Genomic DNA, 72,089 nt, shown 5'->3' with positions numbered 1-72,089 from the left:
TATTGTCTTTGTAGAAAGATCCAGCATGATTTCCTCGGACAACATTTGCAAGTCGGGACTGGTAACTAACGAGAGCTTCCTACACTCCATGACGTGTGACAATGCATCAGCCGTTGTGTTTTCTGATCCGAGTTTGTATTGAATCTCGAAATCAAAACCCATAAGCTTTGCAACCCACTTCTGTTGACCTTCCACCATAAGCCTCTGCTCAGTCAAGTATTTCAGACTTCTCTAATCTGTTCTAATGAGGAAATGGCGTCCCAATAAATAATGATGCCATTTTTGAACAGCGAACACAAGGGCCTTTAACTCCCTCTCTTAAACTGACAGTAGCCTATCTCGCTCAAAATTAGCTTTACTCATGAAAGCAATGGGACAACCCTCTTGCATCAACACGGCCCCCATACCCACTCCTGAAGCATCTGTCTCTACCACAAATAGGGTGTTGAAATCAGGTAAAGCCAAGATAAGTAATAACAACATTTCTTTTTTTAGAACCTCGAAGGAAAGTTGTGCCTCCTCTCCCCACACAAAGCTGTCCTTTTTTAATAATTGCATGAGAGGCTTAGCAAGCTGCCCATACTGTTTGACAAAGCGGCGGTAGTATCCAGTTAACCCGAAGAAACCCTTGAGTCCTTTTAAACTTTTGGGAACTGGCCACTGATTGATAGCTACTAGCTTCTGTGGATCTTTCACGCCCTCCTGAGAGATCAAGTGTCCCAAGTACTCCAATTCCTTCCTAGAAAATGTACACTTTTTTTCATTCGCTGAAAATTGATTCTGTCGCAGAATCTCCAACACCCTTTGCAAATGTTCCCTATGCTATTCTTCACTGTGACTGTAAATCAGAATATCGTCGAAGAAAACCAAGACGAATTTTCTCAAAAACGGTTTGAAAACTGTGTTCATCAAAGATTGGAAGGTAGAGGGTGCGTTTCACAACCCAAAGGGCATTACGAAATATTCGTAATGTCCCTCATGAGTACGAAATGTTGTTTTTTCAATGTCTTCCACTCTCATTCGAATCCGATTGTAGCCTGACTTGAAGTCTAATTTTGAAAAATTCCCAGCTCCATATAACTCGTCTAAAATTTCATCAATTATCGGAAGCGGAAATTTATCAGGGATGGTTACCTTGTTCAAATCCCTGTAATCGACGCAGAAACGCCAGCTTCCGTCTTTCTTCTTGACCAGGATCAGTGGACTGGAGTATGGGTTGCAACCGGGTCTAATCAGCCCTACTGCCATCATATCCTTCACAAAATTCTCTATCTCCTCCTTCTGGTAGTAAGGATATCAATATGGGCGAATGTTTGGAATGGTAGCATCCGGTTTCAGCAAGATTTTATGATCGCAGTCTCGAGATGGTGGCAATCCCATTGGAGGTTGAAAAATATCTTTATATTGATGGAGCAGATCAGTCATCAGTGGAGTCATTTCTTGATCACTGTGGATCTCCATAGCATAATATCCCAACTCCACATAGTAACCCTCTTCCTTCTTCTTCCATGAATGGGTCATACCCTTATATGAGAGTTTGCTGCGTGCCAGATTCGGATACCAAAGTGTTGGCACCAGAATTCCCAGGAAAATAAATGAAACACAACATATAATTTTCCAGCAAAAAGATCACAACAGAGACAATATATTTGAATGGAATAACACTATTAAGGCAAGTTCAATTTCAAGCAGGAATCAGATCCACAATTACAGTGAATTAAGAACTACTGACACTGATTTAAACTACTCCCTCTCTTGGCTACCCGATTGAGGAAGAGACTCACATTATTCCCGATGCAGTGACTGAGACACTCATGCTCAGTACCACTGCCATACTACCCTTAACCAAATTCTTCTTACCCTTCTCCTATGCCTTAACTAACTTATATCTTGATCCCTTTCTTCCCTCACTCCACGTTGCCCTCTCCATGTGCAGCCTTCCACGTGTCTATCATCCTAACTAACTTCAAATTGTCTAATGCCTTCCTTCTTTGGGCTTTTCGAACTGACTTGCGCATTGGAACTTTATCAAATAACTTGTGAGCAGCTTCCAACCCTGCTATTCCCTCCGCATTCGGTCCAGGCCCATTAACCTCAGGACCAACCACCTCAGTTTCCTCCATAATAAGCCCATCCACTCCAACAGGTCCATCAGATTATCAGCACCACCTTTTGGTGGAATTTTACTCAGATAGTCGCAACTTTCTTGGGTTATTGCCATAGTTTCATACTCCTCTATACGTCTCTTCTTTGAGAGGACATCCTTCATGAACATTGGGCTTTTACCAAAGGAATGTTAATGTGCAATTGTTTCAGGAGATTAAGGAATTTTCCAAACTGTTTTTCCTCCTCATATTATTTATTTATTCTCTGGGGGAACGAAACAGTGACTCTCGTGTCCATTTTTCTTGATGGTTTCGCAATATGGGATGTTGGCATCCCACATTGTGGTTGTCCTTGCTTATCAGTCACTGATTGTTCTATCCCAGCTGGTGGTGACGTTTGTGTGAATGGTGGTTCAGGGTCAGGGTTACTGACTTTCTTTGATATTGTTTCTTTTCATTCATGATCCTCTGAATTATATTCAGTCACATTCTTTTTTGCTGATGTGACATCCAGATGACTCTTCTTCATCATTGGATTCAAAGTTAACATTTCTTTCAACTTTCTCTTTGCTGACCTTGGGAACGACCTCTGGTTCTCCAATGGTCTTTCCACTCCTTAAGGTAAATTACCTTCACATGTTCTTTTCCTAAACTAGTAGGGACTTTAGTGTCCCCAGGCAATATACCCGGTGGTCTTGTGCTTAGAGAAGAGAAAATTTGCCCAAGTTGTGTGTCTATATTCCGCACAACAACATTGTTTTTGGCCATATATTCTTTCATAAAATTCTCTTAAGGAATTGATGCGTTGTTCTTCTTTGTTAGTTGTTGTTCCTGCTATTATAATTATTACCATAATACATTGGAACATTGTGTGGCCTGTCAAATGATGTGTGGTCTTCTCCACAAATAGAATAAGGTTCAACTACAGGGGCAGTGAGTTGGGCAAGTTGGCTTTGAATTGATTTTTTTCAGCTTTCAGACTCTTAACTTCATTCATCAAAGCTACTAATTGCATAAATGTCTGACCATCCAACTCTAACATTCCTGGCCTTCTTGCAGAATTTTCTCTCTCTTTTGCCATTGAAGACATCTATTGGCAACATTTTCAATGATATCATAACGAGATCCAATCTCTCCATTGAAGAAACATCCTCCAGAAGCAAAATCTAAATGTGACTGAGACGTTTGGTTAATACCTTTATAAAAAGTTTGAAGGACTCCTCACCTTTCTACATCGTGGTTAGGACATTTCTTAATCATGTCCTCATATCATTCCCATGCCTCGTAGAGAGTTTCTCCATGGAACATGCGGAAGTTGGACAACTATGCCTTTTCTTTTACAATGCGAGACATGGGAAGGAACCTATCTATGAACTTATAAGAGAGTTCCTCCCACAAGTGTATCTTATTAGGGGGAACGAACTTCAGCTAGTCCTTGGCTTTTGAACACAGAGAATGAGAGAACAACCTCATCTTCAACCCATCCTCGAACACATCATTTGCTCTAAAATTATCACAGATGTCCATAAAGTTAGTGAGGTGAGCATCCAGACTTTCACTTGGAAGTCCATTGAAAACTCGGCTTCCCTAATCATGTTGAACATGATAGGTTTAAGCTCGAAGTTTGAGGCTGTGACTGGAGGAAGTATGATTCCTCTTTCTGGTCTATTCCTAGATGGAGCAACCAGCGCTTTAAGTGTGGGTCTAGGTGGTGGTGGTGGTCTTCCTTAATTTTCATTTTCATTGTTTTCAGCCATCTCTCTTTCTCTTTGCTGTAGAATTATTCTTTTTCGATGGAGGGCACGTTCAGGTTCAGGGTTAAAGAAAGTTGTTTCTGGATCATATGAATAATCAAGCAGACTAGGAGATCTACTCATATACTAATAATTAGCCAATCAAATCAACAGTAAAACAAATAAATGAATAAATAAATAGCAAGAGAGATAAATGAATAGAATAAAACGCAAGACAAGTAAAGTAAACAAACAAATAAATGAATAAATAACTAAATATAGCTTAAAATATGGCACCTAACAATAACTATCCCCGACAACGGCGCCAAAAACTTGTTGGTCCTCTTAACACTCAATTAAGGGAAACTCATCCATTCCCAAGATGATGATCAATTGCACAACTGCACGCATCAAGTAACAAATGAGAGTTTTAATGCCCAGATTATCGTCCCCATGGTAAAAGTATTGCTAATATGAATTTTAAGCAATATCAAAGAAATAAAAAAAAAGATTGAGTTAACAGTATTGAACTATTCTGGGCAGTTGTTCCCAGTTTTCACAATGTTGTTCCCACTATGACAAAAGGTGCAAATCAGCTTAAAAATAAGAGTAAATACCATTTTCGGTCCTCAGCAGATTTTACGATGCCCGCTTTAATCCCTAGCAAATAAAAATGCTATTCGTGGTCCCTAAGAAATTCAAAGTGAACCCATTTTAGTCCTTTTAAGGGACTAATGTGGGTCTTTTTTGAATTTGTGAGGGACCATAATTTCCACTAAATGGGTCCATTTTGAATTTCTTAGGGATCACGAATAGCCATTTTATTTGCTAGGGACTAAAGCGGGTATCGTGAAATTTGCTGAAGACCAAAAAGGGTATTTACTCTAAAAATAATTTCCTGCATCGTTATATACTCATGTCCTTTGTATTTCAAGGAGGAACGATAATTCATTGGAAGATATAGTGGTTGTGTGGTGTGAAATAAACTAAAGATAAACAGAAATTAAAATAAGTAGTAACAATGAGCAATAACAAGAACAAAAACAATAAAGTGATAGACGGAACAACAGTTAAAAGAAAAAGAATGGAGTCACTGATCCACTATTAAATTAGTTGTAATCTAGGCACAAGATCGCATGCAATGGACTTGTTCAAGTCTCTTTTAATGCCAACGTCGATTCCTCAAGCTCTTAAGCTAACATGGTATACGAAATCTCATATTCCTATGGCAACTTCGTTCCCAACAAATAAACAGATCAAAACCTTTAATGAATGAGGAAGTTCCTTATTCCTAAGGCCACCAGCGAAAGTATTTCCACACTCTTCACCTTTCTTCTATTGTTCAGCTGTTTGAATTTCCTTCCTTGGGGAAGTTCCTTTCTCAGTCATGTTCAATTTCCATTGATACAAGATACTATAACGCATAGACAATAGAGATTCAAAGGATTAAATCAAGAGATTCAATTACAGAGGTTTAACAGCTTCACAACTTTTCCATTCCAAAAAGAAATTAGCTCATGCTCAAAGTCATGGTTGAAAATACATACAAAATCTTAATAACTTGAAATATCATAGACTCGAGATACAAATTGATGAAGACGAAGTAGGAAGAAAAGAAATTACAGACTCAAAGTGAAAACACAAAAATAGAGACTCAATATAACAGTGATAAACTAAAAATGGAGACTTGGTGAAGTTTTGCTCGTGAGGAGAAAAGATAAGGGTGTTGTTCTTAGAGTTAAAACTCTCTTGTCAAAGCTATTGTTGCCTTCGTTTGATCTTCAATTTATAGGCTAAGGAAGACAGTGGCATTCTTGTGATTACTTCAAGTTGTTCCCTGGACCATTGGATTTGAGGATGTCTCCTCCTTTCTTGATCAGACGATTTGCATTGATTTAAGGTGGATAAGACTAGGGCAGAGCCGTCTCCTCTGCTCTACTTTTCCAAGGATGATCTTCTGACACTCTGACGCGTCTAACAACATTCTCTATTTTGATGTGCGCCTTCTTTGCTCTGTTGCGCGCGTCTGTCCTTTTTGTGTGCTTTTCAGTGTGGTACCTTCAAAAAGCAAAAAGCAGATGTTAGTGGAATCATAAAAGTGAAAGAAATGGGCAACTCATACACTTGTTTCTCTCTTTCTTTTCTAACTTTTCAACGTTGGCAGTCGTTCTTCACACAAGTCAACATTTATTACATATATATATTGTAACACCCCGTAGTACTCTGGTTGTTAACATCATGATATTATAGCGTACACAGCGGAAGATTTTATTGAATAATTAAAGAACGTCTTGTAAAAATACGAATAAACTTTTTCCAAAAAAATTTCTAAAACATTCACGTGATATATTCCGAAAGCATAAATCTAAAACATACAATTACTAAGTAATCCCATTAGCCATTATTAGTGGCCATTGACTAACCGAATATGACAACAAATGTCATTCCTGCCAGAGTCTCACGAACAGCAAAACGATTGTTTAACGGATAACTAGGAGATAAGAATCTCATACACAATCACCTGATAAACACAGTTAAATAACAGATAGCTTGCAAGTCCCACACGGACTGCAATCCCCATATAGGGTCAGTGCATAAATAATAGCTCTGTGACCAAATTAATAAATCCATACATCATGTCTATATGTCCTCATGACATGCATTTAACATAGTTCAAAATAAATACATCCATAATCCAGAAGCTCAAATAACAACTATTTTAAGCATTATTAAATACAACCACATAGTCTTAAAATAAACTAACTAGGCATGTCAAAACACTACACATGCCACATAACAATATAACAGCATAAAATAAATAGCAGCCTCAATCCACTAATCCATAGCTGGGCCCTTGCCCTTAGATTGCTCACTGCTACCATGGGTACCTGAAATGATGTTCCCAAAGAGGGGTGAGATAACAACATCTCAGTAAGCTCAAGGTTCTTAGAGGATCCTCTAATCCCCAGAGCCCACTTCCTGCATGACAAGTCAGATATAAAGCATATATAACAAACATACAGCATAAACATAGCATCATACTTCATCCTCTAGTTAACTATTCAAAGGCTCTCCCCAAGAATAGCTAACTGACATATCCAACATGAGTGTAACTCCAGGGTCAAGCTATAGACCGTCAACACAAACTGTAGTATAAAATAACTCCCAGGGTCAAGCCATAGGCAGCCTAGATACATATTTACTGGCCAGGAACCTTATACCATACATCATCAGTGCATCATCATAACATCAAGAATCATATAATATCTATATGAATGCACATATACCACAAATATCACATACTTTCATACAATTCAATCATAATGCCCACCATCATGGTGGGACCACAAGAGAGAGGAGCAACCAAAACCAGGAGCTTACCTCAAGGAGCTTAGCACAAGCCCACACTCCAATATAACACGTATGCTCCAAATAAATGCTCAAGTGCAAGGTTCTCTAGGCACACCTAGAGTAGGAACTATTCACATCATTAATTGCATAGTAATTAATTAAGTCATATACAAGACTTAATCATTTAATGATTTCACTTTTCATACTTATGCCAATAATATGCCCATTACAAGTCTAGACCATTCATTACGTAATTACATGTTTTTAGTGCATAAGGAAGTGCTATCTTACAACAAAATCAACTATGTGATTTAAACACTTCAATCATCTTAAAATTACACTCTAAGGCAACTAAGATAACTTGTATTATTTTCAACTCAACCTAGCCATATTTATCCTTCATGGTTGTGACATACATAGGGTACATAAGGTGTTCATTTGTTCCCTAAGTCCACAATATCTCATTAGACACTTAGTCCATTAATAATATCTCTTAGATTAAGGCTTTTTCCACTTAACTTACAAATAATCAAGACATTTATCATCAATATATGTCATTCATAACCTTGAACATTGATTATTATAAGTTACTAAGGCATTCATAAACCCACTAAATCTAAATCTCGCTTTTACGGTTTTCCTTGAACATTGATTTTCAGCAAGGTATCACATGCCTCATTTGGAGTTCTCTAGCTTCGGTTATCACCCTTTGAAGTTGGACAAGCAAAACTGTCTGCCAACCCCAAACAGAGCCCCAAACATCCCTCACCATTTCTACGATTCTGGAAAATCTATTTAACCAATTGCTCTCAAATTTTTATACAGAAAACTAAACACCTTTATCTTTAATTTGACATATCATGAGCCTAATTTGAATATGAACAGAGGGAGAAACAATTCGTGGAAGATGCAGACACGTACAGCCCCTACACATGGCCTCCCTGGGCAGTCTCCACTCAATAGGAACTACAGAATGCTACACATATTCAAATGGTACCAAATTTTGACACAACATAGATGACATCTCAAGCTTCAAAATGATATATGGGACATCCCTATTGGACTTTTGAGGAGGGAGATATGCTCTCCCCAAGGTAGCCTAAAAACTGATCATTTAACCATAGTGGGTTTAATGAGCAAACCCTAATTATCTTTGATTAAAAACCCTAGGTTACTTTAATTTTAGGATTTTTATATTATTAGGTCACTTATGCATTCACACATATTCACATTAGGTCTTAGTTCATTAGTTTCACTAATTATATAATTAGTGCTTCTAAACCCTAATTAGGTCCAATTTTAGGGTTTTTAACTTGTTAACTTTACCATTTCTTCACTTAATTAGGTCCTACACTTAATTAGTCCGCTAATCCACTATTTAATTAATTTTAAACATAAAATCCTAATTATACTCATTAGGGCAGATTTGACATGATAGTGTCATTAGGGTTTAAATTCCATCCTTAAGCGAGATTAGTGTTCTTAAGCTTAAAGGTTTCATTTTTAACATTTTTCTTGGTTCAATTCATGATTCTCCACACTTTCCAACATCAAGAACTCATTTTTATCAAATTACAACATCAATCCCATAAAGAACCCATGTTGGCCGAATCATATAGGTGGGTGGGGGAGGGTTTTGGTCACCATTTCACCAAGTATTCATGCTTACTTTTTCAAGTTAACTCCAAGGCTTCAAGCTTCCACTTTTCTCAAACAAAGATGCTTCCTTTCCACCAAGAATACACCTTTAACAAAGATTCAAAGTTAGAAATCAAGAACACAATGCAAATGTGAGATTTTTCAAGGAAAAAATTCAAGAAACTTACACTAAAACTTAAGAAAACAAGCACCAAAGTGGTGTTCTTCAAAGAAAACTCAAAAAACCACCATGGCTTGAAGGTGCCCAAAACTGCTGCTGTATGGGAAGGTTTCCACCACGAAAATTTTGATTCCAAGAACAAAAATGATATATTCTTGAAGAAAAGGATGAGAGGAACAAGTTTTGTGAAGGAAGTTTGGTGATTTGATGGAGTTTTAGTGGTGGAAATCTAGAGAGAAGGAGGAGAAAGTTTGAAATTCAAAAATGGGTAGAGAGAGAGTGGGCTGTTGATGGGAGTGTTTGGGAGGGTTGCCCTAGTCCTCCTGGGTTTTGACCAAGTCAATTAAGTGACTTTCTGCAATTTAGTGACACAAGGTCTAATTTTTATCTGAACCGTTATCAATTTTTCCACCCGGAACCTCCAAGACTCAAACTTTAAGTAATTAATATTAATTTTGTCTAATTATCATGTTCCTAACTTAAAATTTTGATTAGTAGATCACAGATCCACTTACAGCTGTTTAATTGCATTGTATACTTCACCGGTATTCTTAACTGTACCCGGATTTCATAATCTCCTTAACTTTAACATTATTGGTCTAATTATGACTTTTTAGGCATATATTGGTCTTTCTTTTCATTTTCTTATCTTTTTCCCGTTCCGGGATTCTACCGGCTGCTTCTACAACAGTACAAAATATCTGGCAGAAGTGACTTTTCCAAAATACCCCAATATGGGTATCAAACTTCATCAAATCATATACTAACCTCATCTATGATACTCATATCATCAAAATAACTCTCTAACTCAAATTTGCTCAATTAGAGCTATTCTACTGACTGTTATTGCGTCAACAGTCAAAAATAACATGAAAATACACCTGTGTAAAATACCCTCAATATGGATATCAAACTTCTTAAAATTTCATCCTCATTCCATTTATGACCCTAAGGTCTTCATAATAATTCTCTAATTTTGAAATTATAAAATTAGGGTTATTATATATACTAATATTTATAATAAATCGTACTAAAAAGGGGCAAAACGAGTAGCATTTCGTAATAAATATGCTACGGATATGAATGACTTTTCATCTCATCAGTAATGTTATAATAAGTAAGTCACTATCGTGTGTTAAGGTTTGGGTAGTCTCGTTCTCGCATGAATTTTTCAAAGGAAAAATATTTAGCAAATTAAAGGATGCAACCTTGTGAGAATATTATGGAGGAGAAAAAAATATAAAAAAAAAAACTAGTAATATGCACTGAATCATGGTCGTTTTACCTAAAATAATATGAAGTTGTGTCCTTTAAAATGACAAATATTTTTCCGTTTTCCAATTCTTGTAACCTATCCCACTTTTATTTCAGAATGATTATATTGTGGCCTCTTCTACTATCGTAAAGTGCCCTGTTTTCCATTTGCAATCTCCATTGTTTTGATCTTCTCATATTGTTCCATTTAACATTTGTACTCTCATTTCTTGAAACTTGTTGATTTCTCTCTCTCTTTCAATTTTTTTTTCATTCTTGCTCAATTTTATACTTTTGTGCTAAAATGAGTTTGTGTATACTTTTGGAAAAGAAAAAAAAAGGTTTGTATTGTGTTTAGTATTGGTAAAATAAATTTTAGTTGGTCATAGCAGTTACTAATTTGTTAAAAAGCCTTCAGTGTGTTACTGTAAAACTATTATTACAACAGCATAAAACAATGAATATAACCTTTTAGTGCAAAATCTCCACTTGTTTCTTATACTCTGTTTAAATCCATAGTTCTTTATATTTCCAACAATAGTCTCATTATTAAATGAAGTTAGATAATGTCATAGACGTATTATTTTTCACAAACAAAAATTTCTATTAATTTATTAATATTTCTCACATATTATTTGCTAATTCTATTTTTTTTCTCAAAGGTAGTGAATTGTTGACCAAACCTGCTACTAAACATCGAACTTGTCGAGTAAAGAGTATTACTACTTTCTATTATTTAAGAATTCAAATTTTATATGTGATCTGAACCTACTGCATGCGAAATAGAGGCCCAATTTTTGAAGGCTCAAAAGGCCCAGAGAACCCCTGCGACATAGCCACAAAGGCAATCCATCTCACACTGCATGGATCTCGCTTCAGATTTGGCCAACAAGCCAAATGTAACTTAGCCTGGAAGGAACCATTATTGCCGAGAGCAGCAGCTCAAGCACGTTGGCCACTACCAAGAACCAGTGAAAGGATGGCAGCTTCAGCTTGCCACCACCTTTACTAGATCTACTATTGAATATAGGCTTACCTACCAAGGAATAGCCTGAGAGAGGCCACCCCCGTAATAACCTGCATCGCTAAATTATGAATTTTAATGAGTTAAATATGAATTTGGAAATAATCCATAATTGATATAGGATAATTATGGGAAAATTATAATAATTAGTATAAATTCATTTTTCGGAAGAAAAGTGCAACTACCGGGAATTTCGCGGTATAAATGCGCACCGGTGAAGTGTCTAAAAAAATAAAAATGAAAATATGATAATTCCTAAAAAATGTCTAGGTTAAAATTATAAAGTTTGGAAGAAAAATAATTAGTAGAGTCATTAGAACTAATACCGAAAATTTAAGTGAGTATATATATAAATAAAAAAGGCACTAAACCCTGGTCATTTTCTAACTCCCACATAGGTGTTCTTCCAATTTTACATGCTGCTATATGATCACAACCTCAACACCATAGCCTATTTGCCAAGAAAGTCTCAAGATACCACTTTTCTTCCTCTTTGAGTTAACCAATCTTTGCTACAACTTGAAAGCCTTCATCTTTGAGCAGAAACATCCCTTCTTGAAGTGTTGTGGCTGCTACGTTTGGTGGTTTAGGGGGTTGTTCTTCTTTCTATGTGGGTTGGGGTCATTTATACTCCTTTGAGAGCATTAAAAAAGCAACCTTGTGAATAAAAGAACTAAGTGGTGATTATAAATTTCGTGCATCATCTTGGCAGTAGCTTAGGATCACACCAAAGACTTCAAATCCCTTTCCTTTCTCTGTTTTTTAAGAGCTTCAAGGTAACCCCTCACCTTTTCCCTTGAATTTTTATGAAAATGGCTTGTCTTGAGTAATGAAAAAGGAAAACTTTAATGATTTGAGTTGAGAGTTGTTTATCTATGTATAATCATGTGGATTCAACTTCTTTTTTATGGAAAATCTAGAGTTGGAATCCTTAGAGGCCATGTAAGTCGCAATTATGCAGAAAAATCTACAATTTCGCGTTTTGTCCGTGGGTTAATCGATTACCTCACACATGTTAATTGATTACTGTGAAGGGTAATTGATTACCCCTACATGGTAATCGATTACCTCAGGGAGAAAGGGCCAAAAATCATCCCTTGTGCATTGGGAAGCCCCAATTAGGGTATAGTACCTTAGGAAAATCAGTGTTATGGTAGGAAATAAGGGTACATGTAATAAAAGATATTGCAAATTAAAGATTGTGGCCTTGGAAAGAACTTGCAGTAACTAAACGAAAAAAAAATGTTGTCCAATTGTCATGAAATTCGGGAATCTAATTGTTAATGATATTTTTGACATAAAACAGACTGTGATTTTGCTATTTGGTGATCTGTGAGCTGTCATTTGGATTTTGAGTTTGATTATACTACTTGACAGGTAAGTATCGTGTTCTCAGGGTTAATCCCCATTTGTTCCACCATACTCCAAGAGGGGGATGGTAGTTTTATACGGTATATATGCTTATCTTTTATTTGAGATGATGAAATAATGCACTCTTATATATGTATGTTGTGTGATGTATTACACACAAGATGGTAATCCCTGACTGTGGGTATAAGGTAAATGCCTTATGCTTTTTATGCGTGTAGTAGACGTGTGTAAATCATGTGTTCTTTAGCCAATAAACTTGTTAACACACATGTATGATATATATATATATATATATATATATATATATATATATATATATATATATATATATATATGTTGTTACATCATATGGATATTATTACTATTGATCTGTTATTTTAAACTGTTATACCGAAATGAACTTGGGGCGGAGGAATTCTTCAAGGACCCTTGCTTATTGAGATTTCTGTTTAGAGATCTCACCCCTTTTGGGGCACATTTTCAGGTGCAAATATCCATGAGATGAATGCTTCCCAAGACAAGAGGTCGGAGTAGACAGATTACATGTTGACCTGCTTGGATTATTATATGATTTATGTTTATATTGCTGAGACATGATTATTATGACTTTACGTTGATACCAGACTATGTATGTTTATTTGGTCTGAGCATGGGGTTTGTCCCCTGTTTGGATATTTGGATATTATGTTATTAAACATTGTTTTGTATACGCCATGAGATGTGGACGTTGGTCATAACTACGTGATGTAGCTTCATGACTTAGTATTAGTTTATGATATTGAGGCATTTCAGGAATTTTATTGTGGTTATGCAATTACATAAGGATGTAGATAACTTTTATATTGTTATGTTAATAAAGAAAAAGTAATCTTCCATGTCTAATAACTTGATTTATTTTTGCTTCCGTATTTAATTAAGCTGCACTTAATACCGTAATATGATAACAAATCCATATGCATACGAGGTGTTACAACCCCCCTCCACCAATAAACGTAAACATCGTCTTATGAAAGACGTAAGAAACAAAGAAACTCAAGCACTATAAATACAGAAGCTTATAGACCAGGTATGATATCCCTCTTTGAATACTTGAACCTCCTTGAATACTAAACTGGCTTGAGCGTCGGAGTGCCATTGCAGGTACCCCCTAGTCGCTTCCAAACTGTCCAGATACGTAAAAATGCTTATCAACCATATCGCTTAGCATTATTCCATCTCATCAACCATCTTAGCATCTTGGCAACAATACACACCTTATTTCTTCTCCTTATCAGCATCCTCTTTCTTCAACTGTGTATGATTAGGCCCAGATCAATTTGTGTTGGACCGATCAATATGGTTTAATGGAAAGATTGTACTCTATCAAAAGATTAGAGCGAGTGATGAACCTTTAGTTCATCAGGTTTTTGAGCATGAATTAGTATAAATTTGTGTGATTAAATGGATGAAAAAGAGGTCAATGTCCTATAAATTCCTAAATACAAGTTCTGGAAGTTGTATTGAAAATTTACATTGTTCTTGTAGGGAATTGAAGCTCAAAGAAGCAAGAGAGAAGGAAGAAGATTCTGAAAATTGGAAAATTCTAAGTGTTAGGCGCTAAAACGCCCAAAACTGAGCGTTTTAGCGCCCTGCTGCACAAAAGATGATGGTGCTGAACATTAAAACGGCCAAAACTGGGCGTTTTAGCGCCCAAGACAGTTAAAAGCAGTTGGGCATCCGTCAAGGTTGAGCGCTAAAACGTCCAGAAATGAGAGTTTTAGCGCCCATGTCAGTTTTCAGTTGTAATTTGTAAATTATAGAAGGACAAGGGGCCTTCACAAGAGTAGAATCAGATTCAACTCTCTCATATCCATTCTCTGATATTCTAACTTTTCCCCTCACACTAGGAGAGGGGAGATCAGATCAGATCTTTCATAGATCTGATCTGACTCCTCATTCTCTCTAAATTTCCAAATTCTTTAGGATTAGTTCTTGTAATAGTTAGTATTTCCTATGTAATTGTACTTGGAGATTGAAGACTCAACTATCATGACAATGGAGTTTGATCTATCTTTCTTCTCTTGTTATTATTTGTATTATGTCTGAGTAGAGTCCTTTGTAGTCTGATTCAATGGAACTCAAGTTTGAATTTATGAATGGTTAATTAGATGTTTTGTTTATCTATTATGTGATTGTATGAAGTTGTCTTGATTAATTCTTCATGTTGAGGAATAGTGTAGAACAGACATGTTTACATTGTTTCCTTATTTTTGACAACTTCATCATCAGTGTTCTAGTAGTCAAGGGATTGATGCTAGGATTCTGATGTGATCTTAAGACCTTAGTAATTAATGCATGTATTAAGAAAGGAATCACCAAGGGATTGGGGTTTCTGATTAATGTGTCTATCAGGGTAGTAAGGGATTACATCTTGAGATGATAAGAAAAAGGTTGATCAACATCACATAGTAGATAATTCATAATAGAAATTGGTTCATCTATAAATTCATGTTTGAGGGAAAATGACATCTGACTACTTGTTTACATTATAATTTACATTTTATTTATTTATCAAGTTTTAATTCAATTCAGTGTAGTTTCTGGTGACAAGAAATCTATGCAATCTATGAACTTTTGTTTGATTCAACTCAAGTACATATGGTTAGTCAGTGCTTGACACAAATCCTCGTGGGAACGATCTTTACTCATCATTTTATTACTTGTACGACTAGTACACTTGCTAAACGTCCAACAAGTTTTTGGCGCCGTTGCCGGGGATTTGTTCTTCAACATTGACAGCCACCATTGATATTTGAGATTGAATCTTTTATTTTTTAGCAATTTAAATTTATGTTTGAATTTTTGTTCTTTCTGGTCCAGAGCTCTAAAACGTTCAAACGTGACCGTTTTAGCGCGATGCGACGCACATCAATGTGCACATGTCTCTGGAGACCAGCGCTAAAACGCTTGATTTCAACGTTTTAGCGCTGGTCCACTCATATGATTTACATGTTTCTGGGTAGTTTTCTCTTTTATTTTGCTAATAGTTTAGTTTTGTAATTCAGTTTAGTACATTGAGATTCACTGTTTTGCTTGATACACATTTTGATAGTACTGATGCTATTGATTTATATATGAATGTGTTTCAGTGATCAATTGCTGTTTTTAGATTCAAATTAGTTGCTGGGGACAACAACATTTAAATCTGGGAATTGGGTGTGATTGAATGGAGTGCAAACTTCAAGGAGATGTCACACAAATTGATGAGCCAAAACAGGGAAATATCTCAATCTTTTCCTTTTCTAAGTTTTCTGTGTGATTTAGATTTTATCTGTAATATTGAATTTGGATTTCAGTCGTGATATGGAATTCCATGAGGATTTGACTGATCAAAGTTTTATATGATTGATCAAATTAATGATACAATCTTATACCTTGCATGTTGAGCTTAAATGAAATGATTGCATGACTCATTCAATGTGTAAGAGTAGAAAGATTAGTTTTGATGCATATGGAGAAAGTCAAGCATTCACTCTAAACTGTGAGGAAATCGAGCCTATACAGAAAATTTTGTTCAGAGAGCACTTCACTGCATGAATAGCTCTAGAACTTTCCCTGTTTCTTGCTTGAAATGGTTGATGATGTGTAGGGTAGAGGCATTTCCTTCTTGAACCAGAAAGTCAAGTGGCCAACCTTTAAGTTCCCATTGCATGAAACACTTGAGCCTAGCCTGTTGTCTATCAAGCCAAGAACCACTTTTTATTCCAATCCTTCATATTAAAAGTTTCAGATAAGTGATAAGGGATGGAGTGTTCTGTGGGGAGGAAAGTGTTTTTGCAATAAGTGAATGCAAGGTGTTGGAAACATAAGAAAGAAGGAAAAGAAAGAAAAGGTTGTGAAACACAAAGTGTTTGGAAGAGACAGAGGGAAGTATTAAAGACACAAAGTGTCTGAAAGAAAAAGAAAGAAAAAGAAATTTTTTTGTTAAAGACACAAAGTGTCAGCAAGAAAAGGAGGAAGAAAGGTTCAAAGAAAAGAACAAGGAATGAAAAGGAAGAAAGTTGAGGGAATTAGGAAGAAATTGATTAATTACTGTGAATTCCCTCTTATCTGAATCTGATTCATTTGATCTGAACTTCCCCTTTCACAGAAATCCTTACCTCTAGTCAAGCCACACACCAAGTCTCATTGCTAATCATACCAAAACCTTTTTGATCTACCTTATGGATCACTGTTACTGTGGATTGTGAGAAGATGGGCAAGCCTATGGCAGTTTGAGTGCAGTGAAGAGTGAATGATAAGTACATCCTTAAACACTAGTGTGCAAGAGTGTTAAAATTCTCATAATTTTTGAGAAATTCTTAGTGAGGGGGTGTTGTTGTTTGGAAGTCTCTGTATATCATCTTTACTGATCTGTTGAAAAGTCACAAATGATGTTAGGCAAATCATAGGAAATAAGAGATTGCATGGTTATAATTTTGTATCATGAAATGTTGATCTTTTGTTAATTGAAGTCCATCCTCATGAATTTCATCTGTAAAGAATCTCAAGTCCTTCTCTGTTTTAATTCATTGCTGAGGACAACAATGTTCAAATCTGGGAATTGTGATGAACCCTTAGTTTATCAGGTTTTTGAGCATGAATTCGTATAAATTTGTGTGATTAAATGGATGAAAAAGAGGTCAATGTCCTATAAATTCCTAAATACAAGTTCTCGAAGTTGTATTGAAAATTTACATTGTTCTTGTAGGGAATTGAAGCTCAAAGAAGCAAAAGAGAGAAGGAAGAAGATTCTGAAAATTGGAAAATTCTAAGTGTTGGGCGCTAAAACGCCCAAAACTGAGCGTTTTAGCGCCCTGCTGCACAAAAGATGCTGGTGCTGAACATTAAAATGGCCAAAACTGGGCGTTTTAGCGCCCAAGACAGTTAAAAGCAGTTGGGCATCCGTCAAGGTTGAGCGCTAAAACGTCCAGAAATGAGAGTTTTAGCGCCCATGTCAGTTTTCAGTTGTAATTTGTAAATTATAAAAGGACAAGGGGCCTTCACAAGAGTAGAATCAGATTCAACTCTCTCATATCCATTCTCTGATATTCTAACTTTTCCTATCACACTAGGAGAGGGGAGATCAGATCAGATCTTTCATAGATCTGATCTGACTCCTCATTCTCTCTGAATTTCCAAATTCTTTAGGATTAGTTCTTGTAATAGTTAGTATTTCCTATGTAATTGTACTTGGAGATTGAAGACTCAACTATCATGACAATGGAGTTTGATCTATCTTTCTTCTCTTGTTATTATTTGTATTATGTCTGAGTAGAGTCCTTTGTAGTCTGATTCAATGGAACTCAAGTTTGAATTTATGAATGGTTAATTAGATGTTTTGTTTATCTATTATGTGATTGTATGAAGTTGTCTTGATTAATTCTTCATGTTGAGGAATAGTGTATAACAGACATGTTTACATTGTTTCCTTATTTTTGACAACTTCATCATCAGTGTTCTAGTAGTCAAGGGATTGATGCTAGGATTCTGATGTGATCTTAAGACCTTAGTAATTAATGCATGTATTAAGAAAGGAATCACCAAGGGATTGGGGTTTCTGATTAATGTGTCTATCAGGGTAGTAAGGGATTACATCTTGAGATGATAAGAAAAAGGTTGATCAACATCACATAGTAGATAATTCATAATAGAAATTGGTTCATCTATAAATTCATGTTTGAGGGAAAATGACATCTGACTACTTGTTTACATTATAATTTACATTTTATTTATTTATCAAGTTTTAATTCAATTCAGTGTAGTTTCTGGTGACAAGAAATCTATGCAATCTATGAACTTTTGTTTGATTCAACTCAAGTACATATGGTTAGTCAGTGCTTGACACAAATCCTCGTGGGAACGATCTTTACTCATCATTTTATTACTTGTACGACTAGTACACTTGCTAGATCCGCAACAGCGAGAAAAGAAAATAAAAAAATATAGGACAAACAGTCTAAACATAAGAAAAAATAGATACATGCTTAAAAATGATAATTGCAAATTATATTACTTTCTATTTTTTTTCCATCTTTTTGCTTACATTAAAATTATTCTAAACACAATACTTAATAATGTATGAGTTGTTGGTGTAATAGCATCTCAGCTAGATTCTAGGATTTGATCTGTCTAGTAATTATACAAGTCTTTGTTGGAATTGGTGTTGTGAGATGATGACTCCGCGACATACTCTGGGACTTTGTGGGATGCTCTGCAAGAAGAAAGATGTTAAGGCAGGATGTCTTTATTGACTAGGGTGATGGGGATGGGGGAACAATACTTGCGAGGTATATTGACGCTCAAGTCAGGTTATGAGTTATGAGCTTAAGTTAAAATGAAATGGATAATCGTATATGTGCATCAAGCCTCTGTTTATGTAATGGTTGAATGTCATTCTTATGTCGCCTTAATGTGACAGTAGCTAATCTCATTGTAATATGCGAGATGTTATATATTCAAGATGACATCATTTCCTTAGCCTTGAAGTCTTAGTTGGGGCCCTTCATGGACTGGACCTTATATCTTATAACATCCCACATAATCAGTTAGCATAAAGGATATCACATTACTTCTTAATTCATATTTTAAATAAAAGAACGAGAATTATGCTGAGATTCTAACACAGCAGATACAAAATAAAGCATATGATAAAATATTTTTTAAAGTTTAATTATACATATGACTGAGTCAAATACATGTTTACTCCAATGATACACATACTGGCATGTTTACTCTCTGTAAAGGTTAGCATAAAAATAAACACACGTGAGATAAATCTCGGTAATATTGGGGTTTTCAAACTATAACTAATCCAACCACTTTAGAGGAAAATATCATCCTCACAAATCATATTTATAATAAGAAAATAATAACTTGAATAATAAATATATGCCCAGACCTTTGTGGGTTCTTCATTCAAACATACCCAAACCTTTGTGGGTTCTTCATTCAAACATACCCAAACCTTTGTGGGTTCTACATACAAACACACTCAAATCTTTGTGGGTTCCTGCATACAAATATATAAAGGAACGTGTAGTCCTTAACTGAAACGACTAATGCTCAAATTTCATGAGCGCCCAAATCCTGTGGGTTCTGCATGTGAAAAGTTCTGTATAGCGGAGCTCAAGTCATGATAAGGCGTCCCTTACCCTATAACCATTCTGATCCCCTTGTGGGTCAGTCACATCATAATCATTCAGTAAGAGATTACACATTCCATCAATATCTATTTAATGCCGAAGAAATTCCTTAATTCTATATTCTTGATTCAAGATCATTCTTATAATTAATATGAATAAATCCATCAAATCCACAAACTCAAAGATAACAGATAAATCAAAAGAATATAAAAGATTCAGAAGAAAACATTTGGACAGAGTACGACACCTTCACAACTTTTAAAGTAATAACTTCAAAATACCAGCTTTACATATAAAATAAATCAAAAGTATAAAATTAGGAGAATGGGGTTTTGCTCCCAATATTACCTTTCTTCTTATCTCCCTCACTTCTTTTCATGTTTCTCCTTTTCTATTCCTTCTCTTTTTTCACAGGTTTCTCTCTATTTCTTTCTTACAGTTTCTTTTTTTTTTCTTTCTAACTCTCTACCTCTATTTTTTCTCTTTATTTTTTTTTCTATTTCCTCTCTCTCGTTCTCTATTTCTTTCTCTCTCTCTCTCTGTTGTTGTTTTCATTTCTTTGTTTGTGTAAAAGTGTACGTATTTATATGGGTATGTTATGTGTTAAACACTCAAATTATGTAATTCAAATTACGTAATCGTTACTTTTTCGAATAAAAATATAACTAACTATTGATTACATAATTAAAAATCTTATACTTTCATCTCGCTAGCTTGCAGGGTTTCACTTAGGTTGGTAAAAACAAGCCAACTCGTCGGGTTGGGTTGGCAAAAATGAGCTGCCAACCCAACCCGAGCCAGCTCGGACAAAAACGAGCCAACCCGCGGGTCAAACGAGTCAGCTCGCGGGTTGAGTTTTTTTTTTATAAAAAAATACAAAATATAATATACAAAAATGGACAAAACCCACGCATGTTGTCATTTGCTTTCTTCCTTCTCTAAACCTAAGTCTCTAATCTTCTCACATCCCTGCCATTTTTATATTGTTAGGTTGTGCTAGCTCTATTTGGTTCGAATATCTTACCCACTTGGTAGCAAGTGGTTCTGATTATTTCTTGATGTTGGTGCAAATTTGTTGTGAAGAAAATTCGAAACTAGAATATATTATTTTTATTTCTCATTTTGTAAACCTTTGTTTAAGCTGATGGAAGCTACATAACTGATACATTAATATTACAGGTTCATTTAAATAGGCTGAAAACGAGCCAACCCACGAGCAATTTTCGAGTCAACCCGCGAGCCAATTTTCTAGCCAACTCGCGAGCTAATTTTTCAAGCCAACCCACAAGCCATATTTTTGAGCCAACCCCAACCCGAGTCGGGTTGGGTTTTCTGTCTCGTTTTTTTTTTCGAGCCAACCCTAACCCAACTCGTTTTTTTTGAGTTTTATGCGGGTTGGGCCGAGTCAAGCCTGGTTGGCCCATTTTGCCAACCCTAGTTTCACTACGTGGCTTATAACTATTGTTATATCATTTATATTATTTTATTTTATTATTTTTATATGATTCATATTATTTATTTATTATTTTATTGTTATTATTTATTTTTTTAATTATAAAGCTGTTTAAAACAGATTCATTCCTACGATAATCTGGTGCTTTTAGCACCAAGTTGAAGATTCTAGCACCAAGGTGAGGATTTTAGCGCCATGATGTACTGATACTAAAGAAGAATACGTAGAATAAGCATAAAAGGGATAAGAAGCTGCTAAAAGACATGGAATTTGAAGTGATTTTGTGTGCTTATTCCATAATATGTAGATGACCAAATTAGTGATATAAAACCCTGTCACGTACCATATTGAGAGTTTACTTTCTAACTATCCAATGTGATTTCATTTATAAACACCATAATCATAACTATAAAAAAGTTGATTAACAAAATTGAATATGAACAAATTAATTGTATAAACAATCAAACGCAATAGGTTCATACGGTGAGCACGGACCACTTATAACAAAGGGGTACTTCAGTTAGCACAGAAGGGATTTTAGCCCTTTAGGCAAGGCCAACACACATGATTACAAAAATTTTAGTTCCTTATATACGATGCAAATATTTTAAATAAAAACACTAGATGATTCTTACATTATGAGTTCGCTTGTACACAGAAAGGTTAGTTGATATATGATTAAAGTCTCTTTGATTGTTGCTGATCGAAGCACTAGAAGAAACTGCAGGGAATTTCGTGGTCAACCAAAATTATATATATATATTAATCTCAAAAATTTATATATAACTGCCGCTTCAGCACCAAAAAAATTGCTAAGCAATCCAAGCTATGAAACAATAGCTCAATCAAAAGGGCACTTTATCATTACTATCAACTCTCTAACAGAACAGAGGCAAAAGGTCTCAAATTTACAGTGAAGAGAGACATCCTTGTCTGGGTCCATATGAATAAGTACACCATCTCTGAAAACATATTTAAAATCAAGCTTCAGTGGTTCATTCAGTGCCATATCTTTGCTTCCAGTTGCATGATGGCTTTTCGAGTGAGAAACACATTCAGCTGGCACTCCAGTGTTTCTGGGATTACAAGTTCTCAGGTTTGAACATTCAAGAGATGCTTCATGCTTTTCATGCCTTAAGTTTTCATCAGATAAATCAGTGAGATCTTTGGCCAGGTGAATTTTTCTAACTGCTGAAATAAGATCCACAGATAATAATGCTACAGCATCATGGAGATCTTCTACAGTCCAATGGCTACTATTCAACCCCCACTCATGAACAAGTAATTTCTTTGTCAAATTATAGAGACTGTATAGACATTGAGGGCAACATTGATATGAACAAATAACCCCAGATTCAGCAGGACCACTGCCCTTGCTTGAAGGGATATTAATGTCTATAGCATTTTCATCTTTTCCAGAGTTAACATCACTTAATTTAACACCAGTCTCTTCTGAGGACAAGCTGAGGGGCGGATTAGAGACAATCTTGGAGTTGCCAATCTCAACACACTCTGGTTCACGGGCACTATGAAGTCCACTTTCAGAAAGGGTAACAGAGTTAGTGAAAGTAGATTTTGACAACCCACATTCTCCATTTTCAGAGAGGGAAACAGAGGGAGTGAGTATGGATTCATTCAAGTCTTTCGCAAACCCGAATTCTCCACTCACCACTGTAAAATTTCCAGAAGTTAACGATGGCATCCCATTCTCCTGATTTAAGGATGGATCAACAGGTAGGTTTATATCAGCTGAGTTGTTGATATGCTTATCTGAAAAAGAATGGTTTTGAAGAGATCCTTCAGAACTTGCATTTATACCATCATGATGAAGATTATTTAAATCATCATTTCTGTCATTGAAGAAAATAAATCCAGTTGTTTCAGCAGGAATTCCCTTACAACTTCTCCCCAGCGTCTCTAAATCATCACCTTCCATAGGAACAACCAAATGGCAATTTACACCTTCAGCTTGGTGATCATCACTTGTGAGATGGCCATTTAATGGCCCAACATTTTCCGGCATAACCTTCGTCATACACTCTGGGGAATCCTGCTCTAGACTGAAAAGGAAAGAATCACTATTAGAGATCACCCATAAACATATATATATATATATATATATATATATATATATATAGAGAGAGAGAGAGAGAGAGAGAGAGAGAAGCAAACAACCATGCATAGTGGGAACACTAGTAATACCTCAGTAATGCATAAGCCCAGTTATTGACCATATCTTCCAGATAAGCCACTTGTGATAAAACACGGAGATATTGAAATCTGTCCTTTCCAGCTTGAATTTTTGTATTAACTTGCCCAACCAAGATCTCAAGAACATTCCGAACCGCAAGGGAAACTTCCCTGACAGATGTGTAAGCACCTCTGTATGCTGATAAACCAACAGCAACCAAGCCTCTAACTAAGCCAGATCTCTCTTTGCTTTTCATGCTACTAGAGCCACAAGGACCCATGCCCTTGTCTTGTGAATTACTAGGACGAATTATACAGGAATTGAAAGGCCAGCCCTTCCAAGGTCCACTTACATCAGCACAAGGACCATCTTTGAGTTTTGATGTGACCCAACAAAGTTCAGCAAAATGTGGGTACCGAAGAATTTGATAACCAAACGTGGATATTGCCAACAATAGGGTTGACTTCCCCTTCAGTGACCTACTGTTGGGTGGTGCTGGAACTTTTGTAAAGGATTCAGGAAGTTGCATTTTACCATTCTTCTCACTGGCTGATTCATTATTGTTTCTCTGAAGTTCTCTATCTTTACAAGCTTCAATTGAACAATAGGCTCTGTCCCCCCTGCGGGCACCCATTTGAATATGAGATCTCTGATGAATTAATTGAATCTGCTGTTCAACTACATTTCTCAATAGCTCTACTGCAGATTGATTGATCACCACCTCGTGATCAAATTTCCCATCAATCTGCAGAGAGAATTGAGGAACTGTCTGCTCCAAAGGAATTGATTGACTGTATTTTGACTGGTACGTCTTGAAGAATTCCTTTATTTTACATGGAAGTTCAGTATAGGGAACTTCTGAAGTAGCCTGTTGGCCAATGAAAAAAAATAAAAATAAGATCCAAAATTCAACTCTATATAATGAGTTTTGTTACTTTAACAAATCTCAGCCAAGCCTCGCAAAAGTCTCATCACCACCATTTTTCTCTCTTTCTCTCTTCCTTTCTCCTCCCCATCAATGGCCCACAAACTTTTTGTGAGATTTGTGAGATCTCTTTTTTAGTGCAAGAATCATTTCTCATAGAAAATATCATAAACATCAGGTAATTTATCACAATGAATTACCTATTATTCTGAAAGCCAGGGAAAATACGGATTGACAGAAATTTTGATCAAAGAAGTAACGCTTTGTCTGGCAATGTTACTATATAAACAACTATATCTTAAATATCGACAGCTATAAGCATTACTCTATGAATTAGTCATTGCAAATCTTATATGAGAATTAAGAAGTAACTGATTCCATAAAAAATAAATCCACAATTAGTTAAGCACAAGTCAACATAAATCAGCAGCTGATTTGGGATAAGATTTGGCATTTAGCTTCCTACTTGATGTAAAGTATATCATCTTTTTATGGTGTTTCACTAACAGACATGCCGAGGCATTGGGAAGCTTTGCATCATCGATGTTTTTTTCTTTTGTTTTCTTTTCTTTCTCTTTTTTTTTTTGTTGTGTTTTCCTTTTTATGTTAAGGAAGACCTTTATACTCAATTCTTTGTTTCTTTATTAAAAAAATAGAAAAAAAATTAATGAACTGATTATACACATGCTTTTATTTACAAGCAAGATATGCGTTCATACCAGAATCATCAAGGATGAGGATACACCAATGGACTCCACCTGCTCAATAAATGACATCCAGGCATGTGAAACCCTTCTGCTGGCTTGGCCTTCGGCCATTTCTGCTGACTTGTTTTTCTCTGTATTGAATGTGTTTTCCTTCTCAACAACTTGGCTTGGTTTGAAACAAGACTTTTCCATCTCAGAGGATGCATGAAGTGTTGAGCAGGAATCGGTAGTTTCAGACATTTGGAAATGTGTCTCCACAGCCCACAAGTCAATTCTTGGCATGAATACTACACATAATTGCACGCTAGCACATTTCACTGCCAAGTAGAAATGTTACTGTGAGTATCAAATATAAAAATTGCTAAAGGTAAATCATGATAGAGCTGGCTATCAATATTCTCATATCAGGCTACAAATTCATGTCTCATGCTTTGCATCTCTCAATGGTTAGAGAAAAAATTACGATTTTTTTGGAAGCCCAAGTAACATAACCTACTCTGTGGCAGTTCCTACTAAACATAGAAACCTGAAGATAATTTTCTCAGTTGTTTGTAATAAAGACACGAGGAAGCTTTCCCTGCTCCAGCTTTCTCAAGCAATGAATATTGCCATTAATCATGATGACTCAAGGATAAAAAATGGAAGGCTATGTGATGCTGAAAAAATGTTAAGGATGTGACAATATTGAGGGAGAGAAGAGAATAGCAAAGAAACATGGCTGCATTGTAGTCCTGTGAGCCAGTGATCCATGATCTAATAGCAGTAGCAAAAGGATAAGCAAAAAAATAATCCCTTAAATGACATATTTTTGTAGAAAATAGAAAGATTCATTTAGATAGTGTAAAAAATAGAAAGATCAATTTAGATTAAATAGATAGCTGACTTTCCTAATTTCTAGGAGTAGGTATCATATAATTCCTATGATTAAAGAGATATATTTAGTGTATACCGACTATATACTCTAACTCTATGTAACAAGTGAAAATCAATCAGAAATAATAATTGAAAAATAAAGGGGAATTAGTTTCTCCTGCACCTGCACATACATTAAAAATCGTGCCCCCCCCCCCCTATTTTTAAACGGTGGGCCCCACATGAATTTGTTTCTGCATGAGACGATACTCTTCTCCTGTAATAGGAGAAAAGTATCGCCCAAAAATAAAAAGATTCTCTTCTCATCTGTTCTTCATGGCTGCGTTTATATTTGTATCTAAATACACACCTATATATGTATATTTTCTAGAAAAACCAAATCAAATGCAAGGCTTGAAGATGATAAATATCAAGACTGGCATGAAACGTGAAATCCCAATTAAAAAAAAAATGTAATCATGGGAAAATAAATAATGGCTGCAGTAAATTACATAGACCACCTTAGGGATTTAGCAAACTTTAGAGACATCCCTTGTTTCTAATATTGCACAGACCTCATCTTAAACTTTAGCATAGCTCTATAAATTGCCATACTTTATTATAGAGTTACAGACATCCTTTATTTTAAATTAAGGCATAACATAAATCCCCTGTTATCTAATACAGACGTACTGCCTGTTATGGAGTTAGTAAGCAAATCTAAAGGTTACAAGAGAGGTACTGTCAATCAGCTGCAAAACTTCATCACTCATATTTTATGCATCTATCACCAACAGTTAAAAATCTAACAACAAATTAGGATAGAGAAAAATACTTAATATTTTTGCAATCCCTTGAACTACATCTCCATGTCCTTCTTGCGAAATAGTTGCCATATCAATCTTCTGAATTTCAACATTCCCAGTAAAGCAGTAAAGAAGGCAAGATGCAAGATATCTCTGGCCAGATCTGGGATTTCCAGCAATCAATATACGTGTTCCTGATTTGTTTGTCAATGCAAATGACAAACCACTGCGCATGCCAAGCTTCATAGAGTGTTCAAATTTCACCCTGTTATCATCAATATCATCCACACAATCCAAAGAGCCAGCAAAACCATCATCAGCAGACAAAATGCCAGAACAAGTGAGCTTCCTCTCTACCTCGGCTGCAATATTTGCTTCTTGAAGAAAATTATCAACATGCAACCACCAGTGATCAAGAGGCATTTTCTTTTTGTCTAAAGCAGAAATCATCACATTCTTAATCATTGTTACAGCTCTAGATATAGGAGGCGGCAACCATAGGTGTTCATCGAGAAAAAGAGATATGAGAAGAGTGCATAATGGCCGCAATAAACACGGAATAAGGTGTATGGGAAGAGGGGAGCATATTATATCATTAGCAGCATTTCCAGCTTCTCTCCGAGAGCATGGTGGTGGAGAACATGATAAAGCCTCCAACCAATCCCTCTCCTCCACCGCAAAAGACGGAAGAGGAAGGTTCTTACAACCAGAATCTTTCTCTTCGGCTGCAGATAGCACTTCTTGCAAAGGGAAATTCCTCTTCAAAGCATTGAGGGCCGCTTGAGTACAAAGAGCCTGGAGATCAGCACCAGCAAAGCCAGGAGTTTTTCTTGCAATCCACTCAAGCAAGGATCCAGTAATTGGTTTTGGCCACCTCTGTGTATGAAGAGAAAGAATTGCAGCTCTGTCCTTCATCGATGGCAATGGAAAATAAATTTCCCGATCAAATCTTCCCGGGCGCCTAAGTGCTGGGTCAACAGCTTCAGGACGATTTGTTGCACCTATAACTACAACTGAACCCCTAGATTTCAAACCATCCAAAAGAGCAAGTAATGTTGACACAACAGAACTATGTGTCTGATCTTGCTGCCTAGTTCGGACGGGTGCCAATCCATCTATCTCATCAAAAAATATAATAGAAGGTTGACATCTCTCAGCAACCTGAAATAATAGTCTTAGTTGGCGCTCAGCATCACCCACATATTTTCCCAAGCAATCTGCACCTTTACGGGCAAAATATGCAATCCGTTTATCGCCACAAGCACATGCACCTATCAATGCCCGGACCACTAACGTTTTCCCAGTTCCAGGATATCCATGTAACAGAACACCTCTTGGAGGCGTAAGCCCTAAATTACCAAAGAACTCCGGATATAATAGAGGTAAAATAACAACTTCCTTCATACACTGGATGACATCTTTAAGCCCAGCAACAGATTCCCATCCTTGAAATGATTTTTCACTGGACGAATCTGAACCACCAATGTACACTGGGGCTATTCTCAATAAATCACGATGAAGCCTCTTGTTCTCACGTTTCAAAAATTCTTCATCCTCACCACAATTTTCCAGCCATCTCTCTTCTGCTTCAACATCCTTTTTCCAAGCATCATTTGAAAGTTTCCTCATCTCCAACTTCAATTTCCTAGCTTTCAACTTCTTTATCCGAGCGAAATATTTATTACCGTGAGGTTGAAAGAGATGCCGATGATCTGTGCAAGCTATAAGAAATTTACGATGATCAAAGATGCAACCATTTGCCCTTGCACAAGGCTGAGAAACAGAGATAGCAAGTTAGTTTTGATAAAGATTGGCATAAAAGAAATTATTTATTGTTTGTAAAATCTATATAAAGGGAGTTAAATAGATTTTTTTATTGTTTAGAAAGAGAAAACGTAGCCAACCAAGTGATATGTTTTTGGACAACGATCAACACGACAACCAATGGTAGCTCCTCGCCTCCCACAACGTGTGCACTTCAATGCTCTTCCTCTACAAAGTGCAGCTCTCACATTTTTTAAGCATCCCAAGCCAGCAAAATAAACCTGCAAAAGTATCTCATAATGAATAATTTACTTTAGCACAAGAAAATTGAATAAGCTACAAATAGGCAGGTTATTTCAGTCTGTCAACTACTCAACTCTGAGCAACAAAACTATTAATCTGATAAAATTCAACAAAGAGAAGACAAGAATTTCTGTTCATTAGTTGTTAATAACAAAGCAATGAATGTTGTGAATTAGCGAACATATTGTTTAAGAAATATAAAAGAGAAACTTCTAAAATGGAATCCCCTTTTCTTTGGCTTTATTACGCTTCTTGTGTGCTTTAATTTGGATACGAAAGTTCGACCTTGATAAACACCCCATTTGGAAATCAATTACAGGTCAAGTCATTCATTTGAAGACAAGTACTCAATAAGATTGCTGCTGATGATAATATTGCAGCTTCATGCATCACTTAAAAAACTTCTCCTCATATGCACATTTGTAATGTTTTAGTAGGAAAAAACTGCCCATTCATTTGAAACAACCCAGCAGTCACTACATCTGGAAGTCAAATGAAAAGCCTAAAACTGAAAAGACATTCTAATAAGTAGCAGAGGCAAGTTTTAACCACAAATTTACCAATTGGCTATTAATTCATTACGGGCAGTTTTTGGAATCCACACAAAAGGAGCACCACCGGTGTTTCGTATTAAAGTTGTTAGAGAGAAGAAACCAGCACTTTTGTGGTTGCAGTAACTGCAGATCACATGAAGAAAGCCTGCTGGTTCGACATAATGCAATGAATTGGTTATAAGTCACCATGCAGCATTCTATTGTTCTATCTACATTGTGTCAAATTGAACTGGTTTAATATACAACTTCTACTGCATTTGAGGCAGTCTGTTCAAAGGTCCACCCATAAACAAGGCAGACTCACTGATTTCATTTAACAAATCTTTTATGAATATTCTTATCAAGAATACGATTTTAAAAGTGTGGGAATAAACTCTCCTCAAAAATCAAGGGCAAAGGGGGCATTAAAGAGTTCCAAAATCACCCAGGGCAAGCATGTAATTATCAGATGGAGAGGTTTCTTGTCTTCTTCCTCAGATTAAATTTATGTCATAAACTCTACTAAATTATGAGATGGTGAATCAAAATAGTTACTCATATTTCATTATTGCAATTTGAATCGATAACGTGTCCCCAAAATTCCTTTAAAATATGGCCCCATTTTGATAAGTAAATGCAACCACCATCATAATGTCACCCATGAATTGAAGGATTACAGTATAAAGGAACTTTTATCTTATCATATTATTTTGTAGAGTTCAGCCAATACTAAAGAGATAAAAACAGAGAAAGCAAATGCTAGGGAAAGTCATTTAATAATAACATAACTTTGGTTATTCCAAGAATGTTAATTTACTTGGTGTTTTCTTCATGATGTGCATATAGTGAATTTCAATATTATCCTGGGTAGAAATAATTCTTGTCCATATATCAGTAAGAGTTGATAATGACCATAATTAATAAAAGGTATAGGGGTGATCAAAGCCAAATCTGATGGTATTAATATGATAGAGATGGATTCCATAAGGTAAATAGGAGGAAAAGAAAAGGGTGAAGACCAATATAAGCATTATTTAAAAAGACCCCGAAGATGAGAACTTAAATATATTTAAATTCTAGATACTACTTTGGTCAAACTATTTGTTAGAATATATGAAGCATATCTCAAATATCTTAATTGTACCTAAGAATAAAAAAAAAATCACTCCCCGTTAAACCCGACTAGTAAGTGTGGGGTGGAGGCAATCCTTATACGCAGTCTTACCCTTTTATAATTGCAAAGAGGCTGTATCCTAGATTCGAACCCATGACCTTTCAGTCATGCAAGAACAGTTTTACCACGGCTCCAGTTCACCCCTTTTATATTTCATAGAATAATTTAGAATATTATAGATGATCTCTTAGAAAGAGTTTCCTTATTTCTTTATATTTCATAATTTGTTTCCTTATTTAATTAGGATTTGGAATCTAACATTAGTATAAATAGGGTTCAGTAATTTGTAGTTTGTATCACAATATAACACATCAAATCAATACCAATTTCATATTATTTACTCTTTATTCTCTCTTTTCTTCCTTCACTACCTAAATCCCTATAATCTCAACAATATTAACAAGTGTTATCGAGAATCAAGATGCATGGCATTGGCAATGTATTCTGATTATTGTCATCATTATTAAAATATCACAAATATATGATCACCCAAAAAGAAGCCTATACCATTCCTTGGAACAGAAAAAAAAAAAAAATTGAAAATGATGCATAAGGAATAAATAATAGGAATCTCTTCAAAAGATTTGATAAAGATGAGAGCTTCAAAAGGCAAAAGTAAATCTATCAACGAGTTAACTTAGAGAGTTTAAGATGTCATCAATGATCATCAGCACAGGTGTTAGTTCATTAATAATTACAGTAAAATGCTCTTACTATCAAACAGACATGGAATGCATTTAAGCCCTAAGTAGGAGAACTTAAATTCCAATGTCATAAGCAAGTCTGCTATATTATAAATGAGATTAATGTTTCTCATGTTGCATGAGACAACACATAAAAAAGTGGATGGGACCCACTAAGGAGAAGAGAGAGAAAGACAAAAAAATGGGTCTCATCCTCTCTTTTTTTGTGTTGCATGAAACAATTTATCTCATGCAACATCAAAAACACATTTCCCATTATAAATACTTAGCAATGTAGTACGATAGTTTTCTTAATTCTCATGTCAAGCTCACATATGCATAGTTTCATGATGCAAACCGAGATTCTAAAAGCAATAGATATCTAGATTTAAATCACACCTCTGGACTCCATACAGCACAGTGCTGATGAACCCATATTCCAGCAATACCATAGCGATCATTAATAGGACCCAAGAGGCGCCCCAACCAGCCAGGTTCATCACCGAAGCCATCCCAGATATCATAATTAGGCTCCTCTGAAGCTGAAGAGCCACTATATGCCTCATTCTCACTTTCACCATTATCCTGTACTAATCTTTTTGGAGGTTTACTATCAGTCCCTCCACCACACAAACCACACCGCCTACCCTCTTTAATACGTTGGTGGCGAGGCTTGTCATTTGAAGCTTGTTTGGAATCATTTATCCTTATGATATTAGAATCTTGCAAGGTCATTTCATCCATGTTAACCTCCTTATCAGCAGATTCTTCATTTTCTACGTGTTCTGTCAAAGTTCCAGCAACTTCTGCTTCATCACTTGCATTTTTTCCTTCCTTCGCAGTCTCTAACTGATCATCCTGTTTATCTACAATTTTCACCGGTGACAGTTCAATGCTGTCATTACACTCCTCTGTTTGCACATTGTTAGATAGATCTCTCTCTCCATTCCCTATTGTTGGAGGGGCATTCCCATCCAATATTTCTATCAGATTCCCATCAGACAACTGGGTTTCCTCTAGAACTGAAGCACTGTCCTCATCTTTGCTCAATGTAAGCTCCACTTCTTGATTCTTAGTCTCAAGTAAATCCTCATGAGTCTCATTCTCTTTATCTTTATGCCCCTCTTCACCCTTTGTAGCTTTGATCCTCCCGGGCCTCTTCGTCTTAACTATTTTCGGCATCCCATCTTCCAATTCCTCTTTCTTACCAACCTCTCTAACCTCAACCTCCTCCTCATCTCTCCTTTCAACACCTTCCTCAATCAGTTTCCTTTTCCCACCTGGCGATTCCCTCTCTTCCTTCACCTCAAAACCTACACTTCTAACCCTTGATCTCAACCTCGAACTCCAAGCTTTCGGAATCTCTACCCCAACAGAGCTCCTGGTCACCCGCTCTTCAATCTTAGCATCCTTCACACCACTCAGCACTCCATTCTTGATCAACCTCTGCCGCTTCTTCGGAGGAGCGGGAGACGCATCCAGCAGAACCGGGACACGCCGAACCCGAGAGCTTCGGCGAACCCCTCCATCACCACCATCCTCAACAAAATCACCCTCATTGAATTCACCATGGTTTCGATTATATTCCTCCTCGCATATCGCGTCCAACCTCTTGTGCTTCTTCCGAAGCCGCAAACCCGATCGAGCAGCATTCCTCTGCTCCAATGACGAACCAGATTCGCACGGTAATTGCATGACAATATAGCCAAACAATCGCTACACAAAGAAGGGGAAAAAAGACTGAATTATTTTCTACCCAAAAATTATCACGAATAACTACAAAATGGGTATTGATCGATTCGCTTCTTCGTCCAAATGGGTGTTCGAAGATGCACTGATTCGGAGGAAAAAAAATGCCACACTCACCAAACTAGAAGCTGAGCTTGACTATCCAAGTTTGAGAGAGAGAAACCGAAACCCTAAAAATCGAATTGGGGAAGCATTTTCTCTTGAGATATGGTTAGGTTTCGAAGAAAAAAGGTTTCCATGAAGATTGGGGTTTCTGTGTTTTGGGTTCTTCCGATTCTTTTTCTTTTTCTTTTTCTCTTTGTTCTTTTCCAGTTTTTCTCTGAAATTTCACTCTTTTGCTTTACTCCCAGAAGGACTAGGGCGTGTGAGAGTGAAACATAAGAGGGTTTTGCTTAAATGTTTCTGAGCTCATGATCACGCTTGAGTTGGTGACGTGGTTGTACGCGCTATTAGGTGGGGCCAAAGAATACGCTGCCGCTGATGTATCTATCGTAGGAGGCTATGACACGCGCTGGCGTAGTGAGTGGGATTAATATCTGGTCGTATTTTTGTGCAAATATTTTTGTTAATTTTCATTTTAACAACGTAGTGTTGCCGCCAAATATATGGGTTTCGCAGATTTTTGCACCATGTAATAAGACACCAACGAAAAAGGCAAAGTGGAAGGGTATTTGGTGTATGCATTGCATGTTGTTTCTGTTTTTTAAGGGCAACGGCTACTTAAAAATTTATGTGGCGACTACTTGTGCTTTTTGCAAGTTTTCTCAATTTTATTTTGTCATTGGATGGGAGGTTCTAGTCAAAAACTAAATTATGAATCAATTTTCAGCTTTTGTTTTAAGATTATTTTTTTTAAAGCGCACATAGTCAAAATAAATCCCAAATTTTGAGGACATTAAATTGAGTAAATACTTAAATTAATCATTTAAAGATACATGGAACGTCAAATTTGTAAATAGCTTATAGGGATTTCATTATGGCCATGTGTATGAAAAAGACTTTGTTGATAGAGGCAAAATTCACTTCAATGATCTCTACACCCCGAGGAGATTAGTCATCACATGTAGGCAGGAAGATATCGTGAGTTATACTCAAAGATACATGGAACATCAAATTTGTCTTTTTAAATCAATAAATACTTAAAGGGTTTCAATTTTTTCTTGCAATAGGAAAAAATTTTCTCATACTATAGACACATCTTGTGTGGGGTCAATATCTATTAAAAAACTAAAATAAAAGAAAATACTGCACAGAAATCGAAGGGTCGTCGGTAGGAGAAAATAACTCTCCTACAGCATGAGAAAATATTTTTCTATACTTAAATTAATCGCCAAACATTCACGAAAATATTCATGTAAACCTTGTGTTCATGGTAACAAAAACAAAAATGTATGTTGAGCGTCCTTCTCTTATGCGAGTATGACTCGCTAGTATCAAACAAAAGGGTAATTTTATGGAGGAAAACAAAGTATTGATTAGACAGAATTCGGCTAAAGCACCATTTTAGGACTTTTGAGCAAACGAATTGTCCAGTTAAAGCTGATTGGATAAGTTTTTCCAAACTAAAGCAGTCAAACATGTCACTGGTATATTGACGGGACTAGTCCCGTCAATGATACTAACGGGACTCATGCTATGTCAGCGCCACGTAAACAGTCATGTTACCGTAAAACTTCGGAAGGCCATAACTTTTCACTCGAGTATCCAAATTAGATAAAAAAAAATTATTTCACATAACTTTTTGAGATCTACACAATGACACCTTATTTGACATATTTTATCTCCCACAAACATAGTTTGAATTTGCAACAATAGTTCCACAATTACAAGATCATTTAAATCCAGAAGATCCTAAGTTCTTTCCGAACCAGCACCATGAGCTGTCGCACATGCCATCTTTTGGATTTATAAAGCTCTTGTGATTGTGTTACCATTTTACAAATTCAAACTATGTTTGTGAGAGATAAAATATGTCAAATAAGGTGTCATTGCATATATCTCGAAAAGTTGTGCGAAATCAAAAAAAAATCATCTGATTTGGATACTCAAGTAAAAGTTATGGTCTTACGAAGTTTTACGGTAACGGAACTGCCTACGTGATGCTGACATGGTACGAGTCCTGTCAGTATCATTGATGAGACTAATCCCGTCAGTATCAGTGACGTGTTTGATTGCATTAGTTTGGAAAAACTTATCCAATCAGCTTTAACTGGGCAATTATTTTGCCCAAAAGTCTTAGAATAGTGCTTTTCCCGATAGAATCCCATTGTACAAAATACAATAATAAATGAGGAATACATCCCTCCTTTAACAGGACAACAAAACAACATTCATGCTGATTACGAGTGTAAATAGGCTAGGCTAGGCTAGGCTTTGGCTTAAATAGGCTAGGTGTAAGAACCCGCACCGCTAAATTAGGAATTTAAATAATTTAATTATGAGTTTAGGAAATAATTCCACAATTGACTTTGGATAAATATGGAAACAACATAATAATTAATATTAAGCCATTTTTCAGAAGGAAAGTGTAAATGTAACAGCTCATTACGTACTGGTAATGTTATCATTGCATATGGTATTAAGCGCAGTTACAATCATAGTAATTGAGTTAATTAAATTACGAGTAAACTTTTTCTTTTTATTAACTCCTTGCCTTTAAACATTAACCATTTATGTAATCAATTAAAAACAACATCGTAATTGTAAATGCAAAACTCGTGGAAGCATAAACCTTATTTATTATAACCCCTCCAAGCAATACCATTAACTCTAGGTTATAAAATGACTCATTTTCAAAAATTGCACAGTAGGAATCGATTGCCGAGTGCAGGGAATCGATTATCAACAGCTACAGTAACAGACAGTAACTACAATTTGGCTCCCCTGTTTTTAGGAATCGATTCCCATCATATCGAATCGATTCTCAGCCTTCACAGTGGCTGAAATTTGCGTGCTCTGTTTCAGGGAATCGATTCCCTACTGTGAAATCCCAGTTTTGACAGCTTTTTGACTTCACAAGGGATCCATAATTTCATTCCTAACACTTTAATACTTAATATAACACATGTATCATTACTAATGTAGGCTCTAGGCCCTTCCATCATGCATAATCTAATACCAATGTATCATTTTACATCATTTATCATATCCTTTTCCATTTACACATCATATGGCTCATTTTACATCACAAGTATCCAAATGCCTCTAAACACAAAATATGTGGCCATGGACAAGTCTCATGCTCACCAAGATGTCAATATAAACAATAAGCATGAATGTAAGACTTAGAATCTAATCATGAACACCACAAAAGCATGGAAATCTCAATATGCAATATGTTCATGATCTAAGTCCAAAATGCTAAATGTAATGCTATGTGCATCAAATAAACTCCTCCAAAATGCCATGTTCTCCATATGCACATCATGATCCAACTCCTCCACTAAGCAGGCCTATTGCCCGGAGGTCCTCCATGCTCACTATAACCTGAAATGATGTCTCCAAACGCGGGGTGAGATATACAAATATATCTCAGTAAACCAAGGGTACTAGAGGATCACTCCACCCCATGGTTCACTCAATGTGCATACAATGATCATCATATGAAATGCATAAACATACAAGATCACACACACTGGGCTCACATCCAAGAACATCCACACAAGGATTTCATTCAAGGGCCCCATCATATAACTCTCGGGAAGCTTCCTGGTGCCTCTCCCATGGATGAAACGACCCCATGGCAATACCCAACTAGAACTTCTCATGAGCCCTATCCAGTGGAAGTCCCACGTTTGGATCATCCTGGTGCCGCTCCCAGAGTCGGCCTCATGGCAAAACCCGACCGGAATCCCCCAAAGTGATATCTCCAGCGGAAGTCCAAACCACACACATCTACTGGCCAGATATCACAGAATATATCACAGAATATGTCACACAATCAAAGCAATAATGCATGAACATGTCATTTCACACAAGGTCAAAGAGCACAAAATCCAACCACAACCTTCCACTAGTTGTGGCGGAACACACAAGGGATAAAATCCAAGTACCAAGAGTTTACCTCAACTCCGTACAAAATGCTCCACACGTAAGCTCCAAGCTTATACCACTTCTATTGGTTCCGTGAGAGGCAACCTATATGATCAAACAACAATGATCATCAATACAATTTTTAAGGCAATCAATTTATTTTCAAAATACTAATTCCCAACCTATTCACTTAGGCCAAAGGGCTATTTCACATTTATTTTTCCTTAGACTTCCATATAGGTCAAATTCCTACACACATAACCATCCAACATTCTTCCTTCCAATTCCCTTACATTATACCAACCTACCATCCATTTAAACACCATTTTCAACCATACAACCTCAACTACATAATTTTTACATCATTTTTTCTCCAAACCCTCTATGGTTCGAATTTCTCAAGGACACATGCTCTAAGGTTTTCAATCCAATTCAAAACTCACACATATCATACAATCCTATTATTAACTCATTACAATGGTCCACAACTCAATTATTCAACCCTATCACCATACCAATTCACAAAGTATTGATATCTCATCACAAAATTTTCTTAGTTAAAATTTCCAAATCACAATAATTTTTATTACATCAATCATCATCATTTATCATTCTAAGCATTTAATTCCAAAGGAGACATACCATTTAATGCTCCTAACTACCATAGCTCAACACACATCATCAAAACCCTCACCATTTTATGATCTCATGAAAAACTCAATGAGAATCTGAAACTTACCACCAAAGCTTCCTAGGATCCAAGGGGATAGTCTCCAACCAATGAATCAATACAAAAAGTCCCAAAATTTCTCCAAAATGACATAAATTCCGGGGCTGATTTTGGGATGTATCTCTTTCCACAATGCTCCCCCACAAGATGCTCTCTACATGAAAGTCATTCACAAGAGAGTGGGGAACAACTTTGTAGTTGGAAGTTTATCCTAAAAATGGCTAGAAATCAAAGTTGCAAATCAAAAAACTCACTACCCTAACAATGGTGAAGGAGCTCGATGGTGGAGATGAGTTTAGGAGAGAGAGTGTTCAGATTTCTTTGTTTAAAAGGTCACTTACTCACTTATAATCTTTATGTGGGTTCCACATGTCACTTAACTTTCTTAAATCACCCAATATAACCCACAAATTCATAACCTGCGTATTTTTCTCGTTCACATCATATTTTTACTTCCTAAAAATACTGATCATATTTTTATGTTTATCAGTACAATTTTACCGCAGTATTTTACATCGGTAAAATCATTATTCATCAAATTTTCTGAAATTTGTCTATCCACTCGATTTTCGTTCTGAATCCATTTTCGGCATTATTTTTTCCATTTGAGACCTTCTACTCAATTTTTTGTGCCTAGGGTTACGTGTCTGGTAAATTATCATTTTGCCTTTTTTACGTATTTTGGCCCTAATTTCAGGATTTTCACTAATCCTACCCCTTTATCCACATTATCACATATAATTATATAGTTTAGAAATATGAGGTGTTATAGAAAACACCAGGTATTTTGCGGTATAAATGAATACCGGAGAAGTAACTCGAAAAATTGAAATAAAAATAGGAATATTTCTAGAAAAAATATCTAGGTTAAGAATATCAAATTTGGGATAAAAATAATTAGCAGTGATGTCCGATCTAATATTGGATATTTCACTGTATAAAATGCGTACCGGCGAAGTGTCTCAAAAAATTATTATAAAAACATGATAATATCTAGAAAAATGTCTAGGTTAAGAATATAAAATTTTAGAGTTAAACGAAGAGCCAAATTAATTAAACTAATACTGTTAGTTTAAGTGAGTGCACCTATATATATCTAATGGCATTAAACCCTATGTCAGAATTTACGACACTCATATAGGTATCTCTCATTTCTTCATGGTTGCTACCATTTGTTCTACATGAAAGACAAGCTTTTCTTCAAGAAAAATCACCAAGACTCCTTCTTTTCTTCACCATTAATCATTTCATCCATGTAAACACCTTGAGTTTGTAAAGTTAGTGAAGAAAGTGAGCATCTTGAAAGAGTGTGCTTGCTGCCTTGGTGAGTGATGAGTGTATCATTGTGTTTTTTGTGGAGTTGGAGCCATTTCCACCTACTTTCAAGCTTCAAGAACCAACCTTTGTGAAGAAAACACTCACCTTGTATGCTCAAATTTCGTGCTATACAAAGTCAGTGGGTTAGGGTAGCATTAAAGTCTCCAAGGTCCCCTATTTCTTTTGTTTCAAGAGCTTCAAGGTAACCACACACCCTTTTTCCTTGTATTTTCTTGAAAATGCAATATTTTATGAAGTGAAAAAGGGAAACCTTAATGACTGAAGTTAAAGGTTGTTAATTTAATTTTAATATGATAGATTGAACTTCTGTTTGAGGGTAAGTCGAAGGTTGGAACCTTGGAAGGCCATTGGAACTCGGATTATGCAAGAAAATCTGCAGTTTCGCTTTTCTGCACAGGTGGTAATCAATTACCTTATAGCAATAATCGATTACCTCTCTAAGGTAATCGATTACCATGAAGGGTAATCGATTACCCCCTGTATGGTAATCGATTACCTAATGCATATGTGACAACATTGCACTAGTTTGGTAAGATCGTGATATATCGAGTTACAGAGTTCCGAATTGAGTGAGGTTTGGACCTATGTGAAGCTAACACATAAGGATATAACCCTATAAATTTTAGATCCATTGAATAAGTGGATTGATTGCGGTTTGAATTTGAAGCTGCTGCCTTGTTGTTGGAAATTCAGTTTGCAGCAGTCACTTTGCGAAAAACATAACTGAAGTTATACAACTCCGATTGAGACATAAAATATGTCGTTGGAAAGCTTAGGATGTATACTTTAACATATTAAAATATTAGAATTTTTAGTAAAGAGATACAATTAAAGTTATAAAAAGAGTAAACACGGTTTGTTGCCTAACGTCTTTAGTAGAAGCCTGAAATCACTAAGCGAAAAAGAAAACATAGTCCAAATGTCATGAAATTTGGGAATCTAATTATTAATAATATTTTTAACATAAAATAGGCTTTACTTTTCGAACTGTATGTCTGTGGATGATCCAGTTGATACTGAGTTGGTGTTGGAGGATTTAGTTTGATAGGTAAGCTTTTGGTCCTCGAGTTTATCCATCGCTTGTTCCACCAAACCTATGGGGCATTGGTTTATGTGCATGATATGTTTTCTAGAAATTATATATGTTTATGTTATGAGTATTGGATATGTTGTTGAGCTGAATTTTGGAATTATATCTGTTTATGTTATAAGTATTTATATGTTGTTGAGTTGTTTTGTGAGTGCAAATGTCGTATGTTATGTATGTGGGGTGCTCCACCCTAGACGGTAATCCTTGAGTATGTGGGCCACATACAAGATGGTAACTCCATGGATGAGGTACAGGAGAGGAGCTTTGTATTGTAGGTTGCAGACATGCGTAAACCTTACCTTTTATTCTCTGGCCAGTAAGATGCATACACACATGACATGGACGTTGTTGTAGCTCATACTTGAGTGGAAAGAAACAACAAAGCAAGAATAAGATTTCATAGATCTAAGATAAGAAAAATATGGACGTTGTTAATTAGGAAAATCATAATCAAAGGTGGTGACACTTACCCAAGGTTACAAATAGCAAACCAAAGGTGCTCTTGGAGCTCACAAGTCAGCTCCAAGGTGCTTACTCCAAAGGTACACGAAAATACCACTCAAGCAAGGTCCTTTCTTCACAAAGTTTTCTTCTTGGAGTTCTCACAAGCCAAGAAGATGACCCCCACAACCCAAACTCAAGCACTCAGCCCTCCAAGACCTCACACAACAGAGCCAAAACTCAGAACAAGGCCAACAACACAGCCTCAATGCTAACTCTCACCCACACCAAGTGTTTAGGAGAAGAATTTATGAAGGAAATGGCCCTTGGCTCATGAAATGGAGAAGAGAACCAATGGAACAGTGTACAGGAGAGCTAATCAGCCATAAATACCACGTAGCAATAAGGAATGCCTAGGGTTTTGGTCCCAAAAGTTGTATTTATAGTCTACTTAAGTGTAATCACACAGTATTAACACTAATAGTTACGCTTATCATTTTAATCCCAAAATTATGATTGTGAACCTACTCATTTTTCTCAGATTTGTCATATTTTTATTTTATTTTTCGCAGCACTTTTCCGGTACGCGCTTTTCCATAGCCAGTATCAGTTCTGGCACCATTTCTCATTATTTTAACTTGAAACTTGTTTTACAAGTCCTACATATTATTCTAGTGACATATACACATTTTTCATAATTTTTCGGCATACTTCATCGGTACGCATTTATACCGAGTAGCAGAACCGGTATCTGCACTTTTCGTCAGAAAATCGACTTTCAGCATTATAAAACAGTTATCATAATTATTTAAGCCTTGTTGGGTGGTTTGCTAATGGTGGAAAAATATAAGTTCTGATGGGGGACGTTCCTCTGTTCTATATTGGTGGTAGAACACAGACTCGTTCCCTTACTTCCAACCCAAGTGCGCAAGTGCACGCATCAAGTAATAATGGGTGTATTAAGGCCTAGATTATCGTTCCCACGAGGATAGAACTCTAGATATTGTCTTACACTAGTTTATAAAGAATGAAAATGAGAAGAAAAGTTAGTGAATGAACTGTATGGTCAAACGTTTCCTACTGTCTTGACAACGTTCCTCAGAAACAGTAAGTTCAGTCTGATGGCAAACAATTGCTTGCTGCGTTATATATGTGATCCTTCCTGTTTATAAGAAGGTGAGATAATAATCATTGGAGATTTGGTAGATACAAGATTAAATAAAGTAAAAATAATAATACAGTACCAACTATAATTAAGAGACAACAATGGATGGTTTAAAAACAGTTTAACAGAAAGAACAAATTCATTGCTCCATTCTTAAATAGTTTTTTCCTCTGCTCAAGACTTAACACTTTTTGGCTTTGTCCCAGTTTCTTATCTGCCAACTCCGATTCCTCAGCTCATGGACTAGATGGCTCACAAGTTTCCATATTCCTATGGCTCCCTTGACTCCAACAGGTACTCAGTACAGAACCTTAAAGTGGACGAAACGACGCCTTATTCCGAAGGTGACCAATAGTTTTTTTGCCATGACACTACCTGCCCCCAATGGCTAAGCTATTTGAAATACCTTCCTTATGGAAGTTCCTTTCTCAGTATATGTTCAATTTACATTGATACACAATGAATATAGCTTACTTAGCCAAAGAAATACAAAAAGCTTCAGTCAAGAGTTTCAAAAATAATTCTTTAAGAATGTTGCAGTTTATCCGTCCCACAGATAGTTCAGCCCATGGCTGATGTTTTAAACATAATTATTCTAAACTGAAGTCCCATAGACCCGAGATTCAGCTCAGAGATAACGAATGGAACAAAAAGAAGAAACACTTATATTAAATTGAAAGACAGTTTACAATAAAACATAAAAATGAAGAAGGTGGTTTGATGCTCGTGAGGAGTCTTAGGGGATGATACAGAACAGAGAAGAAGGGTTGTCACTTAACTACAATTACAACTATATAAAACTAAACTACTAACTACTACTAGGTGATCTCTTCTTTTAGGACTTTCAATCCCTCTAGAATTCGATGATGTTTTTGTGTTTGGGACGTCCTATTTATAGGCAGAAGAGAGAGTGGCAGTCTTGTAAATCCTTTGGAGTTGGTTTCTTGAATGAAGGGATGGGGCGGTGGCAACAATGTTTAGAAGCTTTGCAAGTTGCTTGATGGGACAGTATTTGTTAATGATTAGCCGTTTTCTACAGTCCCCTAATGCCTTGCTTTCTTCTTGGCCAATGAGAACTCTTGATTCTCTGCTGTTCACGTTTCCTGCTACTTAAGTGGAGCACCGCCTTGCTTTTTAGAAGACGTTGTTTCCACGTTTCCTAAAAAATGAGCAGAGCATCAAATGAAGGTAGCAGGTGTAATAAATGATCTCAATCCATTCCCCTTTTAATATATTTTCAAAGGAATATGTCATCATACGTTCCCTCACTGTGTTTTTGTCACAAATGTGTAAACAAGTGATTTTCATGCTAAGTTGCTCATCATATGAGGGAACGTAAAGTATTTTGCGATCAAAATGGGCTTAGATGGGAACGAATTTACGTCCCATCAAACACCCCAAAACTAAATTTACGTCCTCAAACAACTCAGAAATAATGTATCAGGCTGCTCAATTTCAAAGAATAGCTCAACAGAAAGAAACTTGAGCCAGTGAGCAATCATAAACTTTTCAAAAAATGAGCTACTCTCCATAGGTGACAAGTAAGAAGAATTTGTTCCAAGGTAAATGGAGGTTGCTGATCTTCTGTATCACTATCACTCAGGGTTTGGTGTTTGCTCTGTCCATTCCTGGATGTGATTCTTCAGAACTTGTTTTTCTACTGTTTTCCTATGAAGTGCATATGTCTTCCCTTCCAAGGATCTTTTGAGAATAGGGTTTTGTGAAGGTGTGGTAGAATGATGGTCATAATCATGGGGCCAAGGGACGTTTACAATTGTGTTTTTGAACTGGACTTTTTATGTTTGGGGGAACACCTTTCCTTTTTGTACCTTTTCTTCCCTTGAAGGGAGATTTTCTGGTATTTTCGTTTGAATTCTTTTGAATGGCTGTTCCCTTTTTCTTTGTTTTCCTTTTTCTGTCCTCTTTGTTCATTTCTGGTTTCGTTCCTTGTCTTTTTGGCTGGCCTGGCGATGTGTTGGTGACTGTGGATGGAATGGAAGTGTTTATTTGGTTGATCCTTGTTAGTGAAATCCATCTGTTCTTCAGCAGTACTCACAGCAACCAAGCAAGTTTAGAAGTTTCATTGTGGTTACACCTCAGGAACGCTCTCATAAGTAAGTGTTTGGCCTTTGTCCATTCCTTACCAGCTTAGTTCACACAGATCAGCTTCCTTCAAAAATCTGAAGATTAAATTCCCTGCACTTTTCTATTTCAAGCACTCAGAGAAAGAATAAGCATGATTAATCAGTGACTTTGTGTTTCATGTTGTTGGCTATTCAAAATTGTACAACCTTAATACTATAACTGAAATATATGTACCAAGCAGTTTGATCAAAAAGCTTTTTCATTGCAAAAAGAATATGTACAAGGGAACAGAAAAGAAAAATGAATTAAAATAAACAGTACTGGAAATAAACTAACATTTAATAACTAGGAGGGTATTCTTCTTTTCACTAGGGACGTCTGTTGTCCTTCTTAGCACCTCCAGCTTCTTTGGCTTCATCAACTTCCTATTGTGTGAGGGGTCTCCTCCTGAGCTGATCTCCCAATCTTAATACTTCAGCTGCAGGTAACCATTTCTCGGCATCCTTCAGTAAATCACTGATTATGGCAACGAGGTAATTGATGGTGGACCTCATCATTGTCCTGCCAGTGCGAATGTGGACAATCTGCCCTTCAACATCCAATAGCCTCATTTCCATCTCATAAATTCTCCCCTCCAAAAACATTCCAAAGCTTTGAGGGCTTCTTTGGTTTCTTTTCTTTCTTCGAAATGTTTGAGGAGGAGCTTGCTGGGCAAGTGTTCAGCTCTGTGGTTGTGCAAGGACTTGGAAAGTATTTGGGAGTTAGAAGCTCTTCTGATTTCTCCCTTGACAGCTTGGAGTGTTGATGCATAAGAGGCAACACTGGTTTCCTGAATGGATTTCCTAATGGTGCTGAGTTGCTGTTCTCTCTCTTCCTTCTGTTGTTCCTGGAAGTTGTTGAAGGAAGCAGAAAGTTGGTCCAATCCGTCCCTTAGGGCTTTCAGCTCTTCATTGGTGCATGTCATATCAAGTTGGGGAACATATTATTTTGCTGGCAGCAGCTTTTCTATCCTTTTCCCCATCATCTCAAAAATCTCAGCAATCCCAATTTGTGACTTCTTTTTAGTTGGGAGGGGGATTGTTGTAACAGGGGAGGAAGTTGTATGCTTGTTTTGCTGGCTGCTGCCAACAACAGGAGGTACAACAGGTGTTGGTCTGGGTTCATCTTCTGGTGGTCTAGATGATGAAGGAATTGTTTCAATGGGTTTCTCCATCAGTGGAGGAACTGCTATCCTTTCTTCCTCTGCTAGAGCTCTAGCTAGAGCCTCGTCCACAGTGGTGTCAGGACGGTTAACAGGATACAAGAGGGGGCCTCCCAGACTGATTTGTCTTGGAACAGATGGTTTTTTCTTCTTTTTAGGGATTCCACAAGAATCCCCTTTCCTTTGTTATTTTTCTTATGTGGCTGAGCTTCTTGCCCAGCCACTGATGTTTCTGCAGCAGGAGCTACTTCCTTTTTTATTCTCTCCTCTCCTTGTTGTTGCACAGGAGAGGGGTGTGGTGTGATAGGTGTTGGTGGAGAGTGAGCAGGTGGTGGGGACGGAACGTCAGAGAATGTAGTGGCAGAGCTGCTTCGGGACGTCTCCTTAGCAGCTGGTTTGGGTACTGACGTTCTGCCAGCCTTCAGCCTTTTTCCCAAAGGCTCATTTTCATCTCTCTCTTCCTCTTTGTCAGAGAGGGTGATGGGTTTCTCAAAGGATGCTCCCTCTACCTTCTTGGTGCTGCTGAAGGTTCTCTTCAGCCTTTGACTTGAACGTTCCCCCTTTCTTGGGGGAGCTTTGGCAGGGGATTTTTTTTCCCTGTTTGCTTTCAGTAGCAACATGGGCATCATTTTTCACCTTGGTGGGAGGGGGAACAGTTCTTCTTGCCAGAACGTGGGCAGAAGTGGAGGATTTTGAAGGAGTGGCCTTTGTGGTTTTCTTCTGAGGGACTACAAGAGCTTCCTCCTCATCATCACTGGTGACAGTGTGTCTGAGGTCTTCAGGAATGGGCTGGGTTGTATCAATGTAGGTGCTCCTAAGACCATTCCAGGTCTTAGCATCGATGATAGATGCTACCTTTGTTATGTCATCCTGGTGGGCCTCCACACCAGCTTTTAAGCAGAGCTTGGTGATGAGACAGGGGAGGGAAACTGTGGTCTTTCTCATCTCCCTCTTCAAGCTGTTATAAATGAGGGGTACTGCATCAAAAGGAGTGTTCTTCATGATGCAGTAGATTTGGATTTGGAGGGCCCACTTGACAGTGGCCTCATGCGTGGAGGGAGTGATGTTGGAATTGGCAAATAAAGCCTAGAATCGGGCTCCGTCCCTCATGCTTCCTTTGAAGAGGGATCCTTTGGTGTAGGTGGGGTTCCTGATGGCTATTGTCTCCTTCACGCTCCCCAGAAATTTGGCAACTTCCTTACTCTCCACGTACTCCTGGTATGGACATCTGGAGACAGTAGGAAGGTAGAGTACTTCCTTGATAGCAGCGGGGGAGAACGACACTTGCTTTCCCCTCACTGTGACAATATCAGAGGCATCGTCTTCAGGCAGTCTCCTGGTTTGATACAGGAACTCACCCACCATTGAGACATTCATCTCACGATCTTCAGTGGCAAAACGAAGCAACTTAAGGCTAGTCAGAGACTTCTTCACGAAAGGAGGCAGGACAAGTTTTTCTTGCTGCAAGGATATGTTTCTTTCTGGGTATAGATGGATGATGGGTTCAGTGAACTCTGGCTCTTGGCCACGGCTGGCCACAGGAGTCACTTTCATTGATAGCTTGGTCATTTTTGACAAAAAGAAGGTTAGGGCACAATGTAGAAGAAGGGAAAAGTTTTCTAAGTTAATGGGGAGCAGTAAAACTCGAAGGAAGGAAAGGCTGAGTTTAAATAGACAACTTAGAAGAGGGGAAATGGAAAGGCTTGTGGGACGTGGAGGTTGAGGAAAGGGAGTGGGAAATGTAAGAACCCGCACCGTTAATTAAGGAATTTAATTAATTAATTATGCAAAATAGGAAATGATTCCATAATCGACCCTAATAATTACTATAAGGCTTATATAATTATAGTAACTGATTAAGAATGCTGAAAGTCGCTTTTCGGAGGAAAAGTGCAGATACCGGTTCTGCTAGTCGGTATAAATGCGTACCAAAAAAGTATCCCGGAAAATTATAATAAGTGCATGATAATTACTAGAATATTATATAGGACTTGTAAAACGAGTTTCAAGTTAAAATAATGAGAACTGGTGTCAGAAACTGATACTGGCTATGAAAAGCGCATACTGGAAAGGTGCTCCAAAAAATAAAGTAAAAATATGATAAATCTTAGAAAAATGAGTAGGTTCAGAATCTAAAGTTTGAGATTAAAATGCTAAGCGTAGCTATTGTTGTTAATATTGTGTGGTTAGTGTTAAATGGACTATATATAGTCACTTGCACACAACCCTAGGCTGATACTCAGCCATTTTATGCGTGGGTTGTGTGTGTAGCTGCTGCCTCCTTTCCCTTTTCTCTGTTCCATTGAGTTTTCTTCACAAAAATCCTTCAAGACACCATTTTTATGAGAGATTATACACCTTGAACACTTGTAGCTTGTGAGTGTTGGCCTTGGGAGGGTGTGGAGTGTATCATTCTGAGTTTGTGGCCTCTATGGTGAGGTGTAGTTGCTGACTTTGGGGCTGTCTTCTTGGGTTTGAGGTTGTGTGACCTTGTTCTTGGCTTCTTGAGCTTCAAGAAGCCACCTTTTGGCTTAAAGGGTCAAGCTTGATGACCAAATTCGTATCTTGGTAAAGTCAGAACCATAGTGCTGTGTAGAGGAACCCCTGTGTGCCTCATTTTCGGAGTTTTGGTGCATTGGAGGTATACATGATCATCTTTTGTGCATTTTGATGTTTTAAGCTTGTTTAAGCAATTAAAAATCGTAACTTGAACCTTTTGATAAAAGGAATGTGTTTCTGGGTTCATAACATGTTAATAATCATCTGTATGTGGGGTCAGGTCGCCTCTGTTGAGAAAGTGACTGATGATCCTAGAGAATCGAATGACATTTTTGATGTCATTGTGATGTTTCGAGATCTGAATGTGACTTCCTTGTATGGGGGTGCACTTCTCGAGATGGAGACTGTGAGAGTCGGGAATGAGCTTTTTGAGAAAAACCAGGACGGTGTGTCTTGGAATGCGAAAGGGCATTGTTGTTGTGTGACCTTTTGTTCTGATGCTTGAAGATGAAGATTGAACATCAGAGACCGTCTAGTGAACTTCAACCCTTTTGAAGTACCACAGTGGAAGTGGGAAGGTATTTCCATGGACTTCGTGGTGGGATTGCCGAAGACTCAAGCGGGTTGTGACTCTATCTGGGTCATTGTGGACAGACTGACGAAGTCTGCCCATTTTCTTCCAGTGAAGGTGAGCTTCACTACAGAGCAGTTGGCCAAGCTTTATGTTCGCGAGATTGTGAGGCTTCACGGGGTGCCCGAGAGTATCATCAGTGATAGCGACTTGAAGTTCACATCTCGGTTCTGGGAGGCGCGGCAGGAGGCTTTTGGTACGCAGTCGAGATTGAGTACCGCCTATCACCCTCAGACTGATGGACAGACTGAGAGGACCATCAAGACCTTGGAGGACATGTTGCGAGCTTGCACGTTGGAGCAGGGCTCGGCATGGGATAGGTACCTTCCGTTGGTTGAGTTTTCGTACAACAGCAGCTTTCATGCTAGCCTGGGCATGGCGCCCTACGAAGCACTGGATGGTAGGAGGTGTCAGACTCTTACTTGTTGGTCTGAGGTTGGAGACAAGGAGCTTTTTGGCTTGGACTTTGTCCAAGATACCACCTTGCAGATCCAGATGATCAGAGAAAAGTTGAAGCAGACGCAGAATCGCCAGAAGAGCTACTACGATGTCAAGCATCGTCCACTGGAGTTCAGTGAGGGTGAGCACGTGTTTGTGAGACTTTCACCTGTCACCGGTGTTGGTCGGGCACTCGGAATGAGGAAGCTAAGCCCGCGATTTATTGGGCCATACCAGATTCTTGGTAGAGTAGGACCTGTTGCCTACCGGCTTGCCTTGCCTCCGAACTTGGCTAACATCCACGACGTGTTTCACGTGTCTCAGCTTCGGAAGTAAATCGCAGATCCTTCGCACGTGGTGCAACCGGATGATGTGGAGGTTCGGGAGAACCTAAAGACTCCCGTCGGACCACTCAAGATTCTCGATCGTGGCGAGAAGCAGCTGAGGAGCAAGATCATTCCGATGGTCAAAGTGCAGTGGACCGGAAGAACTCCTGAGGAGTGTACTTAGGAGCGTGAGGACGAGCTTCTCCGGCAGTACCCCGATTTTCGAGACAGGTATGTTTCTGATTTTGAGGACAAAATCCTAAAAAGGTGGGGTGAATGTAAGAACCCGCACCGTTAATTAAGGAATTTAATTAATTAATTATGCAAAATAGGAAATGATTCCATAATCAACCCTAATAATTACTATAAGGCTTATATAATTATAGTAACTGATTAAGAATGCTGAAAGTCGCTTTTCGGAGGAAAAGTGCAGATACCGGTTCTGCTAGTCGGTATAAATGCGTACCAAAAAGGTATCCCAGAAAATTATAAGAAGTGCATGATAATTACTAGAATATTATATAGGACTTGTAAAACGAGTTTCAAGTTAAAATAATGAGAACTGGTGTCAGAAACTGATACTGGCTATAAAAAGCGCATACCGAAAAGGTGCTCCGAAAAATAAAATAAAAATATGATAAATCTTAGAAAAATGAGTAGGTTCAGAATCTAAAGTTTGAGATTAAAATGCTAAGCGTAGCTATTGTTGTTAATACTGTGTGGTTAGTGTTAAGTGGACTATATATAGTCACTTGCACACAACCCTAGGCTGATACTCAGCCATTTTATGTGTGGGTTGTGTGTGTAGCTGCTGCCTCATTTCCCTTTTCTCTGTTCCATTGAGTTTTCTTCACAAAAATCCTTCAAGACACCATTTTTACGAGAGATTATACACCTTGAACACTTGTAGCTTGTGAGTGTTGGCCTTGGGAGGGTGTGGAGTGTATCATTCTGAGTTTGTGACCTCTATGGTGAGGTGTAGTTGCTAACTTTGGGGCTGTCTTCTTGGGTTTGAGGTTGTGTGACCTTGTTCTTGTCTTCTTGAGCTTCAAGAAGCCACCTTTTGGCTTAAAGGGTCAAGCTTGATGACCAAATTCGTATCTTGGTAAAGTCAGAACCATAGTGCTGTGTAGAGGAACCCCTGTGTGCCTCATTTTCGGAGTTTTGGTGCATTGGAGGTATACATGATCATCTTTTATGCATTTTGATGTTTTAAGCTTGTTTAAGCAATAAAAAATCGTAACTTGAACCTTTTGATAAAAGGAATGTGTTTCTGGGTTCATAACATGTTAATAATCATCTGTTTAAGGAGTTCTTGGACTCCAGATCGAGTTTGGATCATTGGAGGTCGATTTTACCTTTAAAACTCAGTTTTCTACATTCTGTCGAAGAAGTATTCGAATACTTTTAGGGCAGTATTTGAATACTTTTCTGGGAAAATGCAGTAATCGAATACTTCGCGAGACAACAACGACCTAGTTTAGTAAAATTGCGATATCTTGAGCTACAGAGCTCTAAATTGAGTGAGGTTTGGACCTATGTGAAGCTAACACATAGGGATACAACTCTATAAATTTTCAGATCCATTGGATAAGTGTATTTCTCTCAGTGTATGTTTGAATTCGAGACCCTATTGCTGGAAATTCAGCTTGTTGTAGGAACTTTGCAAAAATCATAACCGGAGTTATACAACTCCGATTGAGACATAAGATATGTCGTTGGAAAGCTTGAGATGTCTAGTTTAACCTAGTAAAATCTTAGAGTATTTGATAAAGAGTTGCAATGGTAGTTTTAATCTGGTAGTCGAATACCCCTTGCAGGAGTATGGGAATACTTTTCTGGGAAGAAAAGTATTCGGATACCTTTGAAGAAGTATTCGAATACTAGAAAGTATTCGAATACAGTGAGGTTTGATATTCGGATACTGTGGTATTCAGATACTGGGGGGAAAAGTATTCGGATACTTGGTAGTATTCGAATACTTTAATGGAAGTAATCGAATACTTTCAGGAGACAAGGAGTATTCGAATACTCATCGAGGAGTATTCGAATACCTCCTGCAGAAAATGCATAAAATGACTTATAAATAGATGGAAAGACTTAATCACTTATTGTAACCTTGATAGATGGTTATTGATGATTACATACTGTATAAACAGATTGTGATTGTACTGTTTGCGGGCTTTGAGCTAGTGTGGACTCTTGGCTTGGATAGTTAGCTTGCAAGGTAAGCTTTCGTGTCCTCAGTTTAGCCTTGTTGTGGTTCCACCATGTCCCATGGGGGTATGGTATATGCATGCTGTGTTATATGCTTTTGATGTTTTGAAAATGCTGTTGAGCTGTTTTATGCTAGTGTCTTTAAGATATGCATGTGGTGTTCCACTTATACGGTAAGCCTGAGTATGTGGTACATACAATATGGTGAGGCTGTGGGTGAGGTACAAGCGATGTTCCTTGTACTATCTGTAGGGGATAGACGTATACTTATTCCTGCATTTCTCTGGCCAGTAGAATAGTATCAACACACATGTCATGAATATTTGTTGCACTGCATAGTTTTGAGAACTTATACTGATGTAAATGATTTTAGAACTTATATTGCACATGTAAGCGAGCTTGGGGTGGAAGATCCTTGAGGACCCCTTGTCTTACTGAGATTTCTAGTTTAGAGATCTCACCCCACGTTTGAGGCGCTTATTTCAGGTTCAGGTAATGTTGAGACCTCAGGCGGCAGGAGGCCGGAGCTGAGTTAGATTTACTGTTATTTATGCTGACATATTGGATGCTGGATTTGCATGTTGATTATATGTTTATAGCTTCAGTTTATGTTTATGGAGTTTTATGTTGAAACTTGTTGTTTACGCTGTTTATTTGGTGAGCAAGGGGATTGTCCATGACACCTAGTATTATTTATGTCTTGAGTCTGTTGGGAGTTGTAATAATGTATCAGGATATTGTCCGGATTACGAGATGTAATGCCGTGATTTAGATACACACTTTATTTATATATTGAGTAATTTCAGTAGATGTCTTATTGCAATTTACATACAAGTGATATTTTATGAAATTGATTAAGTAATCAACTTGGCTAAGTTTAATGACGTCATAATTGAAAAGAAAAAGAATATTCCGCAATTTTAATTAAGCACCGCTTAATACGATGTAATGTTAATATTCCGGGTATACAAGGGGTGTTACAGGAAAGGTGGTGGAATGGGGACGTTACAGAACGAGTGGTCAGTAGTGAGTGGTATGTAACTGATGATGATGGATGTAAGCAGATGGAACGGTTTAGGTTAGGACGTGGGAGAGAGGGAAAAAGAAATGGTGCAGTTGCATTAATGGTTGAGGAGACGGTTGCTTTTTCTGAGCACGTTTTCAAGATTTGTAATAAGTGAAAATTCGATTTGGCTGCGTATCTTTTTGAGTGACTCAGCAGGGACAAGTGTCCCAGTCATTCTTATCTTCTAACCCAGGGAACGTTCCCTTTGTCTTTTCTTAATAAAAATCCTAATTAGTATTTACTAACTATTATTAAAAGAATAGGTAAAGAAAATGCTGATTAATTAAATGTAAATCTAATCTAATGAAGGGAAAGGGAACGTAAAGCATTACTAATTACTTATTTACTATTATTTATAACAAATTGCAAAATATACATATAAATGAAATATAGTTTTTTTAAAGAAGATTGGGATTGTGTAGTCAGGGACCACCCCAAAACTACGTTCCTGGAACAAAACGTATGTTATTTGAACTTTGGAGTGGAACATCAGACGTTCCTTCCTTTTGGGAGCTATGTGGTTAAGGTTAACAACCCCAAAACTTTGCTCTTTGTCAGAGAGCAAATGAATCCACTGGGTTGCCTCCCAATCATCGCTTAGTTTAATGTCTTCAGCTAGACATGGTACTTACCTCTCAGGTGGATTCAGAAGTGGTTAAGGGAACTTCAGTGTCCCCTGGTAGTGATCCTGGTACTCTTGTTTGGAGATTGGCAGCAATTTGGCCCAGATGAGACTCAATGTTCCTGACAACTGCATCATTCCTGGTGATATATTCTTTGACATAGTTTTCCAAAGTATTGATGCGTTGGTCATCTCTGTGAAATGGAACGTAATTGTTTCTTCTTTGTTGTTCAAACGTTCCACTGCTGCTACCTTGCTGGTACTGCTGCTGAGTGGTGAATGGTCTGTGGTTCATGGGTGGCCTCCATTGGGGATTATGGTTCTGATCTTTTGTGATAGTTCCTCTAGGATTTGAATTGGTATTGCGTCCTGCTTGCTGATTATCCCTGGCTTGGGTGAAGTTCCTTTTGCCAAAGTTTTCTACATAACACACCAATGCAGTGGATGGGCAGTCTGTTGAATCATGAAGGTCTCCACAGGCTGAGCATGGTTCAATTTCAGCTGCTGTGAGTTGCAAGACTTCCATCCTTGGTGTTTCTTGATCATTTTTCAGGTTCTTCACCTCATTCATGAGTGATGCCAGCTGGGCTTCCATGGCAGTTTGTTTATCTAGTTCGAGCATGTCAGGCTTCCTTACTGGGCTCACCTTGTCTATTGGCCATTGGAGACATCTTTCAGCAGTGCCTTCTATGATGTCATACCTGAATTCAAGAGTTCCTGTAAAAAAATATCCTCCTACAGCAAAATCTAAATGTGACTGAGAAGTATGGTCAAGTCCCTTATAGAAAGATTGTAACACTCCCCAACTTTCTACCCCATGGTTTGGACATTTTCTGATGATGTCCTTGTATCTCTCCCATGCTTCATAGAGATTTTCTCCATAAAACATCTTGAAGTTAGAGATTTTTGCTCTTACATCAGCTTGTCGGGACATAGGGAGAAACCTCTCTATGAATTTGTTAGAGAGTTCCTCCCATGAGTGTATTGAACCAGGGGTGAGAGTTTTCATCCATGTTTTTACTTTTAAGCCCAAGGAGTGAGGAAATAACCTCATTCTCATACTTTCCTCTGTCACACCCTCAGCTTTAAAATTATCACAGATATCTTGAAAGGTGGTGAGGTGTGTGTAAGGATCTTCTGCAGGGAGTCCATTGAAGACTTATGCTTCCCTAATCATGTGAAACATGATAGGTTTCAGTTCAAAATTTGGTGCTACAGGAGGGAGGATTACTCCCCTCTCTGGTCTGTTCCTAAAAGGAGCAGCCAGAGTTCTGAAATTTTGTTCAGGAGGAACATCTTCATTATTATTATGATCAGCCATGTTTCAAGAATTTCTACCCTGAGGTTTCTTCTTCTTCTATGAAGTGTACGTTCTGGTTCAGGATCAAAGAGAAACTCAGGTACTTCAATCGAGTGGTCAGAATTTGTTTCAAACTCTTCACTCATAAACCATAAACACAAGTTATATGAACAACAGGTTCAGTGACAAGAAAAATATAAAATCAAATATACAGAGAATGTACTAAAACAATAATAAGACCAAGATTTAGTGTTGCTATCCCCGGCAACGGCGCCAAAAACTTGTTGGGTGGTTTGCTGATGGTGGAAAAATATAAGTTCTGATGGGGGACGTTCCTCTGTTCTATATTGGTGGTAGAACACAGACTCGTTCCTTTACTTCCAACCCAAGTGCACAAGTGCACGCATCAAGTAATAATGGGTGTATTAAGGCCCAGATTATCGTTCCCACGAGGATAGAACTCTAGATATTGTCTTACACTAGTTTATAAAGAATGAAAATGAGAAGAAAAGTTAGTGAATAAACTGTATGGTCAAACGTTCCCTACTGTCTTGACAACGTTCCTCAGGAACAGTAAGTTCAGTCTGATGGCAAACAATTTCTCGCTGTGCTATATATGTGATCCTTCCTGTTTATAAGAAGGTGAGATAATAATCATTCGAGATTTGGTAGATACAGGATTAAATAAAGTAAAAATAATAATACAGTACCAACTATAATTAAGAGACAACAAGTGGATGGTTTAAAAACAGTTTAACAGAAGGAACAGATTCATTGCTCCATTCTTAAATATTTATTTCCTCTGCTCAAGACTTAGCACTTTTTGGCTTTGTCCAGTTTCTTATCTGCCAACTCCGATTCCTCAGCTCATGGACTAGATGGCTCAAAAGTTTCCATATTCCTATGGCTCCCTTGACTCTAACAGGTACTCAGTACAGAACCCTAAAGTGGACGAAGCGGCCCCTTATTCCTAAGGTGACCAATAGTGTTTTTGCCATGACACTACCTGCCCCCAATGGCTAAGCTGTCTGAAATCCCTTCCTTGTGGAAGTTCCTTTCTCAGTATGTGTTCAATTTCCATTGATACACAATGAATATAGCTTACTTAGCCAAAGAAATACAAAAAGTTTTAGTCAAGAGTTCCGAAAATAATTCTTTATGAATTTTGCAGTTTATCCATCCCACAGATAGTTCAGCCCATGGTTGATGTTTTAAACATAATTATTCTAAACAGAAGTCCCATAGACCCGAGATTCAGCTCAGAGATAGCGAATGGAACGAAAAGAAGAAACACTTATATTAAATTGAAAGACAGTTTACAACAAAACATAAAAATGAAGAAGGTGGTTTGATGCTCGTGAGGAGTCTTAGGGGATGATACAGAACAGAGAAGAAAGGTTGTCACTTAACTACAGTTACAGCTATATAAAACTAAATTACTAACTACTATTAGGTGATCTCTTCTTTTAGGACTTTCAATCCCTCCAGAATTCGATGATGTTTTTGTGTTTGGGACGTCCTATTTATAGGCAGAAGAGAGAGTGGCAGTCTTGTAAATCCTTTGGAGTTGGTTTCTTGAATGAAGGGATGGGGCGGTGGCAACAACGTTTAGAAGCTTTGCAAGTTGCTTGATGGGACAGTATTTGTTGATGATTAGCCATTTTCTGCAGTCCCCCAATGCCTTGCTTTCTTCTTGGCCAATGAGAACTCTTGATTCTTTGCTGTTCACGTTTCCTGCTGCTTAAGTTCCACGTTTCCTGCAAAATGAGCAGAGCATTAAATGAAGGTAGCAGGTGTAATAAATGCTCTCAATCCCCCTTTTAATATGTTTTCAAAGGAATATGTCATCATACGTTCTCCCACTTTGTTTTTGTCACAAATGTGTAAAACAAGTGATTTTCATGCTAAGTTGCTCATCATATGAGGGAACATAAGGTATTTTGCCATCAAAATGGGCTTAGATGGGAACAAATTTATGTCCCATCAAGCCTTATCATAATTATTAGGGTCAATTATAGAATTATTTCCTAATTTCACATAATTAATTACTTAACTTCCTTAATTAACGGTGTGGGTTCTTACAGTAGAAGCCTACGAGACAGATGTTTCTCATGAAAAGACCATACTAGAAGGGAACTTCCCTTGGATTATGAGATGATGTATGCACGTTATGTTCAAAAATATTATGTATGCACAGTAAGTGAACTATAGGATGGAGTGATCCTGCAAGGACCCCTAGTTTATTGAGATTTTTACACCCTGTGTTTGGGGAATATATTTCAAGTACCTTCACAGATGGAGAGGGAATTTCACTCGACAAGAGGCCAGTGAAGAGCATACCAGATAGCATGAGGATTTTTGTTTATATATTTTGGGTTAGATATGTCATGTAAACAGACTTATTTTAAGTATTCATGATGTGTCTCCAATTTACTATGTATTAAAGTTTAATATGAGCATGAAATTGATTTAAAAATAATTAAAAGTTATGAGAATTATAATTAAAGTGTTATTTAATTCTCCATAATATTCTCAAAAAAATAATTATATTTTTCAGTAATTTTCAACTCAATAAAGAGATAAATTGGAGAGCTCAATTGGATTTGCTTTGGATTTCTGAATCATATAATTGATTGAAGATCTTATTGAAGATTCTCATGAATATTATGAGAGAAAGTTTTCCTTTAAATATAAAAGGGAAGATTTGAAGGATTTGATTAAAGATATGATTAGAGATCCTAGTGAAGATTCCGTTGAAGATTTTATGAAAAATTAAAAGATATAGTTTCATGAAGGCAACTCTTGGAAACAGAAAGGAAGCTAACACATTCAGAAAGAGATGAGCTTTTGCTGGAGATTGAAGAATTTCATCGAGAGAAGACTTGAAGAATTAGGCAACATTGATTTCTTTTCTTCTTCTTCTACATGACTTCTTCTACTTTTCTTTCTTTCTGTATTTTGTTTAAGCCAGCTATGTCTGGCTAAGTTTCTTTTGTAGTTAGGGTTATGGATTCGATGTGAATCCTATTTGTGGTTTAATTTGGTTTATTTAATAAATTGTCTTAGTTTATTTATGTTTTACCTTGAATGAATTTCTATATGCTTGTATGAACTGATCACTCTTATAGGGATTTGAGGGTTAGGATTCACAATAGACATATTGGGATTCTAATTCTGACAGAGGTAAAATATCAATTCTTGCATGATCTAGACATAGGCTTGCTTGAGATGCAAACTTCATAATTCATCGTGTTTAATGCTTATTCTGAGATGAATAACTAAGACATTAGGGTTCTAATTGGGATAAAAGGGTTAAAGTCACTAAGACATTAGGATTTAACCAACTAATTTTAGAAGATGAATTGTCTTAAATATTTGAGATGAATTACTATTGAAATTAATTTAAACTACTCAAGGAGGATCAAAGGTGAAATGTTCCTAGCTACACCTTTCGTTATTAATATTAAACTCCATTTTAGTTCTCAAAGTTCTTTGCATGATCTAGACAGAGGCTTGCTTGAGTTGCAGACTTCATAATTCATCATGTTTAATTCTTATTCTGAGATGAATAACTAAGACATTAGGGTTCTAATTGGGATAAAGGGTTAAAGTCACTAAGACATTAGGATTTAACCAACTAATTTTAGAAGATGAATTGTCTTAAATATTTGAGATGAATTACTATTGAAATTAATTTAAACTACTCAAGGAGGATCAGAGGTGAAATATTCCTAGCTACAGTTTTCGTTATTAATATTAAACTTCGTTTTAGTTCTCAAAGTTCTTTGCCTGAATTATTTTAATTGCAATTGTCTTTAAATTTATTTTTATTTTAATTGCAATTGGTTGATGTTCTGGGAACATATCCTTGGATGAGAGCCCGTAGCCTATATGCCGAGGCCAATAGGCTGAATGTTACATGGTTTTGGCTATGACCATTCCAGCTTCATCGTATGTTTACTCCCTATGCATCCTTACTTCACTAAATCCTATGCTTTATCCCTTTTTGGTTGTTATGATTCGTTGTTGATATTACACCTGAGTGAGCCATTGGGCGGAGTGATCTCCAGAATTTCTGGGTTACTAAGATATATTCGTATATCTCACCCCATGTTTGGGGCATTATCTCAGGTAATTGTAGCGGGACTGGAGCCATGGGCAAGAGGCCCACATGATGAGCACTCGGAGTTAGAGGACTTTTTGCATTTTGAGGCCACTATTGGCATAGGCTAGACTTAGGGCATAAACATTGTATATTGCTTTAGGATTGTTCATCTTGTCATATTTATTCATGCCATATTTTGCCTAAGTCTAGATGATGATTTATTTTGTTGTATTTGGAGGTACCTTTATGTATTTATGCTTACCATTTGGAAGAATTGTAAATTATAAATTATGGACCTTGTGTAATATTTAAAGTATGTATGTGATGAAAGGGCAGTAGGCCTATTTTAGATTATGATTATGTGTTATTGTAAGAATGCATGCAAATGAGACCATGTGACTGTAATAAATCTGAGTTTGATAAAGTAAGTAATGAATCATAAATGGATGAGAATATGTTAAATTATTGTGGGTAGTAAAAGCACCAAGGCATTGTTGGTCCTTGAGTACCACCCTTGTCTATTAGGTACTATTGAGGCATAATAACACACTTTTGATAAAGTGGGATAGGTTGAATAAACAAAGGAGGTGCTGCCAAAATTTATACTAAATGAAAGATTTTAGGCTAACTTTGGGAGAGCATATCTCCCTCCATAGAGATCCAATAGGGACGTGCCATACATCATATTGAAGCTTGAGATGTCAACTATGTTGTGTCAAAATTTGGTAGTCATTGGAGTTGTACGCAGACCCGTAGACGCATTTGAGTGAGGATTGTCCTGAATGCCCTGCACATGGGGGCTGTCGGGTGGCATTTTGGGGAAAATTATTTCTCCCTCAATTCTTGGTCAAATTAGGCCCATGATATGTCAAATTTGAGAGCAATTGGTGGAGTAATTTGTTCAGAATCTCAAAAATGGTAGGGTATATTTGGTGCCCTGTTTGAGATTGGCTGGCAGTTTTGCTTGTCCAACTTCAAACGGTGATAACCGGAGCAAATGAGAACTTTATGGGGCGTGTGATACCTTGTTGGAAAGGTGATTGAGTCTAGAATAACATACTAAAATATGAGAGGCTTGTAACCACTAAATCACGGTCAGTGTCCAAAAGACAGAACCATGTTCAGTTTTGTAAAAACCGTAAAAGTGATATTTATGCTAAGTGGGTTTATGGGAACCCTTAGTAACTTAAGATAAGAAGAGTATGATGGTTAAGAAATTTTTTTTAATTTTTTCGCGTTTAGATTTTAGTTATGATCACAGCTTTTATCATTACATTTTATTATTGTTTTAAATGCTTACGTAATGAAAAGGAAAAAGTTTATTCGTATTTTTAAATGAACTGTTGAGATTGTAACTGCGCTTAATATCATAATCAATGTTAACAATATCGATGTACAACGGGCTGTTACAATCCTCGTGGGATGATAACTCTACTCACTTTTTTATTACTTGTACGACTGGTATACTTGCCGTGATCACAATAAGTTTTTGGCGCCGTTGTCGGGGATTAATTTATGCCAATATTATTCGTAACTTTCGATCTTTGTTTTTCTTTTTAGTTTTCGTTTTTCTTTTTACTTTTTATTTTTTTATTTTTAGTCTTTGTTACTCTCTGAAAAAGCATGTCCAGATCTACATGAGCTTAATCAGTCAATAAGTTGAATAAAATTTATGAAGCATGTATGATATTTTGAGAATTCACAAAGAATGATTGTCATGATATTGCATTGAATATGATATTGAGTTTATGACTGCTTGTTTAATTAAATTTCTTTTTGAGAATTCTTTGACAATGCTTTGTTGTGGAAAATAGGAAATAGAGTTCTTTGAACCTAAATAGTTTATTTTTTTTAGAGATGCCTCACTGTAGTAATACTTTAGAACTTGATATGTTTCTTTGTGATAAATGCATAGATTGAGATGACAAAGGCATTTTATTCTATATAACCACTTGGCCAAATAGACCACCCAATAAATTTTCCATTGCTAACCCCTTTGAGCTTGAGATTTATTTTTCTTTTATTTACCCATATTTTTACTTAATCCCTAACTTCAATTATCCCACCTTTGAATGAGATTGAAAGACTTATCAAATATTCAAGTGAAGCTATTATGAATAGTATTAAGTAATGAGAAGAGGGGAAGAATGCTCATAGTGAGGAAGAAAAATATTAAATAAATCTGCAGTAGTTATGTTTATGTTAAAAAGAAAAAGAAAAATACATTTTTTTAAGTTTCTAAATAGGCAGCAATTAAGAAAATAAAAAGGTGGTAGAAGGGAGAAAAGTATGCCGTTAGAAAATAAACAGGCGGTAAAGAGAAGAAGTAATGAAGGAATGTATGATGTGAATTGACTGGTTTTTTATTGGATAATGTGTTTCAATCTCATACAAGAAATTTAACTACTTCCCAAATAGTGTTACCCCCATAACATGCCACCTTATAACCCTGAAAAGACCTTTTGATCAATATATGCATATTATCTATGTTTCTCACTTTCAGAAACTTAAGAATAGGATCAAGCCTATGATAGTGCTATTACATTGATAGATTTAGTGATTTTACCCCAAACACTTGAGTGATGAGTGTTTTGTTTATCCTAGTGAGGGGTACTCAAGTTAGATTATATTCCTATTGAAAACTGGAATTATTGTTTGAAGTTATCAAAAAATTGGAAGTCATTCATGCTTAGCATAGTATTCTCCTGAGCATCTGCTCTGAATTACTTGTTTGTTGCAATGTTATGCTTGAATTTCATGTATTCTTCTTCCAAGGTCACTTTCCTGCTTCATATTGTTTATTCTTGTTTATTGTTTGGCACAACAATGTCTAACTCTAAGAATTGTTTGATGTGTCTCCAATTTATTATGCATTATAGGTTAATATGAGCATAAAATTGATTTAAAAATAATTAAAAGTTATGAGAATTATAATTAAAGTGTTATTTTATTCTCAGTAATATTCTCATAAAAATTCTTATATTTTGCAGTAATATTCAGCTCAATAAAGAGATAAATTGGAGAGCTCGAGTGAATTTTTCTTTGGATTTCTGAATCATATAATTGATTGAAGATCTTATTGAAGATTCTCATTCATATTTTGAGGGAAAGTTTTCCTTTAAATATAAAAGGGAAGATTTGAAGGATTTGATTAAATATATGATCGGAGATCCTAATGAAGATTCCATTGAAGATCTTATGGGAAATTAAAAGATATGATTTCATCACTATAAAAAGGCAACTCTTGGAAACAGAAAGGAAGCTAACACATTCAGAAAGAGAAGAGCTTTTGCTGGAGATTGGAGAATTTCACAGAGAGAAGACCTGAAGAATTGGGCAACATTAATTTCTTTTCTTTTTCTTCTTCATGACTTCTTCTACTTTTTTTTTTCTTTTTTTTGTTTAAGCTAGCTATGTTTGGCTAAATTTCTTTTGTAGTTAGGGTTATGGATCCGACGTGAATTCTATTTGTGGTTTAATTTGATTTCTTTAATAAATTATCTTAGTTTATTTGTGTTTTACCTTGAATGAATTTCTATATCCTTGTATGAACTGATCACTCTTATAGGGATTTGAGGGTTAGGGTTCACAATAAACATATTGGATTCTAATTCTGACAGAGGTAAAATATGAATTCTTGCATGATCTAGACATAGGCTTGCTTGAGATGCAAACTTCATAATTCATCGTGTTTAATGCTTATTCTGAGATGAATAACTAAGACATTAGGGTTCTAATTGGGATAAAGGGTTAAAGTCACTAAGACATTATGATTTAACCAACTAATTTTAGAAGATGAATTGTCTTAAATATCTGAGATGAATTACTATTGAAATTAATTTAAACTACTCAAGGAGGACCATAGGTGAAATATTCCTAGCTACAATTTTTGTTATTAATATTAAACTTTGTTTTAGTTCTCAAAGTTCTTTGCCTTAATTATTTTAATTGCAATTGTTTTTAAATTTATTTTTATTTTAATTAAAAAATTACTCTTCAATTTACTTTGATCTGTCCAAATTAAAGGGAATAGTGAGAATAGTACTTGATGCAATTAATCCTCGTGGGATGATAACTCTACTCACTTATTTATTACTTGTATGATTGTATGCTTGTCATGATCACTCCAATTCACACGAGGATGCACATTTTGAGGCCTAGATGTTGGCTACATGTATTTTGCATAATTTCAATTATGTAGATTTGTTTAAAGAACAATGTATATGGATTATGTAAGCTTAAAGCTTAATGTTTATGTTCAAGAGACTATGATGCTGTAATTGGACATTATGTTGGAATGCCTATCATGGAAATTATGCTGGTCAATCAGGTATCACAATGAGTTGAGATAACCTTTAAGTTAAGAATGCAACCAAGTACTGTCAATTTTAATTATGTCAAGTACGGTCGACTTAGAAAGTCCATATCTTACTCAATTATTAACCAAATGAGACGTGTAAGATATCAAATTAAAGCTTATGATGTATACTTTCACTTCATAGAAATGAGATTTTTCTGGGTTGTGAGTCATTCCTAGTTTTGCAAAAATTGAACATTGTCTAAATTTGTATTTTATGCTGATAGATTCTGGCTAGTATTTGTAAAGGCAGTATCTCCTTTATTTCTTAACCAAACAGGTCATATTATATATCATATTAAAGTCCCAGAAGTCTTGTTTCTTGCCTCCAAATATCAAAATTTTCTATTTAGCAAAACATCCCTAGTTTGATGTGGAATCGAAGTTTCCAAAAACCATCAATAGCTTACTGTCAAGAATTTAACATGTTTTGAAGAACCATGACTCTTGCAATCCTTACCCATTTATGGCAAATAATGTGTCAGTTTAAAACCCTAGAGGTATAAGCATATGTGCTAAAATAATAAGACTGAAAGAGCTATTCCATTAGCAGTGTTGTGAACGCTTCATGCACTGGGAACACCTCATATACTGAAAATGCCACATGTACTGAGAATGCAAGTATTCAATGTTAACGGACCTTAAGGAAGTTGAATTAACTAATCCCAACATGATATGAAGTCTTCGTGTAATTTATCAATGTTTACAACTTGGTAAAAGATTAAAGCACATGGAACTGAGATGTTTAAATGAGAGCATGAATGATTATAAGTAAGAATGAATTAATCAAAGAATATGGAGTGTGTTATTCAACGAATTAATAGTGTATGGGCACTAATTAAGAAAATCAAGGAAAGTGAATACATAATTAGTTTATTCACAGAAAAGAAAAAATTATTCGTAATTCCACATTTTATTACTCTGATTACAATAGTGCTTAATATCATATGTAATGATAATAAATCGGTCATGAATGAGGTGTTACACTAGGGTTGTAGCCAACCCCTGTTCTGGGCGCTATAGTGCGTTACAGGGCGCTATAGTTCCCTCCTATAGCAAACAAATGTTGTTTGGTGTGTTGAGGGTAGCGTAGTAAAACGGGCATATCTTGAGTTAGGGAAGTCCAAAATAAGTGAAACTTGAACCTATGTAAAAATAACTCAAAGGAATTTAATTAGAAAGTCTTAGGACTTATGGATAATAATATTAATCCAAGTATTTTTTTGAAGTTGTTGCCTTGTTTCTGGAAGTCCGGTTTGAAGTAGTTGGTTTGCGACGTGCATAACTTAGGATGTACAACTCCAATATAGGTATATAATATGTCTTTAGGAAGATTAAAGAGTCTAGTTTCACATATCTAAAATATGAAAATTTTAGATTAACCTTGAATTCCCAAGAATTCCTTGAAGAGGTCTAACTTGCTTGCAAATGTTAGTATAAGACAATTGGATCGTAAGTTACATAACTCCAGCTATACTTTCTTAAATGGTTTATGCTATACCTTATTGTAAAGTTTGAGATGTCTAGTTTATCATAGTAAAATATTAGAAACAATCGTAAAACCATGAAATCCCAGTTTTATATAATGGTTGTTCAGTGCTTAGTATAAGTTTCTTTTTGTTGTTAACCAATGGAAAGACTAGTGGACTCTATTATGCTATTAATTGATATTTTAAGAGTATGGGACCCTAGGGAAGTTAGAAAATCCTCTCACATCATGTTTTGGAGTCCTAACATGAGTACCATTATTTAAGGGTTGATATCACTTTAAATTATGAAGATGTGAATTGACTAAGTGATTGTATGAACCACATAAACTACGAATGAGTTAAGTAGAGTTTAATATCATGGTAAGGAAACGAAAAAAAGTTAAACCACACTTTTGTACATAGATAAATGGCTAAGTCACAAGTGTAAGTGACAAAGTAAAATGATTTTCTTATGTTATTTTAAAAAAAAAATTATGTTGCAATTAGTTACCACAAATAGTATATGAACCGGATGCATACGAGATGTTACAAAACACTAATATATGCCTTCTTAAGATCTATAAACACCATATGTAAGCTCTTTTTCTCTTCTCGATACTTTTCCATTAATTGTCGTACCAAGAAAATGGCCTATATGGTACATTTTCTTGGCATAAACCCAAATTGATTTAAAGAGACTTTGGTTTCTCTCCTCAAGCGATGTTCAATAACTTTCTCCCACAACTTCATAATATGGCTCATAAACGTAATGTCTGTATAGTTAGAATAATTCTGGATATCTCCCTTGTTTTTGTAAATAGGCACAAGGATAATTTTCCTCCATACATCAGACATTTTATTTATTTGGAGAATCTTATTAAAAAGATTGATCAACCAATTTATCGCCATACCCCTAAGCCCCTGCCCACTTTAATAGGGATAGCATCGGGTAAAAAGCTTTACTAGGCTTCATCTTCTTTAAAGTCTCCTTAACTTTAGCTGCTTTGATTCTGAGCACAAATCTTATATTCAAATCATTATAAGCGCCCTTCAAATTCACCTCACATTTATCTCCATCCCCATTAAAAAATTGTAAAAATAGTTTATCCACCTTTCTTTTACTTTTGTATCCCATACCAAATTTTTTTGAATTTCATCATTGATGCATCTAACATGGGTCAAGTCTTTACTTTTCCTATCTATTATCTTTGCAAGTTTACATATATATTTTTCATCACCCTTTCTCCCAAGATTTTTATACAAATAAAAAACCCTTACCTCAAGCCTCTCACACTACTTTCTTAGCATCTTTTTTTGTCAATAAACTTTTGCAAGTTCTCATCAATAGAACATTTATGCAAACATCTAAAACATTCCTTCCTGTACCTTTTTATTCCACCACCACATTTCCTTTGTTTGAAATTCATTCCCTTTGCTTTCTCTAATGCTCCCTTCCATCTTTTTGGTTGCACACACCTAATTAGTGAAAAAAAAAAATATCAAGGTTTTTATTTACCAAAACACAATTTTTTTCCCCACATTTTTCTAACAATAACTTGACATAAGGATCAGAATGCATTAATGAAATGTATATATTTCTGATAAACTATTTGATCGGAAGAAACAAACCATATGCTGCAAGGCCAAGTAAGAATTAAGAACTGTAACTTTATGTAGTTGGCTTTTTAAAAAAATAATGCTTCTTACACAATTACTTTTACAATTGTACATGATAAACCACGTGACCCTATTTGAGTTTAACTAAATTAAAATTGTTTAGGCCACCCACATCTTGAGGAATTCTACTACTTACTAGTGCAAAATTATGTGTACACAAGTCATGCAAGCATCACTACTCCCAGTCTCACAATATGCAGAAACCACTAGAAATCTGCTTTTTTCTTTAGGATAGAAATGAAGTTTCATGCTCCATTGAGAAGTCCGCTATCTAATACGGTTCTTAAAAAGAAAGTTAACATCTGCAGGAGACTTGGGATTCCTCCTTGCTGTAATCTGGATGAGTGCACCATCAACAAGCATGTGCTGCAGTACTCTAGCTATGTTCTTTGTGTCATCAATGCCAAGATGATGACTTCCCAGCAATGGTATTTGTAGTTCCTTCATCATGGTAACCATTCCTGTAGCCTGTTAACCGTTATCAAGGAAACGTATAATAAGTATTGTAAATTAGGATTTAAAACAACGGAGAAAAAATAAGAGAAAAAAAAAAAACCAAGTCCAAGTTTAGGTGTGACATATTCATCCAGATTAAGGGGGCAGGGTTATTTTGTGAAAAGATCATATGCCAGTGCTAGATTTAAAATAATCTATGCCAGTGATATTATTCTTGATGCTCTTAGCTAGTTAATGAGAATGTCATGAATCAACTCTCCTCAAAGCTTAAGTTCTCCTCAAAGCTTAGGTTTTTACGTGAAGATATATGAACAACTTTATACTTTTATATCTTTAACATGTCCTCTCACGGTCTCACCCAAAAGCCCATTGGATATGAAGCATAAACAATGCACAAGCCCAAGTGTTGAAATTTAATTTTTACAATGGGAAACAGTAATAATCAAAACTCTAAACCAATTGATCATAGAGGTTCTAATAATATGTTATGAACCAACTCTGCTAAAAGCTTAACATGTTAAGTGAAGATACATAAATTGTTCTATACTTTTATATCTTTACCAGAAACTAGGTAACACAAGAATTCTTTATATATCCTTTTTCCCCTTTTTCTACTTCGGTTGTTCAATGATTTCGATGTTTCTTAGTTTCTTCTATCCTTACCACTAAAAAGAAAAAGGAGCAGAAGAGAATGGAAAGAACAATTTTTTTCTCACTTTGTAACCAGAATTCGTAGGGTGGACTTGCCAGGTTCAAGGTAAAAGCTTAAAATATATCCAGTTGACTCAAAATTTCATAATTTCTTAGGTTAATGCTCTAAAATCTCAACCTTAAAAATTGATGTCAAATCAATGGCACCCATCTAGAGTTACCACCCAAACAAAGCAATTCATCAACAAGATGAGATATAGAATTTCCATCGAACCACTTACCAAAAGTTCTGTTTGTCATGATGGAAAAAGGAATTAATAATTCTATTTTTTTCTTCTGTCAATTCTAAACATTGAAAGAACTCACCTTCCTATTATAAAAGTTCAGATAGACATCTTTGAGATTAATCCATTCCATGAAATATGGAGGAAGCTTTATCTTTGACACTTCACATTGCTGAGGGACCTTTGTTTTCAAATCCCAATTTCCACTGCAAGTGCAAGAGAATTGGATGTAAAAGAACATATTCTGCTATTCTAGATATATAGGGCAGGAAACAAATGTAACATTACAAATAAGAAAAAGCAAAAGAAGTATAAGAGGTGAACCATGAAGTATTGATATTTACCAAGTTACAAATGCTGCACGATTAAGTTCCCTACCCATCCACAACTGATGTTGCATCAACCAAGCTTCAAATTGTTGAATAACTTCCTTGAATGGTATGGCTGTATCATGCCAAACTCTGGCATAAAGGGGAAAAAAGTCAATCGAAGTAGCATATTTATACTCGGTGGGTACCAGTGGCACTGTTGATTGCAGTAGCAGGTGACAATCCCTTGGTAACTGCTATAATAATATGAATTTGTGTTACAGCTATTGTCAACCTTAAATTATAATCAACAAGTCTTATTTCAGTAGTCTAACCCATTGCTCATCAGACATATCAATTAATAGTAAACTGATGAAACTGAATTTAAAGATGGATATAAATCTGGAATTAAAACAACTATTTGTATTCAAACTTTCCCACAAGCTAAGACACTTTAGCTCATAGAGAATTACAAAGACACTATAATTATCATCCGTAAATGGCTGCAACAGCCTTCAAATAACAAAAAGAAAACCCAAAAGGGACTCCCTGAGTACCCTTTTCCCCATTACTGCACTCACAAATTCAAGATACCTTTACAACTTGCATTCCCTTTCTTATAACTAATTCCCTCACCACCTCTTTCTCTCTCCTCTAACTAACTTCTCTTGCATTTGTTGGAACTGACTCTCTTTCCTTTGGGTCTGTCACAGGTTTGTCACGTGATGTCCATTAGCCCCAATCTCATTTGCCTTCCTATCTGATGAGTCTCTTGGGCCTCTTTCATGTTCTCCATTTAGGCCTCCTTCATGTTCTCCATTTGGGCCTCCTGCATGTCCATGACTTTCCCTTTCCTCCGGTCCACTTCTTCTCCTTCTATTATAAACCTTCAGCAGTCTCCCATCAATTCCCCCCTCCTTAAAAACCACCTTGCCCTCAAGGGGGAAATTAGAAAATTGCACCTGAAAAGTGTCCAGAATCTCCCAAAAATCTTCACACTCTGGTAGCCCCCTCCATTTGACCAAAATCTCAATCTGCCCATTCAGCAGTCTCCTACTAGCAATGACATCTTCTGGCTGCACATACAGCTCCAATGATTCGGCCAAGCATTTTGGGAATTCCAAAATTGGAACGATTGGATCCAGGGCCTTCTTTAATTGGGATACATGGAAAATGGGGTGAATCTTGGCATAATTGGGAAGTAAAAGTTCATAAGCCACTGGACCTATTCGTTTTACAATATCAAAAGGCCCATAATAACGTGGACTAAGTTTTTGGTTCAGGTGTGTGGCCAATGATTTGAGTTTGTAAGGCTGAAGCTTAAGATATACCTTGTGTGTGGCCAATGATTTGAGTTTGTAAGGCTGAAGCTTAAGATATACCTTGTCCCCTACCATATATTCCATAGCTCTCCTTCTTTTATCAGCATACCTTTTCATAAATTCTTGAGCTTTGCACAAATTTTGCTTCAACTCTCCCAAGATAACATCACGGTTCTGCATGAGTTGATCCACGGCCTCTAACTGGGTAGTGCCGCTGTCAAACTGAATTAAAAGTGGAGGATCACGGCCATATAAGGCTCTAAAGGGGGTCATGTTAGTAGACCTGTTATAAGAAGTATTAAACTAGAATTCCGCCCACGGAATCCATTTGACCTAGCCCTTTGGATGTTGACCCACAAAACAGCGAAGATAAGTCTCCACGGTTCTGTTGACAACCTCGGTTTGGCCATCCGTTTGTGGATGATAAGCGGAGCTGAACTTCAATTTGGTGTCCGCCAAGCGGAAAATCTCCCTCCAAAATTTGCTAGCGAACACTTTGTCACGGTCTGACACTATGGATTTGGGAAATCCATGCAAACGGACTATTTCTCTGACAAATACAACAGCAACCTGTTGGGCAGTAAAGGGATGAGATAATGGAATGAAATGAGCATATTTGGTTAGGCGGTCAACCACTACAAATAAAGTATCCATGCCATGGGATTTAGGTAACCCTCCAATAAAGTCCATGGTTATTTCTTCCCACACTTTGTCTGGCACCCCTAACGGCTGCAATAATCCAGCAGGAGCTAAATGACAATATTTCTGTTGTTGACAAATGCTACATGCTTGTACAAATGCTGCTACATCCCTTCTCATTCACCTCCAATAAAACAGAGTGGAAATCCTTTTAAATGTCCTCAACTCCCCTGAATGTCCTCCCCAAGGTGAAGCATGAAACTCTTGTAAAAGTAAGGGAATATGAGGTGATCTTTGAGGGAGAACCAGCTTACCATGATACCACAAACAGCCACGATTGAACTTGTATCAAGGGTGTGCATTGGGGTCCTGTAAAATTTCTCGTATCACTTTGTTGCTGAACTCATCGGCCAACAGCTCCTCAGCCAAGGATTGCAACTTGGGGCTGGATAGCATAGTTAACTCTTTAAACTCCATTACCCGTGAGAGAGCATCTGCAGCCCTGTTTTCCACTCTCGGTTTATATTGGATTTCAAAGTCAAATCCTAACAGCTTTGCCACCAACCTTTGCTGCCCTTCTGCCATTAACCTTTGCTCAGTTAGAAACTTCAAACTCCTCTGATCAGTCCTTGTAAAAAATTTGTGGCCCAGTAGGTAATGTCGCTATTTATGTACAACAAACACAATGGCTTTGAGCTCCCTTTCATACACGGATAAATTCCTAGCATGATCAGAAAAAGCTTAACTCAAAAAAGCTATAGGGACAGCATCTTGCATTAATACTGCCCCCATGCCCAACCCTGATGCATCCGTTTCCACCACAAATTGTTTTTCAAAGTTGGGTAGAGCCAATGTGGGTAGTCTCATCATTGCTTGTTTCAATTCCTCAAAAGCCTTCTCTGCTATATCACTCCATACGAAGCTGTCCTTCTTGAGTAAATGAGTTACTGGTCTTGCCTTCAACCCATAATCTTTCACAAATCTTCTATAATATCCGGTAATTCCCAAGAACCTTCTCAAGCCTTTTAAATTCTTAGGCCGTGGCCACAACCGCATCACCTCCACCTTGCTCTGATCTGCCTTAACCCCATCTCTACTGATTATGTGGCCCAAATATTCCAGCTCTTCCCTCCCAAAACTACACTTTTTCTTGATAGCTTGTAGCCTATTCTGCCTTAGAATTTCGAGCACTTGAGTTAAATGTTGAACATGAGATTGAACATCCTTGCTATACACCAAGATGTCATCAAAGAAAACCAATACAAAACTCTGCAGAAATGGCCTGAATATCTCATTCATCAGTGCTTGAAATGTCGAGGGAGCGTTTTTTAGGCCAAAGGGCATTACAATGTATTCGTAATGACCCTCATGTGTCCTAAACGCCGTTTTCGCAATGTCCTCCACACACATCCGAATCTGGTTATATCCAGATTTCAGATCCAATTTAAAAAATATTACTGCTCCTCCTAGCTCGTCCATCAGCTCATCAATCATTGGCATGGGGAATCTGTCTGTCACAGTGATGTGGTTGAGAGCCCTGTAATCGACGCAGAATCTCCAGCTTCCATCTTTTTTCTTCACAAGGATCAAAGGGCTAGAATAAGGGCTATTGCTGGGTCTGATCATCCCCGCAATTAGCATGTCCTTCACAAATTTCTCGATCTCCTCCTTCTGATAACGAGGGTATCGATATGGCCTAATATTAGAGATATCCCCCCTTCCTTCAGAATTATTCGATGGTCACATGCTCTGGACGGAGGAAGCTCTTGAGGAGTTTTAAAGACATCCTCATAATTATGTAACACCTGCATCATCTCCTCTGTCACTTCCTGTATTTTTATCTCCTCTACCGACAAGAGACTCAGCTCAATATAATACTTTTCTGCCCCTTTTCTCCATGTTTTCCCCATCTTCTTAAAAGACATCATACTTTTGGTCTCGGATGGATCTCCTTTCAGCTCCACCACTCCATTAGACGTGGGTATTTTCAGATGGAGGTCTCTGAAATTTGCCTTGAACTCCCCCAAAGTTGCCAGCCACTCAAACCCCAATATAGCATCCACACCATTTAAATGGAAAAGATAAAAATCTTGAATCACAGTCAAATTAGGGAAGGAGATGGTTACCTGTCTACAGACTCCCTTATTTTGTACCTGATTCCTACCTCCACTTTATGCGTAGTCGACCCATCCATCGGCAAGTTCAGTTCCTTTGCCAATTGATCGTGTATAAAATAGTGTGTTGCTCATGAATCCACCAATATCATTACGGTTCGCCCAATATTTTCCCCCATACCTTTAGAGAGTGGTTCGACGTCACCCCCACCACGCTATGCATGCTCAGCCTCAGATGTTGCTCTCTGTCGTCATCCATGGCTGCTATCGCTTCGTCTTCTTCGTTTATTTCCTCCCCTTCGTCCCCGATGCCGAGCAACATCACTCGAAGATGAGGATTGCCATAGATGTGGTCTGCCGAGTAAGGTGCGTCGCACCTATAACACAAATTCTGGCGACGGTAGTCCGCCATCTTTTCCGCCGACAACCGCCTGAATCGTGGGTTGCGTCTTTCACCCGTGACATTTTCCCTTGTCCCCCCAAGTGTGGATCCTTGTCCTTCTCCGATCTCAGCTGTCAGTTGCCCTAAGTTGGCATTGGGCCGTGATTGTGGCCCGTTACTCCTA

At 36.8% G+C, this 72,089-nt stretch overlaps 2 protein-coding genes and 1 non-coding gene across 4 annotated transcripts in view; 1 reads left to right on the top strand and 2 right to left on the bottom strand.

The window, feature by feature from the left end:
• Positions 1-22,065: 22,065 nt before the first annotated feature.
• Positions 22,066-44,452, bottom strand: LOC133305130 (uncharacterized). Its single transcript, XM_061505264.1, has 8 exons — positions 44,315-44,452; positions 31,611-32,927; positions 28,659-28,799; positions 26,784-28,527; positions 25,276-25,413; positions 25,109-25,197; positions 23,476-24,332; positions 22,066-23,333 (listed from the first exon to the last, which is right to left on the bottom strand). The coding sequence occupies exons 1-8, from the start codon at positions 44,450-44,452 to the stop codon at positions 22,115-22,117; spliced, it is 5,643 nt and encodes a 1,880-aa protein (XP_061361248.1). The 3' UTR covers positions 22,066-22,114.
• A 9,201-nt stretch (positions 44,453-53,653) lies between these two features.
• Positions 53,654-53,760, top strand: LOC133305135 (small nucleolar RNA R71). The gene has a single exon (XR_009750722.1). It is a non-coding gene; the product is annotated as a small nucleolar RNA R71 (small nucleolar RNA).
• Positions 53,761-65,445: 11,685 nt separating this feature from the next.
• Positions 65,446-72,089, bottom strand: part of LOC133305132 (uncharacterized exonuclease domain-containing protein At3g15140-like) — a 10,850-nt gene continuing 4,206 nt past the window's right edge. The window contains exons 4-7 of one of the 2 annotated variants that reach the window (XR_009750720.1): positions 67,485-67,601; positions 67,223-67,346; positions 65,886-66,217; positions 65,446-65,548 (exon numbers count right to left, since the gene is read on the bottom strand). Coding sequence is in view for 1 of the 2 variants with exons in the window: in XM_061505267.1 (XP_061361251.1) it covers positions 66,017-66,217; positions 67,223-67,346; positions 67,485-67,601 (442 nt within the window). In the remaining variant the exon portion in view is untranslated. Of the gene's footprint in view, positions 65,549-65,756; positions 66,218-67,222; positions 67,347-67,484; positions 67,602-72,089 lie in introns of those variants that run through there. The other variant, XM_061505267.1, reaches the window with a different exon arrangement.

This window comes from Gastrolobium bilobum, unplaced genomic scaffold (genome assembly GCF_033153095.1).
Source record: "Gastrolobium bilobum isolate Gb01-03AN ecotype WA unplaced genomic scaffold, APGP_CSIRO_Gbil_v1 utg6234, whole genome shotgun sequence".
Lineage (NCBI taxonomy): Eukaryota > Viridiplantae > Streptophyta > Magnoliopsida > Fabales > Fabaceae > Gastrolobium > Gastrolobium bilobum.
The sequence above is the reverse complement of the archived record's forward strand: the minus strand, read 5'-3'. Positions and strand labels throughout refer to the sequence as shown.

Coding starts and splice junctions, on each gene's coding strand:
- LOC133305130 (XM_061505264.1), bottom strand. CDS start 44,452: ATGAGGCTATTGGATGTTGAAGGGCAGATTGTCCACATTCGCACTGGC. Junction 28,528..28,658: donor GTCCAAAAACATATCACTTG/GTTGGCTACGTT, acceptor TCTGTTTCTCAG/CCTTGTGCAAGGGCAAATGG. Junction 25,198..25,275: donor CTCTGAGATGGAAAAGTCTT/GTTTCAAACCAA, acceptor AAATGGCCGAAG/GCCAAGCCAGCAGAAGGGTT.